At 37.9% G+C, this 72,089-nt stretch overlaps 1 long non-coding RNA gene across 1 annotated transcript; it reads left to right on the top strand.

Moving 5' to 3' along the window:
* Positions 1-17,792: 17,792 nt before the first annotated feature.
* LOC125320394 lies at positions 17,793-34,397 on the top strand. The gene is made up of 3 exons (XR_007201098.1): positions 17,793-18,017; positions 33,214-33,362; positions 34,154-34,397. It is a non-coding gene; the product is annotated as an uncharacterized LOC125320394 (long non-coding RNA).
* The last annotated feature ends 37,692 nt before the right edge of the window (positions 34,398-72,089 follow it).

Genomic DNA, 72,089 nt, shown 5'->3' with positions numbered 1-72,089 from the left:
AATGCAGAACAGGTTCCTCCTGACTTGCATTGATGAGAGCTTCAAACAGCCTTTGAGGAAACTCCTCAAGAGGTTTTTTACTGCGAGTCTTCCTCAAAAAGTAAAAGATTGAAACATGTCACAGTTAAGAGGGATTTTAGACACCATTTTTGCCTCAAATCTTGTTTCTGCATTAAATGAGTGTTTTAACCCCAAATTTCGGTTATGAATCAAGATCTCTAAATTAATCTCAGAGAATATGACAACCATCTCATTGAAACAGATCTGCTAATATGTTGGATGGCTTATCCTTTAATAAGCTCCACTGATCACAGTGGTGTTTTTCAAGTTCTTTAATAATATTAAGATCACTTGTAAAATCAGATCAAAACAGATGAGATTATATTGACCAAAGGAGGTAGTTCATGATGTGATTAAAGAAAAAGGAAATGGATGTTCCAGATGACATATTAGGATAATGAAAATGTGTACAAGAGCAATGTAAAGAATATTAAAGATTATTAAAATATTCAGAGAAATAAAAATATCAGAAAATATTATATTTTTATGAAAATGTTCAGTATTAGAAAAATGCAGTTTCCACAGTTAGATGGAGAGAAGTTGTAAAATGCAGGAGTTCTGACTGAGTTTCTTGGAAAACAATTATGAAGACAGAGCCAAAGAAACTGGGATCTCTTTTCTTCCAGCTGGGAAAATATGTTGAACCATAAAAGCCGCAGATCTGTTAAAATAAATGTTGGCAGCAACCTGCTTCAGTTGAATAGCCTAAACTGTGAAGAATAGCTGAGAACACAGGAATTGCTTCAACAAAGATTTGGATTCTCTAAGGACTGAGAAAGTGCTAGGAGGATGAAGTGTGGCTGAGCAGCATGATTCTTCATTTCTAAGGCATACTTTCATAGCCCCACAGGAAAAGAGGCCTGTAAACCTTGCCTCAGTTTTGAGGATAACATCTAATTCTTCAGTTTCCTTACATGTAGCTGGAAATGCTGATGTTAAGTGAACATGAAAAGCTCTTGAAGCAGGACTTTTTACAGATTCCTGTGGCTATGTTGAATATTGAGCAACTGGGTTATCAGGACTGGAGGAGTTAATGAGAAAGCTGAAACAGTACTTAATTAAATCAGAGTGAGAGGATGGAACTATTGCATCAGAGATGGACAGGTTTTGTATCCCTTCAAGTACCTGACAATTTACAAAGACAGCATCCTTATTTTCAGCTACCTTACAGACTGGAGCACCTAATTCATTGTGTATCATGTTAATGAGTAATTTGACTTGAGTTTCCAGTACTTCCAGTACTTGAGTTGCAGGAAGAACTGAAGCAGCAAGTTTGAGATCAACTATCTGTAAAAAAAAATGAGCTAGCTTAAGTTCTGTGTCATATCATTAGTAGAAAAAAAGCCATATTGATGCAACAAATAGATTTTGTACATGCATAGTTATTTTTACAGGTGTTAGAGCTTGTTTTGCAGACAACAGCAACAAGAGAGCTGATTCCTGAGTGAGTGAATGGAATCATGGATTTGACAGATGTGTAAGATTTGGTCCACTCGACTCACTTGAAGGATGGGGTGCCATCCAGGGGGCTCTAGACAGGCTTGAGAAGTGGGCCCATAAGAATCTTATATGGTTTAATAAGACTGCCATAGGTAACCCAAAATGTTATTGTATTCCATGTTCATATGTGCCCAAATTGTTGCTGCCTCTTTAAGGCCCAGTGGCTGGAAACAGGCCCCGGGCTTTTTAAGTTGGAATATGGAAGCAGAGTGCATGCAGAGTCATAGTCTTTTAACTCATGCAGAGTCTCTCTCTCTCTTGCCTTTTGGTTTGTTTTCATGTCCCTTGCCTCTCTTGCTTCTTGGTCATTTGGATTTGAAGAGCTGAGGCAGCTTTGGGAATGACTGCATGCTGCCACACCACACTCACTCCAGTCTGGCTGAAGTGTGAAAAGCACCGAGTCTGAGATGCTCCAGCCAACTCCTCCTGTCATCTCGTGCTGTGATGAAGGTGAAGTCCCACTGCGAGTTCGAGCCCCTTGATCCGGAGAATACCAGTTGGGGCTCCAGCTGCTGGGGAGATAAGAGAACACAAGGGGGTAAGGGGAAGATTGAAATCATCTTCTTACTTTGTCCTTTGAGCCACCCTCGGCTGCAGAGTGCCATCTTGGAAGGGGGCAGTATCCAGTCATTCTGGTGCTTCATAGTTCCTGTGGGGTTCCTGAGATTTAGCAGTTTTGTATCTAGCAGTTATTTACAGTTAGTTTGTTTGCCTGTTGCTGCTCATCTTGTTAGTCTACTCTCACTTTTTCACTTTTATCTACTTGTATTCATTCCTTATTGGTGGAAAGGCATTGGCTAAACCTATAAGGGGAAGCATCTCATTCCAGAGTGTTTCTTCTTAAAGTGTGTTAAACCAAGACACAAGACCAAGTTGACGGTGCTGTACCTGGATGAGGACAATCCCTGGTATGAAGACAAGTTGAGGGATGAACAGATTGAGAGCAACCCTGCTGAGATGAGAAGCTGGACAGCTGCACTCCCAGCCCAAAAAGCCAGCAGTGTCGGTGATCTCTGACAAACGGGATGGGGAGCGCAGACAAGCATTCCAAGAGCCTTTTATTATTTTATTTCGGCATCAGTCTCACAAGAGATGGTACCGGGCTCACGTGTCTGAGACATCTAAACACTTTCTGGTTGCAAAACATTCTTAAAAGCTTTTTAGCCAATCAGCATGCTTCTAAAAGTTACAGACAGCTGTCTTAACCAATTCATAATAGCGCACATACAACTGTTGAATACAATACTGGCTTATTATGCCTTGACATAACAATACACAATATCCCATTATAAGGCTTAAACTTATCTATCTTGCTAAGTATATTTTTTGCAACTCCTAAATCTATCTAGGCCAAACCTAAAACCCCTAACCATTGTTTTAATGTCCTTAGCGCTGCATAACTGTATCTTCTAGTTTTTCACAAGCAAAACTGAATTCTAAGTATTTTTGCTTTATTTTCTGAAGCCTGCTTTTATTTCTCACACCTAAAATCCTTTCTACCTTTTGTGTTTCCCCACAAGTGGGATCCTGGGCAGCATCCAAAGCAACACGGGCAGCAGGGAGAGGGAGGGGATTCTGCCCCTCTGCTCTGCTGTGGTGAGACCCCACCTGGAACACTGCATCCAGCTCTGGGGTCCCAGCACAGGAAGGACATGGACCTGTTGGAGTGAGTCCAGAGGAGGCCAGCAAGAGGATTAGGGGGAGGGGGCACCTCTCCTATCGGGAAGAGCTGAGAGAATTGGCTTTGTTCACCCTGGAAAAAAGAAGGCTTCAAGGTGACCTAATTGTGGCCTTCCAGTACCTGAAGGGAACTTACAGGAAAAATGGGGCAAAGTTATTTACAAGAGCATGTAGTGACAAGACAAGGGGAAATGTGTTCAAATGGAAAAAGAGTAGGTTTAGATTTGATATTAGAAAAAAATTCTTGACTGTGAGGGTGCTGAGAAACTGGCACAGGGCCCTGAGTATCTATGGATGTTCCATCCCTGGAGGTGTTCAAGGCCAGGCTGGATGGAGCTCTGAGCAACCTGGTTTAAGTGAAAGTGTCCTTGCCCTTGGCAGGCGGGTTGGAACTAGGTGTTTTTCGAGGTCCTCTTTCAACCCAAACCATTCTTAGATTCTATGATGATTCTGTGGTTAGGAAGTAACTTTTTAAAACTCATATTTAGGTGACAAAAAAAAAAGTTTGAGTAAAGTCAGTAATATTGCAATATGGGGTTAGGCACAATGGAGTTTGTTGCTTTACTGTAATTTATTCAGGTGTTTAATTCCAGCTATTCCACAGGTCTGTGAATGTTAACTTGATCCATTAGCCAAAAAAAGTTCTTTGTGGTTTGGGAAAAGATGGGAAACACTTTTTCCAGTCAGCCTTCCAGGTGCCAGTAGAAGGTAAAGGGAGTTCTTTCTGAATTAGCTAATTTGTGGTATTTACTATACAGCTAAATCCCAACATAGAGAGAGGTAGTTAACATACAGCATTCATAGCATGAAATAAGAAAACACTTTCAGTGCTGAGTGTCAGATGAAGGCATTGCATCTGGTAATCAAAAAATGTGTTCTAGTGTGCCTTAAAATATGACTTTCAGACTGGGTTTTTTGTAAGTGCATTAATTAAAACATGGGAATTTTGAAATGAAGTGAGGTGCCTTAACCCACCTTTTATGCTTCTAAATATAAACAAGCTGCATGAAGCTAATGTTTTTCCTTTTCTTAATGTGCTAGAGATGCTTAAATAATAGGGAGGATTGGAAAAAGTTATTTTGACAACCTCAGTGGCAATGTCTCCTGGATGAAATATGGAAAGGAATCTACAAAAGGAGTCCTTATACCTTTATTAATTTTCTGCTACATGGACACTGCATCTCATATTTATACACCAGAGTGAAATGGGTTTGTGACTTTGCCTCTGGATTTGAAATTAAAAAATATGTGCTTGTAGGAAAATAATCCCCATTTTTTTGACTCTTGAGAACTTGCTTAGAAAGTGATTTAAACTGAAACAGCCTTTCTGAACAATTTTTTTTCTTGTGATCTCTCAGCATTCCAAACTCCTCTTATCTTTAAGAATAGCATCCTTCCAGCCTCATGTTGTGTAACTGTGGTACTTTGAATTCCTCTACTGTTGTGGTTTTTGGGGGGGAACCTAATCTTCCAATTCAGCTCTTCTTTACTTCTACAAAAGAAAGCAGTAGTCAAATAATTTATAGATACTTTATTTCATTCTACCTGGTGTGCAAGTAAGCTAAAGTTAACTATAGGTGTTGAATTTGAATGTTTTACTTACCTCAAGAATAATAAGTAAACCAAAGAACCTTGCTCATTCAAATATATATGCAGTGTGTTGTCATGAAATTATATTCTCCATTGCAAGATTGTAGTCCAAGGACAGATAGGAGGGGAGGTCTATCAGTATTGGGAAGGATAATAAACAAATCAAAAGCATACCTTAATGTTAGATCCTTGCTGTTGTCTCTGAGCATGGACTGAGCCTTGACAGATTTTCTGTGAGTCAAGTCTACCATTTTTGTCATTCCACACAGTGCTAGTGCTAGTGAACATACCTTTTTTTTCTCAGTCAGTTAATATGGTCTTTAGCAAGCTGTGGATGAAGTTTTGATTTCACCAAGACAACTGGCTTCTGCTCTTCCTGGGACAGCACTTACTGTATGGTTTAACCTTTTGGATTGAACACTTCTAAATGTCTGTGGCCTATGAAGCCTTCAGCATCCTTCCTGGTTTTATATTATGGATTTTCTTCTGACAAATATTACAGTTTACAAAAGTGAAGCAATATTCAGTGTCAAGGCTAGAAAAAGAGCGCACCTTTATGCACAAACCTATTGTAGTTTTCAGGAGTTAAATCTTGAGGTGGTTCTGTTCCATTCTGTTCCTGGATAATAAAATTGTTCCTTGTCATCATTCATTTTGCCTCTAGTGTCTAATTTTGTTTTTCATATTCAGGTCTATTACTGTAGGCATTCAACTTTGAGTCATTGCTTCCACTGTATCACCAGTTAGCAGGTCACTGGCTTTTGTAGTACTCTTGACAAGCCTGACTGAAATACTTTTGGTTTGGAATTTTGGAGACAGCTTAGGTTGGCTACAAGTCAAAAAACCCAGACAATGTTACACCTCCAAATATGTAGATGAGAATAATTAAGATAACTAGAAATACCTACTTGAATTTCTCCCTTTCTGTCTCTTCTTTCCCTCTACGCAGTTCTCCAGGGTGTGTTTGTTCTTTATTTATTTGCGACTTACTGTTGCAAAGTATTGTGCAGACTTAGCCAAGGTCATTCATTAAAATGTGGAAGAGGAGATGCAGTGACAAGCAGTAGTGAGAGCAGGTTCCTCTCCATGACAATGTGTTCTTGACAGTGCTGTGTTTATATGAAGAATACATATGAAGAGGTAAAATACTTCTAGACAAATTTCAGTAACAAGGGCTGATCATTCCTGAGTTTGGAAGACTAGTGTGTATCACAATTATATTGCCTGATTGCAACATGTTAGCTCATAAACAGAGAGATGCCTTCACATTTGCTTTGTCTTAATAAGTCTTGTGTAGACCTTTGCCAGGGGATTAAGTCTTTTTGGTTGAAAATGATTTCTCAGTTAGCCAAATAGAAAAGAAGGCACAGAAATAAAGAGAGCATAAATCACATCTTGGAGGGAGGCAGTTCGTTTGCCTGAATTTAGACTGATTTATCAGAATACTTGAATATTTTTCAGGTTCATATTGGCTGGAGTACAGTGAAGAAATATTTTGGTTTTCTGTGATAGAAAAATTTTGAGCAACCTAGAGAAAATATCCTTGATGCACATTTGTGTTTCCACTATTCCCTGTGTAGTGATTTGGTTCAAAATATCCATTACTTATTTTCCTTCTGTGAGATAAGAATTAGGAGAAAGCAAAGCAGGCACAAAACTTAAAAGAATATAAAGAAGTTTATTAACAGACCTAAAAGAAAGGGAAAAAAGTCAGACTAAACCTTCAGAACACTTCTCTTACCCCCACCTTTCTCCCTTCTCCCACTGACAACGTAAAAAGACAACCCTTGAGATTTTCAGTCAGTTTACCACCTCTATGATAATCTCTTTTTCAGTTCACTTAGGGAGAAGAGTCTCTCTTGCTCATGCTATGGAGACATCTCCACAAGAAACAGTTCTCTCATGGCTTCAATGTCACAGCCAGACAGCCGCCTGGGTTGGTTCTCTGCTCACATGTGAAAGTCCCTTCCCTTGTCTTACAGCTTTCCCCACAACTGCTTTCAAGGGTTCAATCTTGAGCTACTGGGGTACCATTTTAAGGATGAGCTGTCCACAAGCAAAGGTTCTCTTCACCCATCTCTGGGAGCATCTTCATCTCTAGGAACAGAGAGGTCTTCTTCTTCCCTGGGAGCAAGGGTCTTCATCACTTCCATCTCTCTCTGTTCAATCTTCTCATCGAATCACAGCTACTTCAACATTTGCTCATTTCAGCACAGGTACTTTTGCTCACAGCTGCAATTTGAACGCTCCACCCCCATGCTTTCATGAAATTACAATGGGTACTCTGATGTATCATAGTCATATAGTCATATAGTCATATCACCATAGCTTTACAACAGAATTTCAGCTTCTAGGCTTGAAGCATCTCCTCTTTCTCCTGTCTCAGGGTTTCAGTTCTTCCTTCTTCACTGACTTTGGTGTCTTTATGGTGTTTTCTTCATGTGCCTTCACCTTTCTTTTTCCTCTGACTTGGGAGAGGATTGATGTCTGCAGGCTTCATCTGTTCTGGAGGGAGCTTACAGCCCTACAAGGGTTAATGTCACCCGGCCCCGCAGCTGGAATTCCCTTATCGCTGTTGGTCACCTGCTCTTTGCCGGGCAGCGGCCTGAGATGAATTTCGGCCGCACTGGGTGAGGGCCGGCCTGGCCGAGCCGCGCTGCTGGCCCACCTGCACGGAGCAGGGCTGCGGGGGCTCTGGGGTGGCTGTCTCCCGGCCGGCCCGGCCTGCACTGATGGGGCTGTGCCGGGTGTCCAGCGAGCAGCAGCGGCTGAGATCTCAGCCAAGCTGCACTGCGGCCGACCCGGCCGGGCTGCACCGAGCAGGGCCCAGCCCCGCCCCTCTGGGCCACACTGCAGGCCCCCCCAGTTACCTCTCCGAAAGCCAGAAGCAAGAGAGCTTTCCCGGGCTTTGTTCGTTCTTAAATGTGGATCACAGAGGTGTGTCAAGCTTCTTAAGTGGCTTAACAAAGTTGCCAATATTCAAACTGGCCAGCTGATTGGTTCTATTGGGTCTGGAGGAAGCTGTAAGCACCTCTTTGCAAAGAATCACTTCTGTGGCTGATGAAGCCCTCTTTAACTAAAAACCACCCAAACTATGCCAAACCATGACACCCTGCTATCTGCTTTTTCTATTTCCCAGCACTAAGCACAATGCTGACAAAAGTCTATCTCCTTGTCATTTTTCCAAAAAGGAGTATTTTGTTCTGTTACACTGTATGGAGAAGCCTACACAAGATGCTTTGTGTTTGTGAACACTTGATTCTAAATGTAAGGAATTCTTCAGATTAGGTTATATTGAAGCCCTGAGAAAGTGGCAGGGGAAAAATGCTTGTTAATATCTAGTTTTATCCCTGCAAGAGCAGAGCTGTGCAGAAGGGCAAGGCTGTTCAATTTGGGAGGAGCAGTTCAGAATCAAACCTTATTAAACAAGGAGGATAATCCTATTCTGGAACTACCCAGTGAGTTTACATGGCAAGATTTTATTTGTGAGGCAGGGGGCTACAGGGGTGGCTTCTGTGTGAAGCTTCTAGAAGCTTCACTCATGTCAGATATAGCCAGTGGCAGCCAGTTCCAAGGCAGATATTCCACTGGCCAAGACAGAGCCCATCTGTGAGAGAGCCATCTGTGAGAGCAGTAGCATCTTCTGGGATACTGGGATACTGAGGAAGGGGAAAAACTTCTGTGCTAAAACAGCCAGAAGAGAAGCCAGAACAGGTGAGAAAAACAGATCCATAGACACCAAGGCCAGTCAAGGAAAGAGAGGAGGTGCTCCAGGCACTGGACCAGAGATTCCCCTGCAGCTCCTGAAGAAGACCATGGTGAGGCAAGATGTTCCGCCTAAACCCACGAAGGTCCAAGGTGGACCAGATATCCACCTGCAGCCCATGGAGGACCCCATGCTGGAGCAAGTGATTCCATGAAGGAGGCTGTGACCCTGTGGGGACCCCACACTGGAGCAGGTGCCTGGCAGAACCTGTGGACCTGTGGAGAGAGGAGCCTACCCTGGGGCAGTTTTACTGTCAGGATTTGTGACCCCATGGGGAACCCATGCTGGAGCAGGCTGTTCCTGAGGGATGAACCATGTGGAAGGGACCCATGCTAGATCAGATAGCGAAGAACTGCAGCCCCTGGTAAGGACCAACACTGAAAAAGTTTGTGAAGGACAGTTTCCCATGGGAGGGACCATGCACTTCAGCAAGAGAAGAATGTGAGGAGGTCCCTGAGGAGGAAGTAGCATCAAAGACAACATATAATGACTGACTTAACTATACTATACTATACTATACTATACTATACTATACTATACTATACTATGCCATGCCATGCCATGCCATGCTATGCTATGCTATGCTATACTGACTATAGCCAGGATTCCCCATCCCCCTGAACCACTGTGAAGAGAGGAGACAGGGAATTTGGAGGTGAAGTTTTGTTCAGGAAGAAAGGAGGAGAGGGGGAGAAGATATTTTAAGATTTGCATTTATTTTTTATTATTCTGTCCTGATGTCATTGGTAATAAACTAAACTAATTTCCCTGAGTTAAGACTGTTTTCTGTGTGACAGTGAGGGTAAGGGTAATTGGTAAGGGATCTCTCCCCATCCTTAATTTGACTTCCTTTCCTTATATTTTCTCTCCCCTGTGCAGCTGAGGAGGAGAGAAGTGATAAAGCAAGTTTGGTGGGCACTTAGCATCTAGCCAGGGTCAACACACCACACCTTCCCAAACCATCATAGATGAAGGAAGACAATTTTTTCTGATCCAAATCCTAATTTATTTTAAAAAAAGTGGATAGGGGAAAGAATTAGGAACTGTCAAAGTTTGCAATGCCTTAAGCTCTGTCTGATTTCCTAGTCATTTCATAAATGAAACAGAGATTTTTTTTTTCCCTGCTGGAAACCTGATATAACCGAAATATTTATTTGCTTTAAACACTGCCACCGAGGTCATTCTCATTTCTGATGTTACCTGTGTGTTATCTAGTGAAAAGAAAATCCATTTTTTTCTCTGCCTTTCCTGCTCTTTCTAAGACATTATTTCTGTCCTTTAATAAATACCCACCTCTGGGTTCTCTTAGAGGTGTAACTGGAGTGGTTACATATGGTATTTGCACTGATTCTTCAAGGAGTGTTGTGGAACCTTCCTCATCTAGATCTGCTAGTTAGCTCAGCTAGCCCAGAACCCTCCCTGCTATCTTTTGACCCAGTGGTGTCTAGCAGGTGCAGAAACCCAGGAGGTATGCAGAGCCTTCTTGGACCTTGACCCTTTGAGTTTGTTTAAGCTACTGCAATGCCAGTAGGATCCAATGACTTGAAAGGGCAGATTTCTGGTTCTTTTCATATGCAGAAACTGCAGCAGTGATTGGTCACTTCTCATCTCTTCCTCCTCGATGCACCCCTCTGCCCTCTAGGAAATCAGGGTTTGCTTGAATAAGCCCACGTGGAAGCAGCATCAAATTTTCCCTTTCTGCAGGGAAACTGTACTTTATGCCTATCTCCTAGCTGTAACTGTGGGATCAACAGTAGCAGCAGTAGGAGAAAATAAAATAAATAAATAAAAAAGAAAACCTAATCTAATAGGGTTTAACTCTGCTTTTGGAGGAGGCATCTCTAAGCGGCAGCTCAGCATTGCTCCAGGGAAATAATTATCTGAATTTCATTGAGAGTATGTCTAGAAGGAAAACTTGTGAACGAATGATTGCTTCCATCTCAGGATGTGACAGCAATCTTTTGACTGACTTCTGTGAAGACCCAAATTCTCCTTAATCCTTCAGAATATTAGACAGCAGAACATTTTTCAAATTTGACCTTTCTTCATAGCAGCTTTTCCTGCTTCTGTAACTATTTCTGCTGCATTGCCCAATCTTGTTTTGTACCATCCATATTTGAAACATTCATCCATTTTGTCAGTTCTCAGGATCAGGTAAAAGCAGGTGTTTTTGACAACTCAAAGAGGCTAATAAAGAACCCTTTTAAATGTATGGAACTTTTTCCAAAGTGATCTCTTTTTAAGACGTCTCCTTGATGTTAATCTTTCTGAGATTTTCTGCTGATTTTCTAACATACAAGAGTTCTTCCAATAAAGGGGTTTTCTATTGCTATGTGAAACTGATGTTAATGCAATGAAGCAGTTATTAGCATCTGGATATTCTGCAGGTTGCAGCTTTTTGGTATCAGGTAGCTAACATCTGTCACAGGAATGGAAAATGAGAGAGATATTCTGAGAGGGGAAACAAAAAGCAGGAAGGAAACAGAAGCACTCTCATTAAAATCCCAAACCAACAAAACTTGACATGCTTTTTTTTGGAGGTTTTTGTTCAAGATATATCTCCTACTTAGCAGAGTGTGCCCATTTTTGAGAATTCTGGATGTTGCCATATTTTATGTGCCTGTAAATTTTTGAAGGGTCCAGCAACTAGTGGCACCATTTTTTTGGAATATGAGGCCTGGCACCTGCATTCCCCCTTACACAGTGGTTTTGATGGTGAGAGGTACTTCTGATTTTGAGGGTGGAGGATGACAACTGTGTTGAGCATGATAAAACTCTGTTCCTCCTCCTGTTTAGTGCTGATTTTTCATTCATGGTGATACAGGATGTTGTCCTCCTGCTTATCATCCACAGCCCAGAAACCTCAGACCATCGTTTCTTCTACCTTTCTGTGGGCAAGTCCATTCAGGGGAAAAGGCTTGTTGTAAGAGAGTGAGAAAAGGAATGGGGGGTTAAGCTTACAGAAAAACCTCAAGTGTAATGTGAAATTTCCATTAAAACCCAAAAATAGTAACAAGATGGAGTAAGAAGCAAATGGAAAATCATAAATTCATATTGATAACATATTAGTCCCTTGCCTTGCTTTGCCTTCCCTCCTCCTCCCCTCCCTCTCTCCCTTTCTCTCCTCATCCCCCTCCTCTATTGAGGGGATATTAAATTACTAACTAAATTCCTCTCTCGATCCCCCTACATTGAGGAAACTAAATTACTGGGACTCAATTAGGCTGAGTGCTGCATGGGGCCAGCAGTGAAAGAGCTCCCATCCCCAAAATGCTGCTGAACTAGGAAACACAGTCTTTTTATAAGTGTGTCCATCTGTTCGGTGAAGCTAGGGAGGCTAGCAAAAGTTTCAGAATAAAGGTTAATTTTTTTTCTGGAGTAGTGAGGGGGTGTGTGTAGAAATATTTTCACTAAAGGACAGCAAGATTTGAAGATAATACTTGTTATTTAACATCATGCTTACCTGTGGATACTTGTTAAGTGTCTTCTCAAAGAAGCAAAGTCAAAAAAAGGATGAGGAGGCCCAGAACAGAACACTATGTGTCTAACATGTAACTGTGCAAATGCCAAAGTCCAGAAACTGAATACCAAATCCAGTCAGTGGTGGGTATGCTCTATTTCTATCATTTGGCTGACATGAGCTCTGGAGCCAGGAATCAGGCACCCACCAGCCAAAACAATGTGCAAAGCTGGGCCCTGTGGGAGTGTGATCCGAATTGGAGCCCAAGATAATATCCAGTCAGCTGAAAACTCTCAGGATGGAGGAAACACATCTGAAATTCCAGCTACACATTGGAATTTCAGATCTTTCTGTCTGTTGCCTAACTTGTTAGGGTATTCATCTAGCAAACAAGAACTTTTTTGTTCTGCTCCCCCTTTCAGGGATAAATCTGTATTTTTAATTCATACAAATACTGTTAGGGCTACATTGTGGTTATAAAGGCATATTTCATCAGTGTTTTCAGCTTTAAGCTGAATCAAGAATTGTGCCACATGATGAATAAATTATCACATGCTTTTCTCATACTTTTCATGTTTCATCAGAGGTTGAAAAATCAGACTTCTGCAGTTCACTGAATTAACCTTTTATATACCACAACACACTAAATAGAGCAAAACATTTTCCCCTTTCTTGGATGCATTTCTATAGTAACACCAAGTGTAAATTGTCTTTCTTATTGCTTTTGGTAACTACAGTGTATTTCTAGCCTTTCAACAGGAGCTAATTCAACAAAACTCTTCATGCCCAAAGGATGGGAGACAAACATCCCAATAAACTCTTTCTGTGGTAGCAAGTGCTAGATGCACAAGGGTGATTAAAGCACATTATAACTGATGCACAACAAACTGCGTAACATATTGATTTCCTGACACAGAAAACTCATTTCAGAAGTGCAAGTAAGAAAGAGGTGAATTAAGCACAAACCTGTTCTTATTCAGAATGTATTGAGCACAACTGAGTCTGACATCACCGTTTTTCTTCATAGATGTTCAGAAATGGTTTGCCTTGGGGAAGAAACTGAAAGACATAGTGTAAATGGATTCAGAAAAAATATGAGACCAAATGATGCTCAGAAACTCAGTGCTGCCTTATGCCCATTTCTTCAAAAGCATCTTGGCAAAAACAAAATGAATCCCTACCTCCTGCTCCTTAAAGCCCCCAAAAACCAACCAAACAAAAAATCATGTCAAAAAACTTATACCTCATATCAAATATTTTTTCAGTAAAAACTTTTATTATGAGAAATACATTTTATGGTATAATTTCAAGGGATTAAATTATGTTTCTGCATGATACATAAAACAGGTGTTTCCATCTTTACAGTGTGTATGAGGTAAGATGATCCATTTGAATAACCAGGATAAAAAATTTCCAAGTGTACCAATGAACCTTGCATAAATAAATCTATTTACTACTGAGCTATTAATAAAATGTGTATTTCTAGTTATGAATATACAATTTTAAAAAAGATTTACAGGTAATTTCTAATACATATCTCTGGGGAGGCTGCCAAAAAGATTTCTTCCTCAACAAAACACAAGTATTGATGAACAGGACGTGAACTCATATGCATATGAGGATAATATTACCACTTCCTACCTTATGATTAAAAATAAGAATAAATTGTTCCACCTGTAGCTCATGAAGTTTGATCTCTTACTCAACTCTATGCATTAGGTACACCAATACCCTTCTTCTTCCTTCTTTGAACACTGAAGTACTCCTTTTCTTCTCTCTGATGCCAAAATAACACTACTTTTCTTGTGCAGGAGGCTCTAAACCATCCCTTATAACCCTCTATATTTAATCTTCCCTCTTTGCTGCCGGCTGACTAAGAAAGGGTACGAATGGCCTGGGGTAACCACGTTGATTAGCCAACAAACGTTAAACAGAATGTACTGGTATTAAAATCATACTGTTGTCTGCTTCAGTGTATAAATTAGGGCCTTCTTAGGGTATTTATAGAAATTTCATACCTTTCAGACTTCAGTATTGATCAGATTTTCTCAAAAGTTTTGAACAAGATATTCAAAAGTTTTTGAGGATAAGAAGTGCAGTCAGTTACAGTCAATATGGTGGCTACGAAAACAAAGCTTATGGAAGGAAAGTTGCAAATCTTTAATGTACTATGTGAAAAAAGTATTGAACAATAGATTGTGCTGTATGTCTTATAGCTTTAATCCAGATTATTTGATGGATCTGTTTTTTGTGTTGGAATCTTTGTGATCCAGTCTAAACCAAAGTCATCAGCATCTTATCTGAGTTTGCTGACTGAAGTCTACACTTTACTGTCCTTTTTTTCCCAAATAAAAATATTTTAGCTTATTCTAGCTTCATAAAATGACTGTATATGTTACTTCATTTATGTTTTTTTGACTCTTAATTTTAGTATCGTTTGGGTATTACTTTCTAGAAAGTCATAAGTACAAAATTCTACTTTGGTGATCTGAGTGCAAACCATTATTTTTGTAGTTGTTCATATAACAGTAAGGTACAAATAATATAATTCAAATATTATCACATCTGTGGACTTCCTTTAAAAACTTTATGGCTCTTCTTTCAGTCAACACAAAACCAAACACAGAAGTCAGAGTATGAAACTACAGAAGACAGAACCAAGGCCTGAAATCTCTATGTTGTAGTCTGCCAATCAAAACAACAGAATGAATTGCTCCATGGAAAAGATTATGCAGTCTTAGATTTCCTTTTGGACTCACAAGAATCTGATCACTCTCTAGTTCTAGGGAGAAATCGAGTTGTCTGTACAGGAATCCTTGTAACTGAGATAATGAGAAAATGTCCAGTCTTTTTATGTCTAGAAGGCTTTTCTTCAAAATGAGTGACTTTTCTTTTTCCTTAAGAATTTTGTTGTGCATCTAATCACGTTACAATTAATTATAAATGCCAGTATTTAGAATTGAATTTGTCAAGTGCAACTTTATGGTAGTTTTACATGAATGCCCAATATTTTGTTTATCATTTACATGTTTTTCATCACTTAGATTTTACTACATCAAAGAAAATTAAGTAAAATGCTCAGTAATTCCTTAGAAATAGTAAGGGCTTTTGTAACTTTAACCTGTTTCTCTTATCTTAAGTGAAAAGTGGAATATGAAAACAAGTTTTGTTTAAGTAGCTTGAAGAAGTAGCACAAACTAGTGAAATGGGCACAAACTAGTGACAGTATAGAACGCATGTTTTGTAGTTTCATCTTCCACTGAAAATCACATTGTGCACTGAAATAGTTTAACTTGAAGTTTATATTTTCTGCTGGACTAGAGTTCAGGGATCTCTCAGTCTTTGCTATGGAACAGGCTCTGAAGTCTTTATATCCCCAAATGAGCTAGTGTTTCAGTATTATTTCAGCTGGCCTTTGCCTTTTTTTTCCCCAAGAAAATATTTCACCTTGGTAGCAGCAAAACATAAGAATCATCCAGAAATAATTGAAGCATATATGTTTATTTTAAATTGTTTACTCTTCCCCTCTTCCACATTTTAATTTTTTATGTGTGTGTGTCTGTGTGTATTTGTGTGTGTCTTTTTTTTTGCCTGGGAGAAAATTATTCTAAGAAGCTGATCTACATTTCAGAAAACCATCCATTTCCTCTAAAATACTGCAATTCAGCAAATGCAGTAAGTAAATGCAGTAAAGTAAATTACCTGCATCTACACAAAACAGAATAAGGCAAGAATTTGGGCAAGAGTCCACAAGTGTTTCTGTCATAATGCCTTGTTTCAGCCTAATACTTTCAATTCTATCTAGTGGCCGGTGAATCAAATAATTTGAGTCTGTAGAACTCATTAACAGTCTTTGATAATGCTTTGATGGCAGACCTATACTATCAATAATTAATATAAGCAACCTGAGTATTAACACATTCGGTTTTCAGTGACAGACAAATCAGGTTCAGGCACACTTAAAAGGTAAGTGGTGAGACTTATGGGGAGTTTCCTAACATTCACGTGCTTTTCAGAGCATTTTTCTGAAGAAGCTGCTCTTTCTCAGGTCTGCAAAAAAAATTTAGAAATTTAGTATCAAACCTAGATATATTTCCAGTTTTTATCAGGTGTTAGATACCATAATTGCAATATTTCTTGTAGCTATGCAGGCAGCTCTTCTGCTTTTCAGGATGAAGTAAAACCATAATAAGGATGAAAATAATATCAGACAAACTCATAAGAGTTGGTTAAAAAAATGGATAAATACATCTTTTATTTTGCTCAAGGTGCTGTGTACAGCAGTACATTCATGTGGCTTTTTATTAAGAATTTGAGGAAAGCTTCCTAAGTTGAAAAATATTCTCAATTCTCTGAAAAAAAGACATTGTTAAAGAAATTTGTTTTCTTGAGTTATAGAGCTGATATGAGAATATGACAGAGTATCCTATTGCAAGACAAGGATGATGGCATAAGAAGGATGGCATGAACTACCAGTGGATTGTCAAACTGCACACTGACTTTATCTGCATAGGAAACTGGTGCTTTGAATATTTTAGTTTTCTTATCATACCTTTCTGCTCTAAGTATACCCATTAGTATTATCTCAGCCCCTCCCCCCTCCTCTCCCCTCCCCAACCCCCCAAGGTGCTAAATATCTCCACAGTTCTCTAATTGCAGAAGCAACAAATGCTTCTTTGATAATCCAGGAGTGGGCTACCACAGCTACCTACAGCAGTTGTGAAATATTTGTTTGCCTGCTCTCTGTCCTGGCTCCAGGGCAGTCTAACTCTTCTGTGATTTGCCTAGGAAGCCTATCCAGCCTTATGACAACAGCAGCAATGGATTTCTCTCAAACAGTATTGCAGCTGGTGACTAGATTTATTGCCCCAAAATTTTAACCCTTACTCTGTTGCTGGGGTCTAATATGCAAAGGTAAATCCTGAAGAATTGTACTTTTCATTGGATTATTTAAGGCTGTATCTGGAATATATGCTGGTGTATAATAAAACTTTATTTCTGCAACAATTCAGAAAGTCCCAGCAAAAAATAGCATGTGACAACTGACAGTATCCTTTCTTCTTGCCTACTAGTGACTGTATGTCAAGATAATGATGCATGCAGTGTGCGTAAAGAACAGAATAAGCATTACTGGCAAGCTGTTACAAATGTGTAATATAGTGCTTCTGCTATAAAATCTTTAATGCATTACCCTCGCCACACCAGTCTGCTGTTCTGGGTGTGCTTGAAAAATTTCAGCTTGTGCTGCATTATGGATGCTGTGTAAATGCATAGTTGTCAAATTGCTGAGTAAGTACTGAAGGTGGAGGGAGTGGAAAGAAGGCTTGCTTGCAACAAACACCATGCTAAACAGTTGAGCTTTTATAATTTTTAATTAACTTCCTGATCTGTCATATTAGATCAGGATTATGTAGGCGGTGTTCATGACTCGTAGGCAATTCACCCCATTTCAGAGGTGTTTATGCTTAATCTTCCCATTACGTGAGAGACTATACTTGGAACTATCAGAGTGTCCTCATGCCATAAAAGTGCATGGATCATAGATGCACCTGCAGTCAGCTTAAAAGAAAAAAGTGCTACTAAGAAGCTGATTAACCTTGGAAAAAGGCAGGGCTTGGAAGATAAGGTACAGCCCTGACCTGACACTGCACTGTGCTTCAGAGGGCCTGGACCAGCATTTCCATCAGCACAGTGTTGCAGTGCTCCACAGAAGCACAGCTTTGGAATACTGCATGCCTTTGTCTGCCATACCAGATAGACCTGGCCCAAGTCACAGCTCATCCTGGCAAACCATCCCAGCCAGCAGAGTAGGCTGACTGCAGCCCTTTGTTAGCAAAGCACTGGTCATTTCCTAAGCAGCACAGAATGCTGCTGCATGCTTTTAAACATTTTTTTTCCTCACAGCCACCTACATTGAAGGGAAAGGGATATATTTACATAAGTTGAATATGTGGATAAAAGGTAAGTTGATATAAGGATAAAAAGGAATAATTATCAGGACTCACTGTTCAAAATGTACACTTAATGTCAGGGGGAAATAAATTTAAAACTCTACATTTTGTATTCTAGAAATGTCACTCTGCCTTCAGTCCATTTTGCAAGGGTGAAATACTGCTGAAGACACTGAAGTGGTTACTGACTGAAAAATGATGAAAGAGAGGGCAGAAACTGGTGTTTCATGTTTCCCAGAGGCAGAAAGGCATATGCTTTTTGTAAAATAAATGCTATTAAGGGTTTAACACAAACATTGTTCCATATTAGTGGAAATCCATAGCAGAGTGTGATGATTTTAGGCAGTAGACATGGAAAGAAACATGCAAATGATTCTAGAGTTATACAGATTCCACCTGCTGTCTTGTCTGCTGAGACTGTTTTGTTAAATACTTCCAGCTATAATGGAAGCATGAAAGGGTTAATCTTAATACCTGGTCTTGGAAAAATATAGAATGTGACGGGGTTGTACTTCCGGCACAGCATGCTTTGAGGTTAGTTAGAAGTGGGGAGACCTGCTTCTCTCTTTTTAAGGATAATTTCTATTTAACTGTACTGCATTTCTATTCACCTGATTGGTTTCATTCCTATTAAAATTGTAAGGTTGCAGAACACTGTGAAACTAATTGGTCTGATTTTACTGTCTATGTTTAATGAATGCAGTGGTAAATGATTTGTGTAAATAGTTAAAGGAGTATCCTAGGTGCTCTACACTTTTTAAACCTGATTTTATTACTTATGAATAGAACTTTTCAAGTGTATGGGACTTTGGAATTCTTAGCTTTATGGAGAATAATGTGACTGATGAGAAAATGGTTCTTTATTTATTTATTTTAATTTCTCCTTTTTTTTTTTTTTTTCTTCTCAGCAGCAAAAGGCATTCATTAGAATGGTTCTGATCATTTGTAAGAGTACAGAATATGCCCCAGAAAAGCACCTTTCTTGAATATCCATTTTTAGAAAAAATTCAACAATCTTAGAGCAGCTCTCTGGAGGGAGAATGCTCAGTGAAGAAGATGCTTGAAGAGTAGGCTTCCTGACAGTGTAAGACTCGTTGACTCAGTGCAATTCTGCAGGGTTAAGAAGAAATCTCTTATCCCACAAGGGATCTGATACAATTTCTCATCTTGAGTACTTGCAGTTTCTGTCTGAAATCACTGTTTCTTGGTTGAAATATTGTCTTTGCTTTCTTGATGTGACTGTTCTCTCATATAAGAAGCCACTAACTGTATTCATATATCCCCAGCTGAGTTAGATCCATTGAAAATAAACCAGTACAGATTCTCCTCCCCCACCCCCCGCCAGTATTCATTTAGCAGTATTCCATAAGACTTCTTAGTTTGTCCAGTTCTGGTGTACTGCAGAAAATTTGTTTCATCTGCTCTTGGATAGTCACAGCTGGTAGATCATCATCTGAAAGGTTTGGAGCAGGTTGGTGAGGCTTCTCTTTGAAGATCAGGGGCTTAACTTTCTTCATTCTGAGCCAAGTGAAGGAATGTCTTGTCATGCAAATGGAAGACAGGCATCGGTCCACACCACAGTTTATTTCCAGATGTTGACAGTTAATTTTCAGTTTTTCTTTGAACCACAAATATTGAAGTGTGATCACAAGGAAAAAAACCTAAACAATACAACCTTGCAATAGGAGCAAATGACTTTTTTCCACCACTGAATACAAATCTGAAAGGTAGGTGTTTTATGTGAGGAAAAATGTACTTCTTATAAAATGTGAGAGAAGTGCTGTTAGAACTCCAGCTGTGGGGGGATCTATTGCTCCTGTCTGGTGTCTAGGGAAAATGTCTACAGACTGTGGTAAGATTATGATGTCCTCTTGTATATAAGTCCCTTCTAGTATTCTGTTATCAGTAAAGCTACTGTCTTTCCACTTTATTTTTTACCACCTGACATGACAACTAAGTTTCTGTAAGGCAAATGATAAACATTGATATAAATTTATCTATTTCAGTAGAGCTGGACCAATTTGTACTCTCTGGAGGGATGACCTTTGGTACATGGATACATCACATCTTGCAAAATTTTATCACTGGCATTTTGATTCCTTTAACAAATGAGCATCTTGGAGCTGACCTTTTTCATGAAGCAAAATTCCAAGTATCACCATCAGAATATCTCACTCTCTAAAATAATGTATAGGCCAATGAAACAAACAGTGAAGTTATTAAATGTTTGTAAGAGAAAAGGAAGAAAAACCCAAATGTCATATGTCAAAACTGTTTAAAAATAAACAAAAGTTTATAAATATCTTCTGTGTACATCCAGGTATTTTCATCTGAAAGATCTTCTCCCTTACTTTTGATTCTTTAGAAAATCATAGTACATTTTCTGTATCCACACAAGAACTATGGATGTACTATTTATTTACCAGTCTAAATCTCTTCAGATTTTCACTGTGCAAAAAACATGTATTATTTATAATTTATTTCTGTTTTTTATGTATAACTTCTCATTCAGCCATGTATACAGAAATCAAGACAAGCTAGTCAGAATGCTCTCTGAACTACTTTTTCCTAGAGGCTTACCATGGACTTGACATGATGCTAGTAGGCTTCTGATTCTGTATTGTATGTATGTTGAGTTTAAGAACACTCATATCTTTGAAAGGAATTATTAATTTCATTGGATTTTTAATTTGGACCTAGAGGATTTCAGGTGAACTTCACGGGGTTCTTGTTTTTTTTCCCTTTATCACAAGCCATTATGTACAAAATCCAGTTAATTTCAGTGGGGATGAACACAGTGAGTGAGAAGGTGGTTTCACAGGTCATGGTTTTGTGCATATAAAACCGTGGCTATGAACTTCCTGTGCACCTATGGACAGTACAGGCTGTCATCTCAGATACTTTAGAAATACTGAAGTGGATTAGAACCCTTTTTTCCAGCATTTTTCACTGTTGTTTTACCTTTCTCCCACTCATACTTGTTGCCAGGTGTAGTGGGTTCGGTTTGTTACCAGGCGGAAACACCAATTTAGTGTAGTGGTTTGGTCCAAAATACTCATTACTGTTTATCTGCTGTGAGATAAGAATTAGGAGAAATGCAAAGCAGGCACCAAACATGAAAGAATATAAAGAAGTTTATTAACAGACCTAAAAGAGGGAAAAAAAAAATATACCATACCTTCAGAACTCTCCTCCTCCCCTCCCCTTCCTCCCTTCTCCCACGGACAATGTAAAAAGACAACCCTTAAGATGTTCAGTCTGTTTACCACTTCCATAATAACCTTGTTCAGTCCATTTAGAAAGAGAAGTCTCTTCTTGCCCATGCTATGAAAACATTATCACAACGAGACAGCCGCCCACTTCCAAATATTGTTCAGTCCATTTAGGAAGAGGAGTCTCTCTGCCTGCGTGTGAGTCCTTTCCCCCGACTTGCAGCTTTTCCCGCAACTGCTTTCGAGGGTCCACTCTTGAAGTTTTTTGGGGTACAATTTTAAGGTTGAGCCGTTCAGAAACAAAAGTTCTCTTCACCCATCTCTGGGAGCATTTCATCTCTAAGAACAGAGGCCCTCCTCCTTCCCTGGGAGCAAAGGGTCTTCCTCATCTTCATCTCTAGGACTATCTCTGGGAGCATCTCTAGGAACTGAGGTTTTCTCCTTTCCCATTTGGAGCAAAAGTCCTCATCTGGTCCATCTCTCCCTGTTCAAACTTCTCATGAAATTACAGCTGCGTCAGCATCTGCCTATCTCAGCGCAGGTGCTTTTGCTCACGAGTTGAGCACTCCACCCCCCATATCTTCATGAAATTACAACGGGATACTCTGATATATCATAGCTTCACAACAGAATTTCAGCTTTAAGCATCTCCTCTCTCTCTTCCCTCATGTTTTCAGCTCTTCACAGCACTAAAAGGGTTAATCTCACCTCGGCCTTGCAGCTGTTGGTCACCTGGCCTCTGCCGGACAGCGGTGCCGCTTTTGCTGAAATCTTGGCCGCAGTGGGGGGGGGGGGGGTCCGAGCCGCTCTGGCTGCCCACAGCCCTGCTGGGGGGGTCATCCTGGAGCCGTGGCCCAAGCAGGGCCTGGCCGGGCCCACTGGCCCCCACATGGGCCCTGCAGCCACCTGTCCCAGCTCCGGAAACGAGAGAGAGCTTGGGGGGGAATTTGTCTATTCTTAAGTGTGGATCACAGAGGTGATCACAACTTTAAGTGGCTTAAAGAATTGTCCATATTCAAACTGGCCAACTGATAGGTTCTGTCAGGTCACAGAGGAAGCTGTAAGCACCCCTTAGCAAGGACATCCCTTCCGGGACTATGCTTGCTAACCTATGACACCAGGAAAAAATCCCTTTTGTAGAATCATTGAATTATTAAGTTTGGAAGAAACCTCTAGGATCAGCAGACCCACAACTAACCCAGAACCACCATATGGAGGTGAATGATTCAGAGGTCACAAAATGGATTTCTCCAGGTGTTAGGTACTGTTCATCCAAAGAAAGATGTAAAAATTTCCCGACAATATCAACATTGTTACTATAAGTGGGACCAGGACTTCATTCAAAGAGACAAACGTACAGATTGACCTGCTGATAAGCACCATTTATGCTCCTAGTTCCCACTCCTATATAAGTCAATCTGGCCTAAAAAGTTATCAGTAAGACTGCTCAATTCTTGGGAACAGAACAAAATAAGTGTGTCTTTTTGCAAGACAATAACAGCTGTTACATGACTCAGCAATGAGATTCACTCTGGATCAACTTATTCCTAGTTATGACTCTTTAATACAAAACTGCATTTTCAGTGGTCATTCAAACATATGACATTTTCAGTGCAGAACAAAGCTGATTCCTTTATGTGTTACAAAGGAGAAAGTATAAAATGTCGAAAAAGTCAGTTGGTGCTCTTCCTACATACTCCTTCTGCCAGAGTTTGAATATTAATTTATCGGTGAATATCTCATGTGCAACAAGGTGAGCTCATTACCTCTCTCTGACTGACCTGTCTGGTACAAGACGGAATAAAAGTGTGAATGATTGAAACAATCCATCTGATTTGCTGAGATATACAGGCAACTTTGACAAAGGAGATATAATCTGTATTTGAGCCTGTACATCATAAACTGCTATCACATTTATGGAAGAACATGAAATATTTGATTTCACTGATTTAAGTAACTTTATTTTATTAGTTAAGGTGGAAGATTCACGTATTGCTGTGTGAGAGGTTAACATTCAGGACAGGGCTGGGAGACAACAGCTCCATACATTACTATGCAGTAAGAGCAAGGACTCCAAAACCAAGCCATGAGGGATTAAATGTAATTCTGAATCAAAAAGACACAATTCATTTAAAAATTCTGTTTGCTAAAATTATAAGAATATATGTACAGCAAAGGACACCTATTACCCATTCTCCTCTGCTCTCTGTAATAACCTTTATCATAAGACCTGAGGACCCCATTATATTTGGGACTTTTATCATGGAAAAAGAAAAAAATAATCCATTAATAAGCATGTAGTTTTTCCTTCTCTTTACTGGATGCCAGCTTTATAATTCATTGTGTTGCACAGAGCAAACTCTAACTACTTCAGTTGGGCTGGTCTGAAGGCACTGGTTGGGGATCGAGAAAAATGGTCTCCACATTCCCAGGCATGCCTGCTCCTGTCACTGGGCCCATGCAAAGAGGAAGCGTATTGGACCTTTCATCTAAACTTGCACAGCCTGTGTGTTCTGGGACCAGAATGACAAAACAAAGTCCATAAGCAGCCCACTATATGTTCGGTGTGTGTGGGTGCAGTCTGTGGTGTTGCACTTTGCCTGTGTGCAAAGGGAAAGGTGCATAAATCAGTGCAATGGGCACTGCATGAATCCTGGGTGTAAATCAGTGATCTCAGAATCACAGGATTTTTTAGATTGGAAAAGACCTCAGCTATGGCTGAGGGATGATCATGAAAGATAATAGAGACCCTCAACTCACTTTTGGGCCAGGGAGGTTTCAGGATTGTTTATAATCTCATTTTGATGTCTTTCTGCTTTTGCTGAGTATCACAGGGATGCTAATTACGCAGATGGAAAGGAAATATAACCCTGGATTAGGCCCCGCCTGTCTTTTCTTGGTTTTTCCTCTAACAGTATTAGCTCCTTTGGAGGCAGCAACAAGAATGTAAATGTGGGATAGATTGTCTCGAAATAAATTTGAAATTTATGAAATCTGGTGATTGAGTTGGTGCGAGAGAATTATATATGCTGAGACAATACACTTTTGATATTCTTGTGTTTTGTGATCATTTTCCTCCCTTGGAATTCCAGATCATTTTTAATACAGCTTCATTGCATGGTTAGATAATTTATTTGCTTATGTTTAGTTCTTCTGGTCTATCATGTCTTTATTCAGAATTTTAAAGCAGGCATGCTGATTGACTTGATGGGTAGCCATACCCAAAGGAAGACATACTTAATTCTGAGGAAATTTCAGATCTAGTACTTGTGCAAAGTCCACATGGTCTGCTGAACTGAGTTTGTCAATGTCTGATTATACAGGAATGCCATCTTAGCCCTGCCAGCCTCTTAAGCAGTTTAATCTTTGGAAAAGCATCTCTACTTCCTCTAGTCACTCAGAGTTTGTGAACACTTCCTAATTATTTCAGGATCTTTTGGTGTAAGAATTACTATGGCCATAAGTAACAGAATCAGACTCTGGGATTTATTTATTTTCCTATTTTGTATGTGATTAAATAATCAGTAAGAGCTCTGATGGTCTTTTCTAGTATTGTGTAATGTCTCATTTTCTGAGTTTACACAACACTGATAATAAAGATGACAGAGAATCCAAGTTTCTTCCTCAGCAAAGAGACTGTTTGTTATGGTCATAATTTCAGAATTATTAAAAGAAGATTCATCTAAATCTAATAGAAAAAATAGCTGTTGTGAGTATAAACTCTTAAATAGTTACAGCACCACTGATTTCTCATTGTTGGGCATAGTACAGTCTTCTGTAATTTTAGAGGCAACATACTAACTGTGGGTTTTATGTCTGCATTATTAAGAAAAAGATGTATCTTAATGCACACTGGGAACACAGAAAGGGGTTCTTTATCATTCATCTGTTATTTCCCTTGTCTTTTACTTATTAGCAGTAACAACCATTGAAAATGGGATCTTCAACACATGTGAGTGGTTGCTTCTGGTCCCCTGAACAGGGGCTGGATACAAGGTCTATGGCTTTAAGGAGAACAAGAGAGCATCATGCTTCATTTTGAGATAACCTGGCAATAGATCAGCTACAAATAGTTTTACGTTGGTTGATCTTCTCTTTAAAATGAAGACCAACTTTAATGAAGAAAAAGAAAAACTATAAGCCAGTGATAGTAAGCAGGGATTTTGGTTTTGTATGTGAGGAGTTGAGGTTATTCCCAGCTATCAGATACCTCTCTTGCATTTTTGCAAATAACACTGAAACAAAATGTAAAGCAAGAAACAACAAAAAACAACAAAAAGTAAGCCCTTAGTGTACATATTGATTTAACTCAATTTAACACAGACAGGTCTACATTATTTTGAGATTTATATATCAATTTTCTTTAATTGTTCATACCAGAATAAAGTAGTTAATGAACCATGACCAGTCTTGTAGCTAGGAAGTGGAAGGGGAAAGAAAAGGGAGGGGAAGCGGAAAGGAAGACACTGTGGTAACAGGGAGAATGTACTGACTCAAATGCCCTTTCTATAAAAGCCCTCTCTCTGATGTGACTTACAAAGAGTTAGCTGCCACAAAGATACTCCTTGTTATCTTTCCTTGGTAATGAGAAACATTCAAAGAAAAAGACTTTCCTGGAAACACTTGCTTCAGGTACTTTCCTTTTCTCTTACATCAAGAAACATCAAATTTAAATGTGATCCCACTTGGCAGCAATGAAGTTGAAGGGCAAGCTTCTGTCAGGTAAAAGGAGGACATTTAGAGTGATATGGATCAGGCCAAAACCAGCTGTTTAATTTCTATCTGTCAGTGATAGCTTCATCTGAATTAACTTTCTTGTCTTTCTTGTCTGGCTTTCTGTCTTTGCTGCTAGGAGGTACACTGGGATGCTGACACTTGGGATAAGGGCTCATTTCCTTGAGTGTCTGAGCACATCACAGATATTCTCATGGTGTTCTGGTTTGAGTAAAGCTCCTGTGAAATTAATATCACTTTACTTTTACCCTTTCCTGCTTCTTTTCTGGTGGTGATTTCAAGTGGTTTCTGTCTAATTTCTTACAGAAGCATAAAATAGTGGCCTTGTAATATCTTTGAAGATTTTGTTTTTGCTTTGTTTTCTTTGTCGTAAAAATGTGCATTTTGCTGTTGTGCTGTTTCACACTACTTTCAGTGCCTTAGCATCTGTGACACTATGAGACTTCCCTCTGCAATTCCAGAGCACACCTTTTTACTTCGCAGTCTTTAATCTACACACCCACAGGACTCCTGGCTGTGCTTTCAACCGGTTGCCCAGCTGCTCTCTTCCCTGGGCTTTGCTCCTCTGAACCTTGCTGGCTCTTGTTTCTTGTGGATAGTGATTGCCACTGATGTTTAAATCATCTCACTCTTTCTCTGCCTTTTTATCTTTTTTTCTTTCAGGATTGTGATTCATAATTGTAGACTAAAATTCCTTTACCCTTTGCCTCATAGCTTTTAGCTTATAAATTCATATTAGAAAATATGGTGCCTAGTTGGTGGCAAATGGATCATATCAGTTTCCAATAAACATTATCTAATAGTTAGATGCCTACCTCACTACCTCTAGGGTAGACTATTTAATAATGATAATAGCAGCAGTAGTAGTGCCATACACAGAAACTACCAGCTGGGGTGTTATGTTAGTCTCAATGAAAACTGTAATCGTACTAAGAAGGAATGAACGAAGGTTAATTTTCATCATTTTCCCTCTTCTCACCACCTCCTCTACTGGAGAGGAGGATGCTTTTCACAGGATGCCACTGCTGGTTTCTAGGCAGTGGGCCATTGTGTAGAAATCTTGTTTTTTCTGTACTTTTCTTTTCTGTTCTGTGTTTGTTTTCTGTTGTTGTTTTGTGTTTTCTAACCCTTGAGGTAACTTTGAAGTTGATGTATGCACTCCCCTAATCTAGCATTTCATCTTTCATCGTGCAACAGCTGGTAAATCTGTGGAGAGTGGGAGTTCATCTGCACAAGTTACTGCTTGTTTAGTCAGTTTGTTGCTCTTACAAAAGCATCATATCAAATTAAAGAAAATGGCCCTTCTAATGTTTTCTACTTGGAATATCATTAAAATGATGTTCTGCTAATATTAAGTCAACTCTTAGAAGTCTCTTCAAGGCCGCAAAACCTCTGCAGACAAGCTTCAGATTAAATAATCTTTCAAATTAAAAAAAACCTTCTTTGCAATTTTTGATCTTGGAATTACTGCAAATAATTGGTTTTCTTTACATGAGAAAGAATATTGACAACTAAAATGTACTTTACATACAAACCATTTTTGATAGGTACACACCTGAAAAAGAAGTGTACAAAACAGCTGTAAAAGATACACTGGGTTATAATTTTCATTTTGACCTTGAAAGAGTTTGAAGTGACACTAGGTGAGGCCTCTGGCAGAAGGGTGTTGTCAATTTTCACAGTAGCACTTGAACACATGGTGACCCCCATCAGCCAGGTAGAGTGGCAGAAATGAATGCCTGCTCCATCTTCATCTCCAGACATCAGCAGCTGCAGGCAGGTGTTAGTCCATTCTGCTGATGGGTTTGGTCTGAATTAACACAGCAATCGAGGGGTAAGCCCAGAGGGCAAAAGGCAGAGCCCCAAAGGGACTTGCCTTCCCATGGGATTCTGCTGCATCTGGAGACACTAGGGATGGAGACCAAAATGTTGTGACAAAAGGGCACTGGGTTTAGAGGTCTTTCAGTTCCTCAACCTGAATCTGCTTTTCCCCTATTTGCCCTAAAAATGTGATGCTAAAATCTCATCCTGTTTTCCACTCACTAGCAAGAAAGTGGTCTGTCAGATCTAATTTCATGTTTGCTGTGGGTGACTGTTAAGTGGCTTTTTGTTATCTTAATTTTGTTTTTTTGTTGGTGCAAATAATACAAAGACCTCTTATTGTCAAGAAGAGATTTCATTTGTTGATTTAAAGAGAAAACTGTGCTGTCTGTCATATTTTTCCTTACCTTAAATTAGCTGTTTCAATAAAATTGTCAACTGAAAAGAATCCAGTAATACAAGAGCAGAAAATGAGTGTTACTCTGTTACAGTAATGGCTATTACTGTTACAAATTTATTGGTCTGGAATACAATAAGAGCCACAATGGATTGCTTAAAATCATCCAAAGAACTGTTAATGCATTAAAATATGAATATTTTATGCAGGTCATTAACCTTGATAATTTACCTTAAAATAACTTTCAACTGGCTTGATTTTGATTAGTTTCTAATGGAGCTTGAATCATCTAGATGTTAATCTTCCCTGTGTGGCTGCCAGGTTGTTGAGGTATTATCAGATTGATAATTATTCTTTCATCACTCTTATAAACTTGAGACATGCTCAAAGGAAAGAATAATTGTGCCCTTGCCACATTTTTCCCTAGGGTTCTTTCTTAGTACTGCTTTTAAAAATACCCAGGACAGGAAAGTCTGTGATGTCCCCAGGCAATCTATCTTGGAGGTTGTGCATCCCTGAGAACAGGGAAGTTTTCCAAATTTCTAACGTTTCTGCCATGATATTGAATTGTTTTCCTCTTATACTGTGCAAAATCAATATGGAAAGCATCCCTTCCCTTCCCCTTCCCTTCCCCTTCCCTTCCCTGACAATCCAAGCCAGTCCTACAAGGTGGTAATTTATGTTTTGGGAATTGAGTAACAGAGGACAGAGGGGATTAGCCTTAGCAGATATTGGGAGAAAGGAAAATATGTTGGATGGGAGACTTGCAGTCCTGTACAGAAACCTCCTCCAAGTTTTTTTGATTTTCATGTTGTCTGCTACTTTTATGATAGGAAAATGTGGGTTAAAATAAAGTTATCAACTGTCATTTTTTAGTAAAGAGAACATGGAAAATTCAGTGCTATGAAGAAAGTTTTAAACACAGGGGTTGAGTTACGGATATTGTTAGCAAGGACATGATTCCAGTTTAAAGGATAAGAATGTCCTGAATTAGACAAAAAAAAAAGAGAAAGGTGGAGGAAGCCAGGATAGAGACACTGATAAAGTGACGTCTGACTGACAAAACAGCACCAGTCATCACAGATAATCTTGTGCTGGAGATGAGTCAGGCTGTGAGGAAAGTTTTTTGACACATTTTGTCCCTGCATGTGTTTCTTTCTACAGGACTGGAATGTTTAAAATATTAAATTAGGTGTGCGATAGTAAAATGTACAATGTGTTTGTTTAAAAGAGGGAACAGTAAGTAGAGAATAATATAAGACATATATTTAGAAAACGGATTTGGATATGAAGTTTTTGGTTAGCAAGAACTTGGCATACCTCTTCATGAAATGATAAATTATTATAACTGATATCAAAAAATTATATTCAGAAAGTACTAGGTATTTTGTTTCATTCCAGAAGCTCCTAAACCCCTCACTGCCTATATAGCATGTTATGTAATTCTCAAAGAACATGGACAAATCCATTTTCCCACCAAGACTTCAGAAGCAGAAAAGAAGGAAGGAGAAATAAAAATTTTAAGCTATTTCTTTTCAAGTATTTCCATTTGATTATCATGAACTGGATTGATGCATTAGAAGAATTCATTTGCTAGTTGCACAGCTAGGCTGCACTGGAACTGAAAAATTCAGTCCAGGGATTTTGGATGCCAAAACAGTGAGTTAATTCTATCTCACTTTTAGCCTTCAAGAAGATTTTGTCCTTCAGCATTATCTCACTGTCACAAGGTTAAGAAAAAGTTGCGTTTTTTTAGCAAGGCCTCAGAAGCTAGCTCTGTAGGCTATATTTCACAGTAGTCATTTCTCTTAACCAGCTTCAGTCTAGGAAGCTATTTTTGATTAATTTCTTGTATATTACTCCTTTCTGCAGAAACCTCTCTTTCACCCCCAGGATGTCTTTTCAGGGCTCCACACCATAGTTACCTTTTTCTCCACCATTTTGTTTGGTGAAGGACAGTGTACCCAGCTGACACTAGGTGGTATTGGAGTTCTTTTGTTCTCATGAGTGCTTTGAAATATATTGCTATCATGACGTCTCATTCATGTATATCCAATTTAAGAATAGAGTATGACCTAAAATTATTTATCATCTTTCTTTGAAGAATACAGTTTTACTCAGTCTAAAATAGTTTGCCAATTCTTTCGCCATGCAACAGCCTCCTTGAACACTCAACAAACAGCTCTATGACCCTGACAGTCATTTCAGATATGTGAGCATTGTTAGGATAACAATGAAGACAGAGAAGAAAAGGATGAAAGATTAAATGGAGAGAATGCAACATTTGAATTTGGCTGTACTTTTAAGTTAATGAGGGGGAAGAGCTACTGAAGCATAAAAGAATAATTAAAAAATTGTTGCTGCTTGATAGGTGTATTCTCTCTATGTTTTCTACAGGTGGCTTCAGAAATATTTACTCCAACTGTTGTTTGAAGGATAAAATACAGGATCAAGCAGGGAAATCATAGGCTAAACATTCAGAAAGCTGCCTTTGCTCTTGGTTTTGTTTGCCAAGATGCATGGTAAAATGAGATCTTTGTGAGCCTGTTGTTGGATATTTGGTTTTGATGAAGAAGCAGGTGATCATGACTTACATCAAGAATTGAACATTGTGGGTTACTTCAGTAGGCTATCATGACAAAACTTCAACATGACTGGCATTCTCATTGTGCTTGAGAGCGATAGGTGGGTGGCATCCTGGAGCAACTGTTCTTTGTGCTGTTAACATGATACCTTCTAATTGATATATCACTTCTTTCTCCAAAAGCAATCCAACAAAATATATGAATTAATAAAAACCTGTTCAGAAGTAGCTGTTATTTTAGAGATCTTTGATTTCCTCTACACAGTGACATCTAAACATCGTGTTCCATCTTAACTACTCCTCTTTCTTCAAGCATCCAAAATATCTGAAAAGCAGAAGAAAAAAATGTGTGCAAGGTATTTTAAGTTACAGGTTCAGTTTCATGTTTATAAAATGTGATACACAATAGAGGGAAAAGATATTTTATAGTTCTGAATATCATTCCTAAAGCCTAAGACCTTCCCCATTACCATCACAGTGATTAGATTTTCTGTGTTAAACTTTCTTTTATTGATTTGTAGCACACTGATTTGCATTACAAAGTGTGGTGATGAAACTAGAGAAGTAATACTGAAGGGTCCAGCATTCTGTATAGAAATACAGTGAAAAAATGTTGGAAATTTGCTAAGCATGCATTCTTATTCCATGTCCTCTGTATATCACATCATTTTGTCAATGAAGTTATATTTCCTGTACATAAATTTTCAAGTTTGTCATGAACAGACAATTTTCATGCCCATAAATCTGTCTTGCTTGCAGAGATTCTTATGGAGTATTTCTTTTTTCCCTTTTCAACTTCTTTCAATTTTTTTCCAATCTGAACTGAGACACAATTTGATTAAATCTCCTTCCTCCTTTGGCTTTTTGAAAAATTTCCATATCTTACCATGGACACAGGTAATGACATAGACTAGTCTTCTGCTAATGCTCTTGGGAAAAATCCTTTTCCTTAAAATGTTGCTTAACTAAGACATTTTACTAAGATTTGACACAAAAAATCAGTGAATGAGTGACCCTACAAATATGAGATTATGTGCTCAGTTTGAAGAAAATTACCTATTATCTCCACAACCCCCCAAAGCTATTTCTACATCTACTCTTCTCACTAGTTTAAAGCCTTTTTAAAAATTTTTTTCCAACAAAAAACTCCATCTTCCCTGTTTTTCAGTAAGAATCGCCTTTCACTGAAGTTTTTCACTCTTTGGTTTCTTTGGCAAGTCCCTGTTATAAAATCCAAGTTATAACAGGATTATTCACCTATCCCTCCGTGGAAACCTTTGCATGGGACCAACCTTTCCATTCTGGTTCTTTAACACATTGTTTAATCTGTAAGGAAAAATAGATTGGTTTACATCTCTCCATTTGGCCTGAGAGTTTCTTGAAATATGGATTTTCTATTTTGTGTCTACCTATAAGAAAGGCTTTCTTCTTTCAGTATGAGAAATGTAGAGTAATGATAATAATCTAGACTTCTTCTGAAGTGCCACTGTGCAACTGCAATTGATTTGTGGTCCGAAATCCACCCTTTTACAGAGAAAATGATTAAGATTTTCCTATTGTAACTCTGGATACCTCCATAGCCTCATTATTTAAAGCTGTTTTCAAAAGTCTGAGTTATTGCATCTCCAAAACATGAAACAGCCATGTGTATCTTGCTGGGACTCTGACTGATTGCAGCAGCAGACCTAGAGGACAGAGGATGTCTGCAGCTTGATCTGAACATTAGAAATGGAATATTTTTTTGGGAACTGTAAAATTGGAGCACCATACCAATATATTTTGTGGAAATTCCTAGACACATGTTATAAGAAGTCATCAAGAATTCACTTGATAAATCAGGAGAGGAGAGGATTCCGAGGGGTGAGAGGGGTGTAAGCATTCATATGCCTCCTTATGTTTGCATTGGCTATTTTTGCATTGTACAAGATAAGTTAATTTATGTGTAAATAAACAGTGTCACGACATTGAAAGTAAGCAGGCATAAGTGAATCATTTTGAAAAACAGATTTAACAAATTCTGCAAGATGTATCAGTGATGAGCTCCCCCCAAGTTTCTTGTAAAGTACCCTTCCTTTAACTTGAAGACCTATTAACATGACCTTAATATTTTTCAGCCATGTGAGTTTCTTTTCTGTTTTATTAATGGCATTCATAAAAGCTCATGATTCATATGTTACAAAATTTTTGTGTCTTTTACTCAAAGAAATTATCTAGTCCATGGCTGCTTTTTTCCTCGATTTAATTATCTTAGGGTAAAATTGTTGAATGAAGAGACACAAGGCTCAACAGTTTATAATTCACATATTCTTCTTTGCAAAGATATCTTCCAGTGAAAATTAAAATGTCTTCTCATGTCAAAATCTGCTTTTAGATTTATATAAAATGTGGAAATAGAAGATGCATGTCTCTTTTGTGTTTGCACTCTCATATGCTAGTTACTCTTTTTTTTGCCCTTCAGATAAAAGTCATGAAACAAGTTCTTGTACTAGTATAAGTACTATTCATAGCCCAAATTCATTCCAAAGGATTTTCTTCATTCCAAGAGGACAAAGCAAGGAAATGGAAATATAAGTTGGAAGGAAATGTGGAGAAGGCTTAAAATAGGAGGTGGATTTGTGAGATTTTTAGAGAACAAATGTCTACACAAGTCTTTACAGAATTAAGGACCCCTTATAGTGATTTGTGTGATTTTCACAGTCTCTCACTATTATTTTCTGTCTTACATATTTATGATGCTAGAAGACCAGAGTGACCAAGCAATTTAAAAAGTATGAGGTCTGCCCAGGAGTGACTTTTCAGATACATATTACCCTGAAGCTTCACTTATTATACCCTTTAACCTTTAATTGGTTATGTAGGAAGGGCTTTGTTTGACATAGATGAGATTTTTAGTGCTCTGAGATTTATCTCTAATCTTTTACAAAGGAAATATGCTGATACTTTTAGAGAAAACAGAAATTTTCCTCCTGTCACACTCCAGAACCTGAGTACACTCACAGCTGCAAGCATGCTTCCAGAACAGCCCCACAAGCTATTTTCCAGTCTGAAATGAGAGAAGAAGGATTTGGGGCCCCACAATTTGATACTTAGACACTGGTGTTTTTTCAGCATTGATAACAGATGAATACCTATTCTGAATCAAGAGCTGTCTAAGTGTGGTACTGTTTACACATATAATTTGCTAAAATGGGTTTTCTTTTCATCTGGACTACATACTGGTGTTTTCCTATCTCATGGTCAAATAATTTTAACATAAATTTTATATTTTATTTATATTTATATTTATTTTATATTTTATTTATATTTAACATATATTTTTCTAGGCTATGATCTTTTTTTTCCTGTAAAAGACATTTGTGTTATATCCTACTGTAATTTAAAATTTTGTTATATTTCAGTAACACCAAGGATAAAAATGTCAAGTCAAAACTGCTGTGTTGCTGATTTTCCTTGGAAAACTGCAAGGATTCTAACTACAACCAGTGGAATCTCAAGTAATAAGCCATTTTCCCTTTTTTTTTTCCCACGGAAAGATGCAATGTCAAAAATGAGAATTTGGAACTTTACACAGCTCTTAGAGGAGGTTTATTTCAGTGTCTTTTCTCTCATGGGTAAAGACTTATAAAATTTTGAATTTTTATTTCTTAGAAACATGAAATAAAATTTAATTCCTATCCTGAGTCTGTGTGTCTGTACTTTGCCCTGACCAGAGTGCTTGAAAGATAAATGTGTGTGCTTTGAAAGTTGTTACTAAAATCTAAGAGTAAAAGATGGTAAAGTTTTTTAAAGAAAATTAGGAACTAGACATTTTAAAACATTTTCTTTTTATGCTTTACTTTATAAATAGGTATAAAATTTTGCAGGTTTAGAACTTTTTCATCTTGTTGTATTTTTATGTCAGACTCTGTCAAATGCAGATGAATATATTGCTTTTCTGTGTGAGTCCTGCCAGTACACATGTTTTGAAGAATGTCTGTACAGCTCAAGAATAGGAAACATTGCCTGAGGTAGCACATTTCAATGTGCATTTCCTGGAGCCTGAAAAATCCATCATGGGATTTTTATTTGGTATTAACTCATTTTGTCAGAAACATAAAATTTATATGTATCTGTAGGTGTCTGTGGAGTGCCTAAAAATATTTTAAAAATTACATATTTCTGTATCCAAACTTGAGTATGGAAAGTTTTTTGTTACCCTCCGCTTTTAATAATTCAATTTTAGACGCAATTTTCATTCACTGGAAATTATATGTTTGCAATAAGAAAAGCATGATGTTGACACTGGTAGATACTTTTCAATTTTAAGTGTTGTGAAAAGGGTTTTGGGAACCCCTCTCTTTGGTCAACTTTTCTGTCCAGAAACCCAAGTATTCTTTTTCCCAATATACATACTCATCATGGAGAACCAGAGTGTGTGATCAGGCTTTTAATTGCTGAATCTATATTGTGTCTCTTTTAGTAACTGGAGTGTCTAGGATATGCCACTTCTTTTTTGTCCAGGTGTTGAAAAAAAACTTGCCTGTCCTGGCTGAAGCTAAGAAGAAGCAGAATCTTGCGAAGGAAATCTGTTCCAGGACCAAACATTCCTCTTTGCCCCCTCTGCCATTTACCCACTGCTCAGCTTAAGCTCCTTTTTTTCATGGCTGATATTATGCCCCCTTTTTTTAATTTGGAATGTTTAATCAGGACTTCTTAATGTCATAATCATTTAACAAACCACCACTGAGTGTCACTCAGACATGGACACACTATGGTAAGGCTGGATTAATAATTCTGGTTCCTATGGAATAATGCAGAGATATTTTGGTATCTATTTTATGGGGTAATACTTGGGATATGAATCTTGCAGTCTAATTTATTGTTTGTTAATTATTTGCTATAACTTAATACATGGTACTTCAGGTCTATTTTAAAGGTTGTACCTCCTGAGATCAACAGTTGTGGCCTTTTCATCTGTGTTGTGTTTTGATTGAATTTCAGTCTCATTTTCCACCCTCTGGATTTTGTGATCTGATATATCTAATGGGGTCAGTGAAGTTAATGTGATTGTTAGTCCAGGAACATAGCAAACCTTGACTGAGTGCAGCAGTTGGTCCTGCAGAATTGCAATCTCCAAACTCATTCACAATAACTAGATGAGTCTGCGTCATACACCAAAAGTAACTTTATAGAAATCCACATAGTTAGTATGAAACACATCACCACTGGATGCATTCTCATAGGTAGTGATACTTGTAGCCTTGAGGGCACCAGTCCAAGGAAAACACTTACTTTTTTACATGTACTATGGGTTCGTGACTGGACAAAATTTGACTGTTCATACCATTGGTTACTGGTAATACTTATGTGATGGGTTCTGCACTTCTTTGTTAACAAATCCCTTCTGATTTATACTGGTGACATGGTACGGAGGGCAATGGACAGATTGAAGACTTTATGATTAAGCCTGAGTCTCATAGGTAGGCTTCTGCAAGCTGATCAGGGAATCTCTACCAGCATCCTGCTGCATTTTTTGTAAATACATGAAGTGATAATCACAATTACATATGCACATGCCCGTACATCAAATACAGAGATCAGTGCTTGCAGAACTGCAATGGGATACTCAGTTTTCTGTGTTACCTGTAGAAGAGAGCAATACCTGATGATTGTTATTAATTGCCATCTTTGGTCCCCATGCTGGAAGGTATTCCTTTGTCGGAGTGCCCACTATACTCAATGACAGTCTTTTTCCATTTCTTCAGCTGTCAGTTCACTTTCTTCTCTATATTAAACACACAAACTTTCTACTTTAGCTAACATCAGCAGTCATATTTATACATGGATTTTATCCTTTTCATCCCATTTTCTTTTCCTTCCTTCCTTCCTTCCTTCCTGCCTTCCTGCCTTCCTGCCTTCCTTCCTTCCTGCTTCCTTCCTTCCTGCCTGCCTGCCTGCCCGCCTGCCCGCCTGCCTTCCTTCCTTCCTTTTTTCCCTTTTTTCCCTTTTTTCCCTTTTTTCCCTTTTTTTCCCTTTTTTCCCTTTTTTCCCTTTTCCTTTCTTTCTTTCTTTCTTTCTTTCTTTCTTTCTTTCTTTCTTTCTTTCTTTTCTTTCTTTCTTTCTTTCTTTCTTTCTTTCTTTCTTTCTTTCTCTCTTTCTTTCTTTCTTTCTCTCTTTCTTTCTTTCTCTTTCTTCTTTTCTTTCTTTCTTTTCTTTTCTTTCTTTCTCTTTCTTTCTTTCTCTCTTTCTTTCTTTCTTTCTTTCTTTCTCTCTTTCTTTCTCTCTTTCTTTCTTTCTTTCTTTCTTTCTTTCTTTCTTTCTTTCTTTCTTTCTTTCTTTCTTTCTTTCTTTCTTTCTTCTTTCCACACTATGCTAATATATTACTCATATTGCCAAACTTTCTAAAATACAGTTTTAAACTTCTTTAGCACACAGATATTAATATCTTCTGCTTTTTTTTTTTTAATATCTGCCCTTTTCCTTCCATGTTACTTCAGGTGTTTTTCAGTTATTTTATCTCAATAATTACTGTCCTCTCTCATATCTTCATATTCACATGCTTGTCAATGGTTAATCTTAACCTTTGACTGCTTAGGTACAGACATCCCTGACAAGTTTTCCTCTCTGCTACAAACTTTCCACCTTCCTGATATCTCCTCTTATATTGCACATCTGTTAAAAACAATCTCGCTGAAACCAACATTTTTACTGCTAGTTTGGCTGTTACTTTCTAAGGTGGTAGTCTTTAAAGTAGCATGCTGTAAAACATGGCAAAAAGACTAAGCAAAGCATTTAGTTTGTTATAGTCTAGCTTTGATTGCTGATGCGATTTTTTTTTTAGATCACTCAAGGTCACATACATCTATAACCTGAGTTCAAAGTGTTTTCTCTGTATTGATTTTTCTTTATGACTAGCTAATACTACACAAAAGGCTCTCTTTTCTGAGCTATACTGTCATTTTGCTATTTGGTGTTGCAATAAAAAAACCCCACCCAAACCTGTGGCACCTATAGATGTAATGCATTCATACTGGTGCATACATGAAAAAAGCAATATTAAATTATTCTCTATCCTATTGAAAATTCCTTGTCTCCACATGGTGCCATTAGATTCTGTGCAGTCACACAGAGGATATGGTATACATGCAGTGTGCATTCAGATGCGAACTGTAGAGCTAACTGCGTCTCAAATACATCATTACATAGAGTGCACAGCCTTCATGGAGTCATGCTCAGAACAGAAACAAACTCAAGTCAGCTCTTTGCCCGGTTTTTCTGTAAGAAATTATTTTTCTCGTTCCCCAAGGTTGTGGTAATGATAGTAAAGTCATGTGAAAATATTACAAAAAACCTGAAAAAAATTAGCACTGAATTTTCAGACTAAACCAAAGTAATACTCAGAAAGAATGTATAATTTTTCCTGTAAGGAGTAAGAAAGAATATGAACATATCTGCTCAAAAGTATGTCAACCAAATCTTAAAAGGCACTAAGACTGGAGTGTATTTGTAGAATATATATACAGGATGTTCTGTACAGAGTTTATATATATCCTATGTTGTTATTTGAATGATTAATTGAATGTCCTATTGCTTAACTGATGTCACAGCAATCAAAATGCAAAAAGACATCATTAAGAGAACAAAACACCCTAGCATAACTGACCCTTCCTGGTCACATCTGTTTAAAATCCTGTTGGACAATGAATGCTAGCCATGAAAGCAAGCAAATAAGTTTACCACTTTTCATTATTTGCTTTTATCAAAAAAATTAACATCAACTAAAGGAAGTGTTCCTTTTTAAAATTTAGAAGGAAAATACAACAAGATATCCCTGAAAATAATCCCTTAAAAGGATTTATTTTAAAATGTGAGGGCATTCATGTAGATAAGAATATCAGTAATTACAGAATCAAAAAAAGTATAGTTGAGAGAAATTTAGAAATCAGTAATCCCACAGCCTTCCCCAAAGTCAGAATAATTTTTGTTTGTGTTGCTCCTGACAGGGCTCCAGAAAACTCTTCTTAATAAATTTCCTATTCCATTCCTTTGATATGAAAGCACTGATAAATTTTTCTCTAATTTATCTAAATATTTTGTTCCCCAGTTAAAACAAATTCTGGTTTAATCTATTTGTGTCTGAAGAACCCTTTTTTCTTGTTTTTCCTCCAAAAATGTCATAAGAGATTGTGGCAAGGCCGCATGTCAGTCCTGTGGAGAGTGAGACAGCTACCTTCTCATGCACAAAAAAGTTAAACACTTAGTTTTTACCAGACTCTAGCAATAATTCCTTCTACATCATTGCCTTTCAGATGAGTATGAATGATTTTCTTGATTAACATTTCTGGACGTTCTAGCAATCAAACATAAGCAGTCTGACCTATAGCTCTCTGGCTTATTTGTTTCCCTTCCTCTCCCAGCATGAACATCATTAGTCTCATCTGATTAACAAGTTGATTTTTTCAAGTACTTTCTAATTAACTTTTGGTTGTTTGGTTTTTTTTTTTTTTTCATTATTGTGGCTGCATAGTTCTTTTATCATAGCAATCAGTTTTGCTGTCCACCAATCATTCTGCAGTTGTACTCTTTTGAGAATGCATGTGGTGAGGGAAAGCACTGACTTTTGCCTTAGATATTCTGTTAATAGCTTTCTGTGTAGACCACTTGCTATGTATTCTTCCTATAACAAGAGCAGATAGATAGAGAGCAAATTACCATGTACTTTGTACACTCCCTTAGCACTTAGCTTCTAAACTCTTCAACTTTGCTTTTACCAAGACTTTTGCACAAAACCTCTATGCTTTAGCATGTAAACCAAATGCTGAGTGAAAGAGGGAGAGCAGCAAGCTAATCTCAGACAGGAATAACATAGTAATTCTGTTCATGCTCACTGAAATGTGTGATATTAGTGAATAAAACTTGACATAGATGCTGGTAATACCTGGTACCAAAGTTTCAATATCTGGATATTATCCCTCATTAACCATCACCCAAACACAGAGGAAGAAAATACCTTCACTTGCACTTTTTTAATGGTTTAATCATGACATTCAGTAAAGTTTTCTTTGTGGGACACGGGCAGCTCAGAATTATGGTGTACCTTGACTAATCATGACTAATCACTATCCTTATGGCATGGTATCCGTATCCATCTGGAAGTACTGTTTTCTGTGTCAGTGTAGGTCGTATAATATATGTATGGGGCATGTTAATCTGTTTCTTTTTCTGTATCATTTGTATGTTCTGTGATTCTCTTTTAAAGCTTTAGGGGGAATTTAACTGGGAATGATTTTAGACTCAGAGTGGTTTATAGTCTTCTCTGGAAGACATATAAACTGCCTGATATTGTTAAAGTCTGAAGAGAAACAGATCGCAATATATATCTTGCAAGAAATTTGTTATTTTAGCAGTTGTCTTGGAGTACCTTTCTAAAATATGCTCTGTTTCAAATTCTGTGATTTTTCTAAGAAGTCAGGGAACTTTCACTGAATGGCCAGATTTAATAATATTGTTTCAAAAATGTATATCCAGATGTGTCATCTTCCTTTTGAATCCTTTTGTTGAAAACAAAATGAAATGGTTGACTGCATCAAAGAATTAGGTGTTCTTAAATCTGACTTGAGAAATACCTGGATTATTGATGTATAGTAGTTTGATATTGAGATGCATTTACTGATGGTGTCATAATAAACCATGGGACTATGAAAGAGTCAGCCCTACATTTTAGGAGTGTTTTTGCTCAAATGACATCTCAAATGATGTACAGTCAGAGAAGGCATGAGAAAAGAAATTATGTATCATGAGCCCCAGAAAAGAAGCGGAGAGGAACAAGGAATAGATAAATGACAACACTACAACATCTGTATTGCATGAAGATGCTTAGTGTCAAAGTATTGCCAAAGGTAATGCGCCAATTTATGACAACAAGGATAAAGAGGTCAAGGGATTAAAACAACGTCTAACGAAATATGAGGTTATTTTGGGAAGGGTCTTGAGACTTTTTTTAACAATAGTAAATACACAATAGTATATCAAACAATAATTTTGGGGCTTCTTTTGTCTTTTAGTTTTGTTATACAGAAACAATATTTTCCCATGAGACTATCAATTGCACCAATATAAGTAGAGAGCTGAGTATAACTTACTACTTATAAAAGTTTTCTGAAACTTTTGTACATACAGGAATATGTTACTATTGAACAACTAAAAAGAAAAAAAAAAGGTGTTACTCTCACTGAACAGCTATACATTTCCTGTAATTGTCATCACAATTTCTAAAACATACAGGTTTTGCTACATTTAGATTAATTGAGTTTTCCTCTTTAAAGCCAAGAACTGAATCTTCTGTAAAAAAAACCTTTTTGACACTCTTGATACTGCTGACATATCCTCAGAGCAGATGACACACATAAAAATAAATCAACTACATATATTCAGCTGGAAGGAATAGTTTCAAGGGGGAGGAATCCTGTTAAGGTCTGAGTTGAATTCTTCATGGAAGTAATGAACCTATATAGGTTTATGAAGGTCAGAACTAGTGTTCTGCAAAACCGCTGAATTCTGATTTGTGAAATGTTCACTCCAAACCCACAGCTTTATAATAATTTATGGACGTAGATTTTGCTTTTTCTGAGCTCTCCTAGCCTTGGGCAGATTTCCACCATGAAGGAACAGTGTACAGTTTTTATTGGCTCTATTGAGGAAAAAGTTTTCATGCATATTTAATCACCTGTGTAGCCTGGTACAGCATGTGATATTTAAAAAGGTAATTTTATGTAATAAGCACTGTAGATAAAATTCTAATTCATAATTTAATGTAAGAAAGGACACAGATCAATGAGATTTTGTAGTTCTAAGCCAGTTCAAGATTAAACTGGTGCTACAAATTGTGGGATAACTCCATATTTGAGACAGAAATGTCGCCCCTTAGGCTGTTTATATTTTTCTGGTTTTTTCCTCCTTTTTTCTTCATAACTAAAATAATTCAGATTTGTGTGCTGTTGTAGAAGGAAGGAAGCTGGATAAGGAGTATAAGGTGCTACAGTTACAGAACCTGAGGATGAATGCTGTTGGAGTCCCACCTCAGCACATCTGTATCTTTTACTCTCATATTGAGATACATCAACATAATGCAGCCTGGGAAAAGTGAAGGAGGAAAGAGAAATCAACCTGAGAAGACTTTAAACCACTGGTATATTACTAGAAAAAAATTAAAAGCAATAACTCATTCAGGGACACTAACTCTTGTGTTGCAAATATTACTAAGTTTAGGTCTGTCATCCCATGCAGTTTGTAACCGTCAGAATGTCACCGTCCATGTGGAAGATTTTCAGTGCTGTTGTATAAATAATTTTACTGTGATAAGTAACACCTGGAAAGAATTGCTAATCTCAGATATAAGTAAATTTGGTTATTTTTGCCATTCTCAGTTATCTTGCGGTTGTGAACAGTATTACTGTCTTCAAACTGGGAAATTTTTTTTTTAATTGATCAATTGAGTTAGTCATTTAAGCCAAGGATGGAACAGGAAAAAAAATTCTAATCTTTCTAATAAAGCATATTAGAAGTCCTAGAAACTACACTGAAAGTCACTCGTGCATAGTCTGAATCAATTTTTTGGATGCTCCCGTGGAATACTGCAGAATTCACTTTTTGGAAGAAGAGCTAATTATGAAGTAAAATATTTCTGATGTAGCTTAAATCCCCAAATTTTTCTTTGATGAAGAGTTCTCTGCTCCCTTTCTGATGAAATTAAGTCTAATATTCTTTTTCCATCCAACCCTTAGTGGTGGATCTCACATTTTTCAACATATGTATCTTCCTTCACAAATGACTAAAATGTTTCACGCCTTCCAGTTTCCTTAGAGACTTATAGTGGCAAGTCTCAATAACATAATTAGAGAACAGAAATTCTTACCCAATCAGAGATTAATAATTAGAGAGATGAGTTGGATATCACAATGGCTAAATTCTATTTCAGACACTAATTCACTAGGCTGGCTACTAGTAGACACTTGGTTGCATGTCATATTCTCCTAGTGAAACCACAATCACTTTTGTTCATTTTTAGGAGTCATGCTGAGATCAGGGAAACTTTTTTTTCTGAATTGAAATGCTAGTTGCTGTCTGATTCTCTGATTCTGTCTCTTTTTCTGTTTTCATTTTTTCTTTTTTCTTAGCCTCGTAAACAGAATCTGCAGTGATTGATGTCATCATAAAACCTTAGAATATCACTGAGAATTGTTGTTATTGCTCAATACTAAAAGTAACAGAAGATACTAAATCATATATTAAAAATAGGAGAGGTCAAGATGGAACAATATTGAATACCAAAAAGCCATTTTGAGTTGAGAAAGATTTTTATTAGGAGAAAACGAAGTATGATACATAATCATGGTAAGAAACAATTGTAAAGAACAAAAGTTCTTGCTTCATCCTTCTCAGCAAGGAACATTCATCTTGATTATAAGATATTAGATGACTAAAGATACTGATTTAAAGAAGGTAGTATATTTGCTATTGGAAAAAAAGGACTTTGGAAAAACCAGTATAATATTCAGTAATAGATTAAATATAGATTTAATAAACTCATTTGGTACAAGCTAGAATTTTAGAGGATTTTTATTCTGTTTTGGTACACATGTCAAGAAGGACAGAGGCTTTGCAGTCATCGATGTTTTGCTCATAAGATTAAAATGAGTAACAACTCTATACCCATAACTACAAAACTAAGGTCTGTGCATGTGTTCAAGTTTCTCTCTGGTGCCCAGAGATAGGACATCAGGGAATGGTATGAGATTGTGTCAGAGGAAGTTTAAGTTGGATATTATTGGATATTGAATTGGGTATTTAGCCAGTGGTTGGTGAGTCACCGCAACAGGCTCCCCAGAGATGTGGTCACAAATTGAAGCATGACAGAGTTCAACGCTTTCAGGCACATGGTGTGATTCTTGAGGTGGTTCTATGCAGGGACAGGAATTGGACTTCAATGGACTTTGATGATTACTGTAGGTACTCTCCAGTTCAGGATATTCCATGAATCCATGGTTCTATAATATTTTAATATCATCATGTGAAATCAAAAATTAAAGGATAGGAACATTACTATCTCATTCCCACTGAAGCTTTTCAAAACCTTTTGTCTTTTCTTCCCAGATCCTGAACTATGTTCCACTGAGGGTAGCCTGTGTGTGTTGTGCTACAGATGTTTTGGTTGTAAAATAATATTCTGGGTCACACATACCTGTGATTAGGCACTATAAACCAGAATAGGGAGATAAGTGGGAGATAATTAGGAGATAACTGGCTGGCTATGAGGTTTGGCATAGGGGCTCCTGGCTGGTGTCCTGCTCCTGCCATGGTGGCACAGTGGGTGTGGCTTGGGGCAGCCGTGAGGTGGGCCAGACATGCTGCCACCCTGGGCGTCAGGCACTTCCCTGGGGACAGGGTCAGTAAAGCCTATTGGTGCTCTCAGGTCTCTGAGAGTTTCGAATGCATGCTGTTCAGTGAGTAAATAAATCAGCATTAATAGAAGGAAGGACACTTGAAGATGCCAGTGACCTGAGGTATTCTGTTACTGAGTGATGTGTGGTTGCAGATTCTAACACTGACATATGTCCGGGTGCTGGGAGTGGTAAAGTTCTGTATAAACACACCAGAAAGCCGAGGCCAAACTACTTTTTTGGTTATGTTTTTTAGTGTGCATTGTGAAACTCTGTAGCTCAGTTTGGTGGGTTTGGTTTTTTTCTGAAATCTTGGAGGTTTGTTCCTAATCTTCTAGGGTAAAAAAAACAAACCCCTTTGGCTCTTTTCTAGGGGAGGCTTTTGTTTGTTTCTTCAATTTCTTGATTTCCTTCTTACCTTGTTCCTGAGAAGTAAACTTTGTGGTATCTTCCTCTATAAATTCATCACACACTTTTGCAGTGTAGTATGAAAAAATTCTTGTAGGGAAACTATTGCAAAAGTGTGGTTGCAATATGTCTCAAACATGGAAAGTGTTTCCTGCTTACCTGCCCACGCAGAACATTCTTTTAATTTCATTTCAGGGGCACATCTCTGAGGTTATTAATTTGTTCTATTTTGGCTTCCTTTAGGCTTAAGATGGTGCTGGTTTTGAGACAGTGCTTTTGAAATCTGAGACTCTGGGACAGGTCTGATGCATGGCTACCAGAAGCATGGAAATCCTCAAGGGTTAAAATTTTATGGTCATGGCTTTGAAAGATCTGTCTAAAAGAAACCCAAGAGCTTTCTTTTAGAGACAGCTTCTCAAGATACATTGGAGAATCAGTTGATTGGTTGGTTTTCTTGATTTTTCCCATGAAAAGTAAGTGCAAGTGAGTGCTTATCTAAGGTTTGCAAATAGACCCAGCCATCTTGTAAATCCACATCTCATTTTTCCCTGAAAAACAAAACTTGGTTGTACTTGTGAGTATTCTGAGCAAATTTCTTCTGGAATGCCTTTCAAAAGTACTAAATTAACTACTTTCCATTAAATTGAAAGCAATTCAGGAGATATATAAATAGTCTATAAAAATCATTGAGAGGGTTGGTGTATTGAATTACTGTCTTGTTTAAATACTTCTTGATGCAGACAACTATAAAAGACATTCCTCTTCCTGTAAGCACCTGTTCCCGGTAGAAACAAGAGTCATATTGATTTATTGCAATTTATTTTCTCCCTGGATTCTGGTTTTGACACTGTGAGAAGATTAATTGGAATTAACAGCATTTGCACAGCTAATTAAAGTCACTCTTCCTTCAGTCAAATGAATTCCCTTTATCAGAGACATAACAAAGTCTTGCTCAGTTCCTGCAGTCTGCATGTAAATGTTCCTTGCTTGAATAAGCATCTCTGCAGTCATTAGTGGTTGAATACAGACGCTACTAATGATACCTGGTAATTTCTTCAGCACTTGAAATCACAAATAATATACCTATTATTCTTATAGATAGCGCAATAAAATAGGAATTTTTAAAAAATTGAAGTTAAACGACAGAGTGTATTCTTGCTCTTGAGAAGGATTCTGGAGATGAGCATAGTAGTATCAGAGAGTGTACTCTCAGTTTTTCACACATTGCCCTAACAGAAAAAAATGGTACAGCTCAAGGAAATTAATTCCTCTGTATAATCCAATGATGCAATCTCTCTTCCCAAACATCATACTGAATAGCTTACTGACAAATTACTACATAAAAAGGTGTTGTGTAGAAAACACAAACAGGGTGGGAAACAACAAAATCAACATGCTGCTAATCTGTGTATGTCTACTTAAAATGGAGCAGATATAACTTCTATTGCAGAGTAAGGCTTTGGAGGAATATTTTTCTTAATCCGATCCATATTGCCAACTTAATGCTTGAGCTGCAATAGACTCTGTTGGCAAACATGAAGAGCATTACTAACTGCAGTGGCCCTCTGAATTGGTACTGAAGTCTGAACAAGTGAGGTCCAACTTATTTTTTTCCATATAACAGTGGATTTATGGTCTGCTTTGATTTTTGCTTATATGTGATGTGACAATGACGTGAATATAAGGATATATGGAAGCTGTTGTTTGACTATGGATTTATTATGATAAATCCCTGTTTGCTGAAGTGTTTAGTGTGAATCATATTTTAATATATATGGAATCTTAATTCAAGTAATACAAAGAGAAAATCTTTGGCAGTTCAGAGAGCACAGAATATTTTGAGTTGAGAGGGACCCACGAGGACCATCAAATCCAACTCTTAAGGGAATGGCCCACACAGGGATTGAAGCCACAATATTGGTGTTATTAGCACCATGCTCTAACCATCTGAGCTAATCTCATTTCATAAAACAATACTTAATCATATGGCTGTGATTACAGATTCTGTTTCCTAGATACAGATCTAATTTTCAGACTCAGAATATATTAATTATCTTTGCTTTTACACTAGATATATTCTGCAAAATGTGATGAATGACATAATAAAAAAATCCAAATTAATCACTTTGGGCAAAAGGTATGACTGGTATTATTCACATTGTAAAAGTTCTTTACTTGAAAATTCAAATGAAAACAATGATATAACTACCTGCACTGGTAATTGCATTATGAATTATGATCTTGGAAGATGTTAACTCTTGGGTTTCAAACAGTAAGACCAATTGCAGTTTGTGTCTTGTGTCCATTGTATGATCAGCCAGAAAATTACAACTAGAAAATGATGGAGAACCAGGAGAAGGAGAGGGAGAGGAAAAGGAAAAGCTATTCTAAACCACATAGAAATATTTTGTTAAAAATAAATTAGTAGTAAAAACTGTATTAAATTTATGATTGCATCTCAGCTGCAAAAGTGATTGTTAAATTCATCGAATATGTTTCTTTACTTCAAATCGGCCTTCCATAATCACTTAAAAACAATTTTTGAGGATAAGTTGTAGTATTTGTATTTCCTGGTTGTTAAGTCAGTGAAGAAGAACATACAATTCTGGTCTTACACAGACATGCAGAAGAATGGCTGTTTTACAGTGAGAGTATAGAGTACATTTTGTCTGCAGAGAGACAGTCACAAGACGTATTCAAGAGGTATCCCTATTTTGAAGGTAATAATTTCTACTTTAGAGTACACTTGTAATAAATGGTTAAAAGTTTTTTTTGGTTAAAAAGAAGTTAAAAGTTACTTGTTATATACAGTTAATAAGTTGATTATTATTGTGACTGTATGGGTGTAATGCTGCTATGTGATCGCTAGATGGTGACACCAATGGGGGGAAAGTAATGGGTCTATAGAAAAGGGGAGAACGTTCTGGAATGTTCTTAAGATGACTTAATAATTTATGATGTAAACATCTTGAGGAATTATTGGTTAGGGGGCAAACCAATCACTCGACGCCCCAGAGACTGACGGAACTGAACACCAATGAGGACCCTAACAACGGGCCATCAGAGGGAGGATCTGAGCTGCACCAATCACAGCATCAGAGAGACTATAAACGGCCCCGGGGCTCAGCTCTCAGGGCTCTTCCTGAGGAACCTGAGTCCAAACGAACGGCCTGTGCGTCGCACTGTTGGTTTTTTTCTGGGTTGTCGAGTGGGACTCGGGCTTATCTCGAGTCTCTGCTCCTGATTTTCCTTTTTAATAAATGAGCAGACTTTTACTCCACCCAAAAAAGTCCAGGCTCCGTTTATAACACACTGGTCTCTGCATTGAGGCTGTTGTGTGTGAATGGAGTCTTTATATCATGTTGCAAGGACTGTAGCACGAATTTCTAGTCAGTTTTAGATATAAAAATTTAAATAATATACAGTGGGTGCAAAAAGTTCTTTTTCTCACATTCCTACAAAATTGTATTGATGCTTTGATGCAACTTGGGTTTGTTCAGCCTGGGAGAAGAGATGGCTCTGGAGAGACCTTATAGCAGCCTTCCAGCACCTAAAGGGGGCTTATAGGAAATCTGTAGAGGGCGTTTTTCCAAGGGTATGCAATGACAGGACGAGGGGGAATGGCTTTAGACTGGCACAGGACAGTTTTATATTAGATGTTAGGAAGAAATTCTTTACTGTGAGAGTGGTGAAGCACTGGGACAGGTTGCCCAAAGAAGTAATGGGTGTCTGATCCCTGGCAGCGTTCAAGGCCAGGCTGGATAAAGTTTTGAGCAACCTGTTCTTGTGGGACATGTCCCTGACTGTGGCAGAGGGCAGGGACCTAGATGGTCTTTAAGGTCTCTTCCAACCCAAACCATTCTTCTATTCTTTTACAATTCTATGAATTTATATATTCAAAGAAAAATTACAGGAAAGGCTGAACCCAAAATCTACATGTCTGAGAAAAGCCATTCTTTTAACCCTCACCTAGTACTAAACAAACCAAATAAAACAGTAGGCTTAAAAAGCCTGTGATCTGTTTCTGAACAAGGATATTCTGAGGAAGGAAGGACTCTTGAAGCTCTTCTTACAATACTTACCTGCATAATGTCTGATTCAATTCACCCTCAAGTAGGATTGCAAATGCATTTTTCTATGCTGTTTCTTCCCAAACCTGTAAGTTGGCACTGTTCAGAATATTTAGTCTGTTCAGGGAATCATTGTATTCATAAGGGATGAAAAAATTTTATACACTTTTTTCCTTGCTTAGACAGTTTGATGCTGAAGTGTTTTCAAAGTTATAATTTAAAAGCCAAGTTCTGAGCTGTGTGAAGCACAGACTTCCATTACAGAGATAGTTTGGTAAGTTAATATGCTTTGGGATGAATGACTTATTGAAAACTTCACAACAACAATTTGATAGTTGTGTGCCAAGAAGGTATTTCTCATTCTTCAATTCACTGCTGAAAACCTTCTGAACTGATGGAGATGAAACAGCAAATATCTTTCAGATGCCATCGTCTAAACTCAGAAAATCCCTACAGCTTTTTATACAGTCCTTTGAAAATGTCAGTTCTGAGTTAATCTGAATTTGTAGTGAAAAGAGAAGTTTCTCAACCACAACACTATTTCAGCTGCATTTTGTCATGATTTAAACTCAACTGACAATGAAGACTCATACAGCCACTTGCTCATTCTCCCCTTGTGGCATAGGGAAAAAATCAGTAGGGTAAAAGTGACAAAACTTGTAGGTTGAGATAAAAATAATTTAAACATTGAAATAAAATAAATTAAAAATAATGTTAATAAATTGTAGTGAAAAGGAAATTAACAAAGAGAAGAAATAAGACCCAAGAAAGATAAGGGGTGCAATGGAATACTGTTGCTCACCACCAACCAACAGATGCCCTGCCTGGTCCCTGAGCTGCAGCACCCCTTCTTTTTTTGCTGAGCATGATGCCATATGGCATGGGATATTCCTTTGGTCAGTTGAGGTCAGCTGTCCTGGCTGTTTTCTATCCCAGCTTCTCTCCTTCCCCCGCTGCCTTCCCCTAGTCTCCTTGTTGGGGGGATGAGAAGCAAAAAAAGCCTTCGCTGAAGCCCTGCTCAGCAGTAATGAAAACTTCCTGCTAGTATCATCCCTGTTCAGCACAAATCCAAAACACAGACCCATACTAGCCACTATGGGGAGAATTAACTCTACCCCAGACAGAAAAGCAGGACACACTTTGAATAGCAAATTTTGTCTTTGTCTAGGTTAGTCTAGAAGAATAAATAGCTGCACATTCTATTAATACGATTTAAAACTTTCAGATTAGCAGCAGATTCAAGTCCTCAGATAACTTGATAAGAAAACGCAGAGCTTAATGAATTAAGCTTTCCCCCACTGGTGTCTTTCCCTTATAGCATTTTGAGAAGCCATCTTTTTTTGCTGTTCAAATGCAAGAGTTTAGAAATCTTTTCCTTTGATTTAAATACAATCAGGACTCTGTAAATACTGAACAGTTTGTGAAAGATTAAACATTTTGACTCAGATATCTAGGTCTAAATTCTCAATTGCTGTGCGTTTGCTGGAGGCAATTCCTATTTCAGCAGTTTATAGATAAAAATCTATATACCTCATTTTTTTGTTTGCTATACAGCCCAAATATTATTTAATTGGAGTCAAGTAAGTCCTCCTCTTTTCCACATATTTTATTACTCCAATATGATGTAGAGAGCTTTTAAATGCTGATTTAAAAATCCTAAACTTCTAAACAGATTTTTTTCTCCTCTTAATTGAATTGAAATTTTGTACCCAAGTACATTAAATTGATATAATGTGATACACGTAACTTATTATGATATTATATAACATAATATAATATTAAATGTATTTTCTGTTTTGAATCCTTAAAATGTAATATAATGTTGACAGATGGTGTAATGCAAGTAATCCAATATTGAGAAATTATGTTTACCATAGGTTTCAGAGTTGATGGGGGCTATTTTGTCACATGTTTTGTTTTATGGATGAATTCAAATATCTTCATAGAGAAGTGCATTGGAATACAGCTCTTCCCTCATGTGTTCTTTACTTTAAAGGAATCCCTCTGCTTCTTAAAGAGCTTGGCTGCTCTAGATTGTGTAGACCATTTCTGTCAACATTCTCTGCTGAGCACCTGCCAGCGCAGAAGCTTGCCCTGTCTCACTCTGGAACAGTTAACAGCCTGAATCTCCATGTAGTTGCCTGCTGAAGCAGGGTGGTGGAAAAGAAAGTTCGGCCTAACGAGCAAGAATGTTGCTATCTGAGAAGAAAATCTGGGAGAAACTTGGCTAGAAGACAGCTGGAGGGTAGAGTCAAGGTCCAGGTCCTGTACAGGTGACCATAAAAATCAGGATACAATTTTAACTGTGTGAGATAAAAAGTCCCTCTGTTTCATGTGTAATCTGTGCCTAGTTTTATAGATACAGAGCTCCTGCCTAGCATTAGGTAGTAAAATCCAAGCCTTGCAAAAATGGGAGGCTGAATTATAAGTTAGCACAAGAAAGGGGACATTGGGGAAAATGATCATCAAAATGTTGCAAAAATGTGTTTGGAATGCTGTGGCATACACAGCTAAGGAGACTGCACTTAGGACCGCTGTCTGAGTTGCTGCAAATTGTAAAATTTCTTTATTTTTCTTTGCTCAGATTCTCATGGTTTTGAACTCCTAATTCTATCTACAGAAGTGCATTATTCTTAGACAAAAATTAGGAATGCTAGTTAGTGCATGTGACAGACTCAGAAGAAACAATCCACTTCTTCCTCTTGTTTTGAAGACAGGAAAATAAATAAGCTCAACCAAACTGTGGTGAAGTTCAGATGTGGAAGCAATCCTAAGAGAAAGGAGCTGTTGCAAACCTGAATGTTCTGGAAAATGTGTATTTGTAAGCTGTCTGTTGTTAAAGTCTGCAGTACTTCAGTAGTTTTGCTTTTGTTGCATGGTTTGTTTATGAGTACAGTGAAAGTCAGCTGCTTTGTCACAAAATCCGAACAGAAAGAAGCAGCTACTCCTGCTTTCGTTCACTTCCTGTACTACCAGCGTTTGATGCAGACATTAAAGAGCAGAAGTAGCTGACACCAAAATTTACTGAGGTTGGGGGGGGCTCAAAGTTGAAGTGTGATCGGAAAATGCATTGTATCCTGTGCTTCTACTTTTGTGTGGAGCACTCCAAATATCAGACTTGGAGTGTTCTAGTCAGAGGAGGAATTGACAGTCTGGAGGGATGTCTAGTGTTCACAGGACGTGGTGGTCACTGGTGAATTACCTGCACCTTGGAAAACAAATGCAGATAATATATCAAAAGCTACAAGAATGATTTTTTCCTTTACATCTCCTGAATTTTGTATATCAAACAAAGATTACAAATAGCGAACGATGAGCAGGGGATATGTAGTTATTTCATAATTTTCTAAACCATGAGACCTAAAACATGAGAGCTTGCATGTACTAGTTAATGTCATCAGTAGTGAACCAAGCTGCTTTCAACTCAAAGTCAGAGAGCTGTCTGGATATTTTCTGGAAAAGACACTGTAAAAGTACATGTACGTCCCAAATAATTGTAAAAACAAGGATGTAAGTGAGAGTAAAATGATTCTTAAAGCAAAAATTTTATTTTTTTAGGGGCTAAAAACCCCTATGGTAGCCTTTGGGACATGGTTAGTCTTTCTGTGGGATAAGATTAAATGGTGCTGAAGTTTATAGGAATGCTACTTACTCCAAAAGTTTCCAAGAAATTTTCAGTGCATGGAGACATCATGGACAATGGAAAATTGACTCCTTCTGCCAGTGCTGTCAAAGCACAAATGGTGTAATGAGAAATGAGTTATTCAAGAGAAGCAGTAAGGACCTCCACAAAAGTGCATGATTTAGAAGATGAAATTACGCAGATGGATGGTGTTGTGCAGACTCTATTGGGTTAGTGTTGAGAACAGGGTTCATGTTGATGGTGCTTGCTACAGAAGCAAATTTCATTACAGATGGCAGAAAACTACAGTTCAATACACCAACTTTGCTCAAAGTTCTATGCATAGAGATATCAGGGCCTTCCCCCCAGAGCTACTCCCAGTCCCACTGACATCACTTTCAGGTGCCTGGCTTCCCAAGACAGCTGCAGTGCTCTAGCCCAAATATCATGGAAGCCCGGTTAGCCCCTTCCTCTGACTGGTCTCAGTGCCTCTGAAAAGCAACTCTGCTGTCACAAGCATCAACTGGTCCCCCGCAGTTTGGGATCACCTGTAAACATGACAGTCATGCATCTTGTCATCTGCCCAGATCATTGGTAAGAGGCTGCTGTGGGAGCTCTCTTGTTTCCAGTCAACAGGCAGTGCATCATCAATCAACTACCCCTTTTTGAGCAAAATTATCCAATAATTTATTTTCTGTTCTTCTAATGGTACACCCATCCAGCCCATAGCAACCCAACATAGAAAAATACTGTGAGAGATGGTGACAAAAACCATGCTAGTGTCAAGTACTGACATGGTTCACCCATGGTCAGTCTATGCTGTCTATTTTGTGCACCCTGTTGCCCCCAGAACTGTGCTCCAACAGGATTTGTTCCATGGTTTTCACTTGTACTAAATTGTCTGACAAGTCTGTAGTTCGTCAGACCTGGCCCTTTTGAAGGTGGGTGCAATATTTGTATTTCGGGTTCTTTCACTGATCACCATAACATTTCAATGGTGCTGGAGAGCAACCTCACATGGACACTGGCCAGCTCCTTCAGCCTTCATCCTTGAGTGCAGCCTGACAACACATCGCTGTTTTCTGCAGAGAGACGAGGTGTGCAGTGATGCCTCTCAGTAGGGCAAGTAAACTTAGGCATGCTGCCTCAGCAGTGCAGGTATCTTCTGCTGATTCCAGAGTATCTGTCACAGCTAATTTGAATATTGCTGTTCTGCACCACATGAGTGCTATGAATGCATTTTCCTGGCTTCTCCTTTGCTACATGGGTGGCTGCCAGCCTGTGGAAGAAACCCTTCATGAGTTTCTGCAGTGCTGTTGTGCTTTTGGTAGGAACAAAATGCAGGGCACGGTGATCTCTGTTGCAGAGCTGTGATCAAGCTGTTGGCTTAAGAGATCAAATGATAGTGGTATTCATTATCCTAGTGGCTTTCGGGTTCTTCTGGATTTCGGGCAACTGATAATGACATCACTTTCATTTGCAGTTTAATATTATTTGCCATTATGTTATTTGCCATTGGTGCTCAGAACTGTGTAAAACAAGTAGCTTGATCACATCAAATTTTCCTGTTACTTTCTGATTGGAAATAAAGGATATTTACTTTCTGCTTGACTACTTTACTTTTCTTGATTACTTTGTCTTCATTTACATATATTTTTCAATCACAGTTTCTTTTAATCTTTTTTTACTATTCCAATGCTTATACTAAATTAAAATAGGATTCAGATCCATGCATATCCTCTTTAGTTTCTGAAAATTGTCCAATTTTTAAAATAAGTGAATTTATGTTATATTTGCATTTACTTACTTGGGATTTTTGCCTCACATTTTTGAGAATTACCAAAAGCAGCCTAAACCAAATTAGGAAATAAATGTAATTTCACAATGAATAATTCTGGCTTAATTTACTAATTAAAGCTCATCTAGTGAAGAAAAGGAACTGTATCACGTGACCAGTTAAAACCATTGAAATGTTACCATTTAATATTCTGATCAAACGGCCCACAAATGAGTGATAGACAAAGAACTTTCTCTGTAATTATTTGATGAATAGTTTTGAATTACTGATATATTCAGAGATAACAGCAGTAAAAAAATGTAGACCAACCTGACCCAGAAAGCTATTCCTTACAATTTATTTCTTCACCTCTAATTAAAAACGATAAAACCTACTTCATGAATATTTAATCTCAACAAAAATCATACCAGTTCCATTACTGTTCTTTGGAAAGGTTTATGTCAAGAAATCATATGATCTCCTATTTCCCTCTCTTTTTTTTTTTTCCTCCCTTTAAGTGCATGAATATTTTAGAGAAAATTAGACTATTCTTTTCCTGACAATAAATTTGGCCTATGTGGTAATTTCTTTAGAAATAGCAGTGTTCCAAGAGTATACAAAAAACATGAGTATAGAACTTTTTACTCCTTATATGAAAGGGAATAGAGAAGAGATTTTCTAAAGGAATTCCAGGAACACTGACCTGAGGATGTCTTTATAAGTGTGCTTAAGATGATGGCAAATAATAATCAAACTTTACATATCATTACACTTGATAAATTGCTGAGCTTAAAATATTGTCATATGGCTAAAATATGTCAATATGGTCATTCTTCAGGAAGAGAGAATCATAGAATTATAGAGTGGTATGGGTTAGAAGGGACCTTAAAAATTATCTAGTTTCAACACTCCTGCCAAGGGCAGAGACACCTTTCACTAAACCAGGTTGCTCAAAGTCCCTTGAACACTTCTGGGGATGGGGGATCCACATCTTCTTTGGGCAACCTGTTCCAGTACTTCATCATCCTCACAGTAAAGAATTTTTTCCTAGTATCTAATCTAAACCCGCTCTCTTTCAATTTAAAATCATTGTCTATTGCCCTGTCACTATCTGCCCGTACGAAAAATTGCTCTCCCTCCTTTTTGCAAGCCTCCTTCAGGTACTGGAAGGCCACAATAAGGTCTTCCTGGAGCCTTCTCTTCTTCAGGCTGAACAACCTCAGCTCTCTCAACCTGTTTTCACAGGAGAAGCGCTCCAGCCCTCTGAGTTCTTAGTGGCCTCTGGACCTTCTTTAACAGGTCCATATCTTTCTTGTGTTGAGGCCAGCACAAGAAAGGATAAACACTTTTATGTTGGGCTTTTCCTGATTCTGACACATTTATAGTATTTTCCAGCGCTTCTTGTATTGCTGACTTAACATAATTCAGTCTTTTCCTTGACACTTAATATTTCTACACCTTTTCCAGTTACAGAACTTAAAAAAATGATTGAAACATTACTGTCCGGACTGTTGTTTGTGGATGAACCTGTTGCAAATTGTAGCGAGGCTCAATTTAGCATAATAACTTGACAGACTAAATGATATTCACTTGATTTTGACTGTGCTTTTCAGCAAATATCGGGCAGAATAAGGATGCTTATAAAGAAGATCAAATAAAATGTTTGTAAAGTTTAGAAAGTAAAAATTGGAAGGTTTTACTCTGTATACAGAAAACATCATTTGTTTTTCTTTCATTATGAGATGGACCAGAGAAAAAGGACTTCAAGCTCATTGCATGACACATTTGCAACATACCTTACTGCTCTGTAGACCAGATAGCACCAAACCAGAAAGTTTTTGAATGTTGTGGTGCTGAATAAATTCCATTGATACTTACATTCAAATTTATTTGAAATTATTACATCAAGAACTTAAACAGTGGGATGTTTTTGCAGTCACTAGAACCCTGGCATTAATATGAAAGATATTGTGCACGTTCTAAATGACTAGGAGATTGAGATCAGCCCTGTGGTAATAGACTTGGGCATACTGGTGGGTAAAAAATTGGACATGATCTGGCCATATACACTCAGACCAGAAAGCCAAACGTGCCCTGGGCTGCATCCAAAGCAGCGTGGCCTGCAGGGCCAGGGAGCAGATTCAGCCCCTCTGCTCTGCTCTGGTGAGACCCCACATGGAACACTGCATCCAGCTCTGGGGTCCCAGCACAGGAATGGCATTGACCTTGGAGCAAGCCAGAGGAAGGTCCTGAAAATTGTCAGAGATATGTAGCACCTTTCTCCTGAAGAAAGGTTGAGAGAGGTGGTGTTGTTCACCCTTGGAGAAGAGTCTAGGAGACCTTATTGCAGCTTTTCAATATCTGATATGTATATTTGACATATAAGAAAGACAATTTTTTTACTAATACTTGCATTGACTGGACAAAGAGCAACAAATCTAAATGGAAAGGATATAGCTTTACACTGGGAATAAGGAAGAAGTTTTTATGATGAAGGTGGTGAGATGCAGGAATAATTAGCCCAGAGAAGTGGATGCTCTACCTGTGGAAGTGTTCAAAGTCGTGTGGAATATGGCTTTGAGCAGCCCAATCCTGGAGCTATCACGTTTTGGAGAACTCCTTTAGTCTTGTGGAAGTCCCTTTTTTACCTTCACAAAACTTGATCTGTTTCTTCACATAGCTTTAGGTGTATTTTTAAATACAGATAAAATGTTCTGAAATACTGAAGAAAACATTAGGAGCTTGAAATTATTTCCTGTGTTTTCCCTGTACAATTCCCAAATTGTAAATTAAAGGAGAAATGCATTTTCATGCCTTCTGATCCTTGACTGAAGCAAAGACAGAAATCAAGGATGTGGAGGTACAGGGAAGGTATCCCCAACACAACATGATGCCACAGAACGTTATCCAAGTCTGAAGACATTGATGACATTTTCCATGCCATGTTCTGGATCTGAGTCTCCATGATGAGATAACAAAGGGTGAAATGTTGAAGAAGGTGAAGAAAACCTAAAACCTAATGAAGAGGCATCAGGGAAGCTCTGATCTCTGGTTCAGATGGGATGGTAAAAAGTGCTAAGACAGAACAGTGAAAAAAAGATGCAGCAGATTAATAAGGGAAGGCTCTGTGCAGAGTAAATGTGCTTTGGAGTGTCCTAAATGCAATGTGCTGTCCCAGAAGTGTTTTCTTAGAGGCCATTTAGGAAAAAAATCTCTTGCTTTCTGCACAAGAGATGCTTAATGGCACTGAAAATGTTCAGACAATTAAGAACTCACCAGGAAGGCCAGTGTTTTTCCTAATGTTCCTTATAATATTGCAAATTATTGACTTTTGTTCACATTCAGAAATGAAGATCTCATTTGCAGCTGGAGAAGAGTAAATGACATCCTAATAAGACTTTCTCCTTTTTACACAATGGGCTGTCCTCTTCTCTCAGTTTGGTGTAAATCTGAAGTTGTTTCATTGAATTAATGTGTTGAGGTGTTTTCCATAGTTGCAAAAACTAATTAATATAACCTGGCCAGGGAAAAATCCAGAGGACAGTTCTGCTAGTATTCATTAGTTGCTCTGCATACAACATACTGTGTTTTTCAGGAAAGATGATCCTGATTTCCCCTCTGGCAATAAAGGAAGAAAATGTATCCATATCTTCCAGTTATCCATATTTTCTAGTTGTGATGTAAGTACAATGATGTCTTCAAAATTTTTTTCTAGTTTGAAATAAATAAGCATAAAAATTCTTTAATTAAATAAGCACAAGGTTATTATGGTGAAAGTGTATTCTTCTACCTTCAAACCCCACCCACACATGCCCTTCCCTTTTTCTTTCCAGAACCATCCGTGGTTATGGTACCTTGCTTCCACGGAGGTCTTTTTGACAGCAGTATCCACAGATCTATCAGGCCTGATGAAGCCAGAATGTGGACTGAAGCTATAATTTTAGATTAACCTCCTCCCAAAGCAGTTTTCAAAACAGGCCGCCGTCATTCTGGTTCAGGATAACCCTTTGGCACTGGGGAAAAGACTGATTCTTGTTCTGGATTCTGCATATTTGATCTGGCATTCCACCAATAAATGACAAATCCTTAGAGTTCCTGGCTGTTTTGCTTCTCTGTAAGTTTGGAACTGGTTTTCTGGAACTTTGCTGCCCTTAGATTGATGAGTCTTTAAGATGCCTTATGAAGTTCTTGCCAAAAATTACAATCAGGACTTCTTAGCAGGAATTTTGCTTTCTTTCAACGTTTGATAAAACTGCTTAGTGCTCTTTAGACTGATAGTGCCACAATGCAAAGAAAAAACGGGCAAATATGAAAGCCAAAATAATGGTTATATATGAAATTCCAAAGCTATATTTCTTGACTATGTGAAAAAAAAGATTACCTGTCAGCCTTCATATTGACTGAAATGTTTAAAGGTTAGATCTTGCCTTCTTCTGTTCCATTTTTGATTTAATACTAAGAGCATATTTTCATATTCTGGTAGTTAAGAAAGTCTTTTACTGCAAAATTGAGCCTGGTTTTACTCATTATCTGTTTCTGATTTTCACATTAATACAGAATTTAATTTTAAATATGTAGAGAAATAATTTGTATTTTATTATCAAAGGCCAGAAGGTGATATCTCAGTATTATTCTAGCAAAGAGAACCTACATGCAGCTCAATCAATGCAGGAAGGAAAAATGTACAGAGAGATATTTGGATATATTGTAAGAAAACGAGGCTTTTATAATTTTTAAATTTTGTTTTATTTAAATCAGCAAGTGATCTGAGATAACCCTGCTCAGCTAAACTGTGGTCCTTGAACACATAATGATTCTTATGGCCCTTGACATATATGATCCATATAAGGCAAATAAAGCATCATCATCATTGTCATCATTGTCATCATCTCTAGATGCTGCTATTTGTTTGTAGTCACCAAATAATTTTCTGTTACAAGGTAAGGTGGAGTATTAAAGCAAAAGCTTACATAATACTATATAGACCTTGAAATGAGTACTTTAAAGTGTAAATGTGTGAATCTCCAGCCCTATTGTGTGTAGTGACATCAAACCCATTTATCATCTTCTTGCAAAATCTGAAGTGCTTTTTACACATAAAAAACCAGATGCAACTGTTCAGGTTTTGTTTGTTTGACTGTTTGTTTTCTGTTTGTTTGTTTTCTGTCTCAGAAAGCCATCTGATTTTAAGTGGAGTAAATAATTATATTGATTGCAACAGTGAGGACTGTATTTAATACTTGCATCGTAGCCTCAATATAGGAGATATTTGGCATTATAATTTACAACACTAAATGGCCACATTTAATTCCGCTAATTTAAACACCAACACAAAGAGCACAACAAAAGAAAAGCTATTGTAAAGAATGAGCAAATGAATCATCTTCCCCTTCCCAAGCATATTTGAATCAAACATTTGAAATACATATTGCTTATAATATGCATAATTAGTGTAATTAATATTGTAATTGATTTAAGCCTTGTGCTTCATGGTATTACTATAGCAGATAATGTTCGTCTAAGTGGTGTGTTCTGAACAAAAAGTTGTCTTCATCTTGCTTTTCCTATAATGTCATTATATAATGCTACTTGCATTATTCCTCAGAAGATTAGAAAAGGAAATTGTATTTTGTGGTTTGATGCATGAAATATGTTCCTGTACTGTTTTTTGGCTGAGCTCCTTGCTCACTTTCTACCAGTGAGATTGGAGGGAGAATCAGAACTGTAAAAGTGCAAAAAACTCTAGAGTTGATATAAAGACAGTTTAATAGATAAAAGCTACATGTGCATGCAAAATGAGAAAATCAGTCACTATTTCCCATTGGTAAGAAGATAATTGCTTCCCCAGTGCCCATCTTGCTCTCCATCCACTTGAAGAGGGAAGAGGGGTTACCATTGGAGACTGCAGCAAAAAAGTTCTTGAGTAGCTCAGCCTTCTCCTCAGTTGTTGTTACCAGTGTAGCAGCACTGTGTATCAGGGGACACACCTCCTTTGACCTCCCTTTTCTGGCTGACATACCTCTAGAAGCCCTTCCCGTTATTCTTTGTGAACCTTTCCAGCTTCAGTTCCAGCTGTGCCTTGGCCTTCCTCACCCCATCCCTACTCAACCAAACTTTGTCTCTGTGCACTTCCCAGGTTACATGTCCTTGTTTCCACTGTTTCTGCATTTGCTTCTTTCCTTTTTGTTTGACCAGCAGTTCCCTGCTCAGCCATGCCAGTCTCCCACCTTGTGTGTCTGATTTCTTGCTCCTGGGGATTGCAAGCTCTTGCTCTCTTAGGGAGATCTGCCTGCTCTCTTCCTCTCCCTTGCCCCTCAGGAGGCTTTCAGCGGATCCTATGGACTATCTCATTGAAGAGCTGGAAGCTGTCTTTCTTAGATCTCAGGGGCCTATCTTTACCTATTTCCTGACCCATATCATTGGACTGTGAACTCCACCAAGGCATGGTGACTGCAGCCCAGGTTGCCTCCCATCTTGACATCCTCAATTAGATCACGTTGGTGACCAACTGATCCAGTATCGAACCCCCTCTGGTAAGGCTGTCTGTTACTTGGGTCAGGAGGTTTTCCTCCATGCATTCCAGGAGTCTCTTGGCAGCTCACCGTGCTACTTTCCTAGAAGATGTGGAGGTGGTTGAAGTCCTCCAAAAGGACAGGGGCCTCCTGTAGCTGAAGCAAGAAGGTTCCATCATTAGGCTCCTCTTGATCAGGGGGCCAGCAGTAGACACTGACTACAAGGTTCATTTGTTGCCGTGGTCTCTGATTTTTACCCAACAGTCTAGTATGTGCTGTGAGAGAATGTATTTGCCCATCTGAGAATGTACACTTCTAATCCTTTTTTCATAGTTCTCTCAGTGATTGGTGGGTAGATAAGAGAAGTTTTAAAGGTATAGATAAGAGTATTTTAAAGGAGTTGGGAAGGTGCTGCTGTTCTAGCAAAAAAAAATCAATAATTCCTATAATTTGCTTGTGAGTGACTTGGAACTATAAAATCAGGACAAGAGGGAATGCTCAGAAGACCTGTGGGGTTTCTTTTTTTTGCTTCAGTAGTGAAGGATGCTTTTTATGTTGCAGGTAAGAGTACCTTCTCCAGCAAAGCTTTTTGTAAAGAATCTAAATTTATTTTTATGAATTTGTTACGTGTTGGAGAATATATAGAAAATATATTAGCTCTTCTTTTGATCTTCTGTAATTTCACAACCTTCTTTTCCCTTTTGTGATAAAATCATTTAAGTAATTCAATCTAGCAACAAGAGGCATGAAAATGTTCTGTGTCCTGTCCTCCCCTCACTTCCGTGAATTTAGCCATTGAAAAATCCTGAAGAAAGTAAGTGCATTCAAAATACACTTCTGATAACAATTTTTCATTTTCCTTAAACAAATCTTCTAACCACCTCAATTTTCTTTACCAGTTTTTTCAGAAGACACTCAATAATGGTGTTTGGGCATTTTAACAAACATCTCACAGAGAAAGTCTGAATCTTTACAAATGGGAACATGTTGCATAGAAAGATGAAAAGGTTTGCACAGGGTCATCCCACAGACTAGTAATAGGTGTGGGATAGGTCAGGACCTATTGAGTCCAAGTCCAGTCACACATGAGTAATTTAGCTTTCTTTAAAACACAAATAGTTGTTTAGAAAATTCTTGGAATTAGAAAGCATCACAGAATAACGTTACAATACAAAATGCAAAGGAAAATCAGATCTACTGATTGCGCTATCTTAGAGATCTTACTGCAGCACACACAAGTTTTAAGAAGCAGGAGTTATTAGTGAATGTCATTGCATAAATAGTAGGTTGAAACATAAGAATTTTTGGCATATTTCATTCCCACTTTTCCTTATATTTCAGATAATCACCATTACCTACTAAAAATATGTGTGCCCAGAAGGTGGTTTTCCTGATTTATTGTCTATATATTTTAGCTGTTATAAGGAAAACAGGAACAAAAGAAGTGTGCTGAAGTGTTTTTGAGGTGGTGGTTTATAATGAGTCAAATTAATGACTATTTTTAGTCTTCCAAGAACTACAGTCTCACAGCCATTTGTGTTTATATAACAAGCAGAAGCCTCCACCTCCAAAGAGAGGCACTAAAACGTGATGCACAAATGTCAAGCTAGACTGTTTAGTCTGACTCTCTAGTCTGATAATTTCTGTCTCTTCAGCTGGCACATGTGTAATATATTTGCTCATGTTTAATATTTATTTATTTATTTAAAAATTACTAGATTATTTACTGCCCCATTCAAACAATACCCATGTAGAAAGGGATAAATTTCCTTGGTTTCTTATGAATTAAAAGTTGCTATGATCTGTTCAAGGCTTCACTATGACCCTTTGCTTACGCCCATGTGGATCACGGTGCAACTAGTTGAGGTGCTAGTGGCATCGAAAGCAGCACTGTGTAATAAACACTTGGACAGCCACCTTGTGCTGAGCCCCCCCCATAGCTGTGGTTGGGTTCTGATCTAGAAGTGCAAAAGGTGGGCCATTCCCTTGGTGTAACTCAGACTATCAACCCAATCCCATTGCAATCTTAACCTTTGAATGAGGGTTGCAAGCATTTAAATTAAATTGTATTATCAACTCTTTTTGAAAACAGTAAACCCTAACTAAGAAAAATGAAAAGCTGTAAAATCTTAGCCCATCCATTTTATGACATTGACATAATATTTGCTTAGGACTCTATAAAAGCTGTGAAATCATAAATGAAGCAACAGCAGTCTAAAGGAATGATACACATCTGTTAAATACACAGTTAAAAATGATCAGGTTTACAGATTTAATGGCATAGTATATTAAACTACTTTTCTTCTTCCCCTTAAGCCTATGGACAACATATCGAGCAGACCTCTGTGAAAAATGAACTGCATGCTTTCTGGAATCTTAAAGCATGTCCTTGAATCGGTGTATGGTGAAAGAAAAATTCTGATTTTCACTGTGTCTCTAATTTTAGGCAAGATTTTTCTGAGATTCAGCTCACTGCTTTGTCTATGTGTCACAGCTTTATTGATAGTCTTCACTTGTCAGCCTCCAGATATGAGTATTGCACATGCTAAATTCTAAGAGATGTATGTTTTGTGAAGACTTATTGCGCATGTTGTCATAGGTCTCAGTAGTCTATCTGTTTTTCTTCTCTTTAATCATTTGGTAGAATTGTAGATATGCTTTATTGTAAAACCAGAACCTAGCTCTAAAATTTCTGCATCATCTTGACAGAGAAAATGTTTTAAGTGTCTTAATGGATCATCATTTGTTGCTCCTTCCTTAAAAATCTGTGATCTCACCTACAGTGAAAAGGGTATTGATTCTGGGAATTGTGACATTTCCTCTCTCTGTCCTTTTCTTTAAAATCTGTGAACATATGAACATATTTTGTGTTTATCTTCCAAGAATATCTGCCAGCCTGATGGCTGTCTTGTGCTTTAATGTATCAAGCTTATTTTACTGACCTAAGCTTGTGCTAAATTTTAACAACACAGGTCCCTCCTGCGTTGATCTTTTCCTTAATTATAATTATCTATATCATCAGGGATGTTTGTGGTTATGTCCTATCCTACCCTTTTAGTGTCTCAATTTTAAGCCTTAACCACATCTGAAAGCACTCCAGTTACACCAACAACAGAGGTGGTCTGTCTGAGAGGACTGAAAACTCACCTGGCCAGTAACACCTATTTACCAGGTCTACCAGGGTATGTGCAAGATAGCAGTTACTCTGGCATCTAGGCTTAAAATTGTAGGAAACAGTGGCATAAACAAACAGAGAGAAATTTAAATATGAAGCTCTGAAGGTATATCTGTACTCTGCGTGTAGTTTATGGCGTCAGTAAGGCTGTATAACATCTATATATATGTCTCTAAATGAAGTGTAAGGCAGTTTGAGCAGACTGTAAAGACAAAGAACTTGCACAGATCTTCATAGAAGAATTTTTGGATGCTAACTTATTGGTTGGAAAATACTTCCATGAATTTCTGGGTATTACTCTCGTTTATAACCAGGGAGTTCACATATTTTGTTGTGCTGATTTCTTCTCTTTCTCATGTACCAGGTAGAGACATAAGTTCTAGTTCTTTGATTTCTTCCACTGAAAATACCAGAGCCTTGACACACCAGAATAGCTCTGGTTCCAATGTACAGGAGACGGAATTTACAACTAACTCTGCAATTTCATTCTAGATTTTGTACATTGCTTTCAGGCCGGGTTTTACAAGAGAAGCCTTGCTTATATTGTTTTGTATTTGAATTACACTTGTAAATAGTATTTTTTGGGGGAAAAAAAGGGTATTTACCTCAATGATATTGAATTTTTGCCTATATCTTATATAAATTTTCTTATCCAAAGTGTGCAGGCAAGGGATGAGATAATATAATCTAAAAGTAAAATTAAAAGGAAAACCCAGTAACAATTTAAGCAAAAAGAGAGTGGAAATTTTGGGTCTTGGATGAAATTAAATTTTATTTGCTACTGGTTTTCTGACTGAATATCTCTGCTTCTCCTTTTGTATTTCTACCTAATGATAAAAGGTTTGCTTTCTTTAAGGAATAGCTAATCTAATGCAAAATTTCCACAAGTTATAGGAATGTTTTTGTCACATTCAGGAGTTAAGGGGGAAGAGGAAACAAAGACAATCAATTCCTTTTTGCCACATGTACGTTGGGTTTTTTCCCCCCTGTGGGGTATTTTTGTTTGTTTGTATATGGTTTTTTATATGTTGGTACCTTTAATAGAAATGCCCACGCTGTGGTAACGTAACTTCAAACACATCAAGATGGTCTTCAGATAATTGTACTCTCTTGTACTACTACGAGTATAGGTTTTCATTTATCTGATACCAGTCACTAATTTGTTTCTTAATCCCTCCTCATTCTTCTGTGGTGGGATTTTTTATGGCTTCTTTATGGAATATTTGTCAATGAAGCAATGCTAATTAGATCTGGTAAGGCTATTACAGTGCACATTGCATGCTTAAATTTCAAATAGCTTGCTCTATATTGACCTGAAAAGACTTTTTTTTGACCACGTACAGCTGAGAATAGCCACGTTTGAAAATGTTGTGTTTTATATTCTACTGATATCAAAAAGAGGGCTGAAGGGAAGGACCCCAAAAAGTAATGTAACTACTTTCAAAAGTGCTACTTCAAATGGAAATACAATTTAAAATATGAACAACCAAACTAAAAAGACATTTTCTTTTACAAATATTGAATTAATTGTGACTTTTTGCATGAATTTTAAGAAACACAGATATTTTGAATACTCTAAATATGACCAGCAGCATGTTTCTTCCCTTAAACAGTACATTTCAGTATGTTCCTTGTTAAGTGAACAATTCAGTTCTTTTTTAGCCAACACTATGTTCAAAGTTACTTTAGAAAGTATTGCTTGCTTCTGTTGAAAAAATATTTGACCAATTAATCCTGACAAATTACAATAGAAACACTAATTTGTGCAGGCAGAGAAAGCTTTTGTTAAATAGTTTTATATGTTGAGTTTCTTCCTAACACTTCTGTAGCCAAGCAAAAGAGCTAATTCATCTCTTTTATAATGTGTGAAGTTCACGGGGCAGTTTTATGGCTGAATGAAGTGTGCAGCTGCTATCTGTCTAGATATACTATTTGTACTACCTATGTAGATATACTATAGATCTACTATTGAAAATAAAACCAGAATTTATGATGTGTTACATATAAATTCACAGATTTTTATGTTGTACCTATTCCCTTTTCTTCAACATCTTTACCTCATCCTGGTTTGCATTTCCCAGAGTATGGCAAAGCTTATTCTTTGAGGTGAGAGAAAACCTGTTGGAAAATGAGGTATTTCTGCACAATATATGTGAATATATGTGAATATGAGAACAAATATTTATTGATTGACTACATAAAACATGAAAAACAACGTGGTGAAGGAATGCTGTGAATATATATAAAAATTCATTCATGAGTTTCATTGTACAGTTTTATATAGAAGGTCATATAATGGAGTTAAGTAATTCTCTCTTTCTCTCCCACCTTACTAGCTTCTTGGTTCTCTTGGTCTTATTTCTTCCTTCCTTCCTTCTCCTTTTAACATGGAAAAGTTGCTTGTGTTACTAGATTGAGTTGCATTGGTTATATGTTTGAATTACATACACTTTAGTAGAATACTGACTGAGTCATTGTCCCAAATGGCAGGAATACATTTTAAAGGTATCCTATTGACTAATTCTGGAAGAGTAAGTAAGGTAGTCTGCATCCTACAAAGGGTTTAAACATGTATAAGAAAACTTTTTAAAGTTACTTTCTTTCGTTTATCACAGTGCAGGAATATAACATTGTTTAGGCTGTTCACTTCACTAGGCTTTTGACATTAATCTTCAGCAAGTGAAGACAATTCTTCAACCTATGTAATTCAGGAATAAACCAAACAGGTAGAGATTTTTAGATGAGGTCACTATTCAAGAAAATGTGAAACTGAAGTAATGTGTGCAGAATCATAGATAGCTTCAAATATAGAAAAGATTTCAAGCAAGACTTCGGCCACAGTGGTCTGAACAATCTGGGAGACAGGCTTAACTTTCAGGACTAGACTGGATGCACTTAAATGGTGGCAGGATGTTGTCCTTCAACTGGCACAGAACGTACTACAAGTTTTTGTAAAATATACATTCATGTCAATTCCAATTTACAATTGTATTTAGAGTCCAAAATGAGTATGAGAGACAGGAGAGCATAAATGGCCCCTGAAAATATCCCAAGTTCTATGCCCAGATTCTTGAAACAAGTCTTTTATACCTAGGACAGATAATTTTAAGATATCTCAGAAAATGAATGAAGATCTGCCAAAATAGAATGAAGCAGAAATCTTAAATACATTCTAAAACTATAACCATATACAACCACTGAAGTACACAGTGTCTGAATAAATTTGGAAAAACAAAGAATGATAGAATTCTTTGTTTTTTCTGTTCTAATCAAGAAAGTGAAGTAAATGAATTTCACTGTTCTTAGCTCTAAGTAGATATTGGACTGAGCAGAAGACATTTCTGCTGCATTACTGAGTGCAGAAACAGTCTCTGGAGGTCCTCTTGTCTAAAATCCCTTGCTACAGCAGAAAAACCTAGAGCTGGTTGTGTAGATCTGTGTCCAGATGGCTTTTAAATACCTCCAAGGATGTAGACACCACCACCTCCTCCAGCAATATGTTCCAGTGTTCAGGAATATCCTACATTTATTTGGTTTAGTACTGGTGAAATAAGTTAGTTTCAACTAATGAGCATTATAACATTTTCAGATGAATATTACCTATCCTCCTTTTGAAGCTTGATGGTGTATCAAACAAGCAAAACCTCTTCACTCATCTGAAACACACATGTGAAAGAGGGACCTTAATTTTCTTCAAGATGAGATTGATATTGTCTTTATTAAGGTTATATAGATTTGGCTGAAGTATTTCTCCATTGTTCAATTTTCAGTATGTTCTATGAAACATTTTTGAAAATGTTTCATTTTAACTGTCATCACTTCTATCAAAACCTTCTTTCATACCTCTAGAATAGGAAATTCCTAAGTATTTCAAGTCAGCATTTTTCAGTCTCTCCTAATTTGAGTTTCATTCTCAAACACAAGAATTCAATCCTTTTATGATCAGGTTGGTTTCTTAGTGGATAAGGGAAGGGCTGTGGATGTTATGTACCTGGAATTCAGCATGACATTTGACACCGTCTGCCACAGCATTCTCCTGGAAAAGTTGGACAGGTACGACCTTTCCTGGGTTATGAAAAGTAGCTGGAAGGCCAAGCACAGAGAGTGGAGGTGAATAGTGTCCCATCCAGTTGGTTACCAGTTGCGTACCCCAGTGATCAGTACTGGGGCCAGTCCTATTTAATATCTTTATTGATTACCTAAAAGAGGGGACTGAGTGAACCCTCAGTTAAGTTAATGGATGACAACATTTAGGGTGTGAGTGCTGATCTGCTGGAGGGCAGGAAGACTCTGCAGAGGGATTTGAACAGGCTGGATCAAGGGGCCAAGGCCAGTGGTATGAGGTTCAATAAAGCCAAGTGCCAGGTCCTGCCCTTGGGTCACAACAACCCTGTGCAGTGATACAGGCTGGGGCAGAGTGGCTGGAAAGTGGCCCAGTGGAAAAGCACCTGAGGGTGCTGGTTAACATCACCCGAACATGAGCCAGCAGTGTGCCCAGGTGGCCAAGAAGGTCAGTGTCATCCTGGACAGCTGGACCAGGGCAGTGATTGTCCCTGGTGAGGTCACACCTTGAGTTCTGTGTCCAGCTCTGGGCCCCTTACTTTAAAAAAGGACATTGAGATTCTAGAGTATGTTCAAAGGAGGGCAACAAATCTGGTGAAGGGTAAGTCATATGAGGAGGAGCTGAGGGGGCTGGGGTTATTTAGCCTGGAGAAAAGGAGTCTTGGGGATAACCTTATCCATCTCTACACCTCCCTGAAAGGAGAGGGGTCTGCCTCTTCTCCCAGCCAACCACTGACAGGACAGGAGGAAATGACCTCAGGCTGTACCAGGGGAAGTTCAGGTTGAACACCAGGAATTATTGCTTCATGGAAAGGGTTGATAAGCATTGGAATGGACTGCCCAGGGAAGTGGTAGAGTCACCAACCATGGACGTGGCACTTTGTGTCATGGTCTGGTTGACAGGGTGGTTGTTTGTCAAAGTTTAGACTCAATGAGCTCAGAGATCTTTTACAGCCTAAAAGATTCTGTGATTCTGTAAGAGGTTATGTATAAAGCATTGAACTGTGAGTAGCACTTGAGATGGATAGGGTTTTTTGTTTTTTTTTTTTGTATTGTGCCTTCTTTCTTTTCACCAGTGTGAGGAAAATGAGAACATTTGTAAGCCTGGATAAGCAGATGACTTCTCAAAATATTTTTCTGAAAGGTGTGTAATCACATTTGCAATTGGGCTAGGGCATTGGCTTCAATAGAAGCAGAGCTGAGCTAATGCAGCATGGTTCACGTGCCTCAGCAACTCAACAATTCACCTGCTCCCTTGTCATGTGCTATTTGACACTGCTGTATAATGTATGCTGTTATACTGTATCATGCAAATCGAAATTCACAAACTTCATAAACTGTTCCGGAAAGATTTCCCTTTATATTGTTTTTATTTCAAATAACCTCTTCCCTCTCTTCTTTTCTTCACTCCCTAGATGCACAACTTTTTCAGATAGGTTGAAAGAAACTTTAAATGGAGACTTACAAGGTACATGTCCCAGTGATTCAAAAAGAGGATGAAGGAGGTACACCCCCAAAAAAGTGAGTCCAGTAACAGCTGACCTGTGCCTCTAGGAACAAGTATCTAGCACACCACACACACATTTCCATTTTTCCTTCATGGGGTAAAGTAGATAGTTGTTTGTCTTTTAAAATTATTTTATGAAGAATACCAGTTTTCTAAGGGAAAAGAATACTCTGTCCCTACATCTTCCCTCTAAACCAGTAACTGTGAATATAATGAAATTACAGTGTACCATTTGCATCAGTGTGAGGCATTGACAACTCAGCATTCTCATGGTACTGTAAAATTGGTGTGGGGGAGCCGAGTCAGCTCCTTTTCATTTGTAATAAAATGTGATTCAATGAGAGATGAAAAAAAATGTGCAGAAAGTATAGAGTTTTGGAAAAAAATCCTATCCAAGAAGCGTTTAATGATTCATAACTTGTCTTTCATGCAAACAAGCAAGGGATGGCAGAGAAAATTATTCCTTGCTGCGCTGGTTTGAGCTGTGATAGTTAATCTTTCTCCCTAATAGCTAATATGGGTCTGTGATTTGAATTTGTGCTGGAAACAGGGTTGATAACATAGGGATATTTTCATTACTGCTGAGCAGGGTTTACATGGAGCCAAGGCCTTTGCTGCTCCTCACCCACCCCACCAGCGAGGAGGCTTGGGGTCCACAAGGAGCTGGGAGAGGCGTCAGGACAATTCGCCTCACACCACAGGGTGTCACGCTCAGGTTATAAAGCTAGAGGAAAAGGATGGAGGGGGCATTTGGAGTGATGGTGTTTGTCTTCCCAAGTCACCGTGAGGCCTAATGGGGCCCTGCTGTCCTGGAGAAGACTGAACACCTGGCTGCCCATGGAAACTGGTAAAGCTTTTGTTTTGCTTTGGTTGCATGTGAGACTTCTGCTTCTCCGTATTAAACAGTCTTTCTCTCCACTCAAGAATTTTCTAGCTTTTACCCTTCCAGTTGTCTGGGAAGGGGAGAGGCTGTGGGAAGCTTGGTTGCTGGGTGATGTTGAACCACACCACTTGCCTATTAACAGAATTTACTGTATTCACTGCTGATGATCTTATTATATGTCATAAAACAGGTGTTCACTTAGAAAAGCTTTTCTGTGTTATGCAATTACTTTTCTCATTTTCCTATCACAAAATAATCTCCAGCTTGTGGTAGCACTGAACTGTCACAGACTACTACTTTGGCAACAAGTGTACTTTCAAGCGATACTGAAAAGACCATAGACTTTGCACTCATCATATCTGCTCCTTTCCCCTTACTTTCTTTACTGCTTCCTTCAGCTTGTATTAATTGCCTATAATTTAGATACTTTCATAATGTATGTTTTGTTCTACTCCTGGTGGAAGTGTTTCATCCTCCCTTGTATTTTCTATTTTTAACCTCTGTGTGTACAGTTTGGCCTGTGAAAGGTTTACAGTGGTGATTGCAGGGGGAAGCTAACCTAAGTTGGAATATCTAGATTTTAGTCTGCTGTAAGTATCTATGAAACATAACTAAACATTACTTTTGTTGTTGACATTTTTTTCACAAATTTCAGAAGACAGAATTAATGTCTTGAATCATATTAGCAAGCTTTCCTTTCATATTTTTTTCCGTATACAACTCATTTAAATGAGCAAGTAAAAGGGTTATGAACACTGGTTGTCATATGTGTATCTCCCACTTTGGACAGCTCAAGGTGGCCTGGTGACGTACTGCCTGTGGTTTCCATGTTGCAGAACACAGAGAAGGAATCTGTAAAGATTTTTGCAGCTTGAGTAATGAGTTATCTAGGTGATAGTGCACAGTGGTCAGCAAAATAGCTCTTTTACAAAAAAAAAATTCAGCTGAACAATGGTGACCTTCGAATGAAGTGTTACTGATAACATCAGGCGTTTTCAAATGAACTAAGGTCTCTTAGGATGCTGTATCAGGCTGTTGTGAAGCAAATAAGTGAAGCAGGCAACACATTTTTCTTCTCTCTTTTGTTATACATTATATGTTTTGCATTATGGCAGCTCATTAACATTTTATTTCAAAGAGAATATGGAAAGTGATAGTACCTGGGGTTAGAATTCAGAAAGTACAGACGCACAAAAATAAGGATGAGAAAATATTAAACTAAAGAGGGATTTTAGGATCCTTCTTTGGCAAGTGATCCATATTGGTGCTACGAAGGTAATGTGAAGGTGGTATGAAGATAATACATTAAAGTGGAGCCCATTTGATGTGGTCTACTCTAGAAGGCCTAGTAGGTCTTTAAACCCCCTTTTTTTAGCAGTGTATTCTGTCTTAGTGAAGCAAAGAACTGTTTTCCTGCTCAGCTTGAAATTTCCAGCTATTGTCGAAGAGAACAGCTAACCCAGTTTTGGGTGCCTGTTAGTTTCACCAGAAAGATGAACGTTCTAGTTAAGCCTACAGCCTGAAGACTGCTGAGCTAGAAATTATATTCATCTGGCTCATCATATGCTCCTTTTCCGTCTCTGCTCTATTGCAGCAAATTTCTGTTGCTGCCCTTATTCTTTAGCTATATATGGTTACACTTCAGGACTGCTAGAACTGTATTCATAATAAAAGCAGATTCCTGGCTTCTTCTGACAACTCAAAATATCAGTGCAGTGGTCAGCTTCCTAAAATGGAACATCATTTTCCATCTGTCTGATCTCATTCATTCTGTTGTCACGACTAAAACAATGGTATGACGCTAAGGTCTCGTCACAGGTTTTTTGGAATAAATGAATTGAATCCTGTGGTGGGATGACCCTGGCTAGACACCAGGTGTCCACCAAAGCTGCTCTGTCCC

The sequence above is a fragment of the Corvus hawaiiensis genome, chromosome Z (genome assembly GCF_020740725.1).
Source record: "Corvus hawaiiensis isolate bCorHaw1 chromosome Z, bCorHaw1.pri.cur, whole genome shotgun sequence".
NCBI lineage: Eukaryota > Metazoa > Chordata > Aves > Passeriformes > Corvidae > Corvus > Corvus hawaiiensis.
Note: the sequence above shows the minus strand (reverse complement) of the source record. Positions and strands in the feature narration are given on the sequence as shown.